Here is a 72,089-nt window from a genome sequence, read left to right as displayed (position 1 = left end):
TTCAGGTATTCAGGTTTCTTATTCAGATTGTTTTTTGTTTGATTGGGTTTTTTGTTTGTTTTCTTGTGGTGGGATTATTCATTTGTGTTTGTTTTGTTTAGTTTTACCACTTATTTACCCTACTGCCTTCCTCAGGGCCATTGGAGTTGTACTTGAGCATGGGGAGAAGTGTTGGCACTCAACCTCCCCAAGTTGCTTGTTCTCCAAAAGCATATTTCTGCCAGCAGGCAGTCCTGTGAACTAGATTACATGATTTAATATTTTTCAGGACCTGTAATAACGAGGCTAGTAAAACTGGCTGAAATGGTGCATCTTCCATTTTGACCGGCAGGTGAAGCTAGGAAGATTTATTAGATAGAAATAGTGCCTTCCTGCCATTAATAAAACTAAAGGGTTTGGGTAGTGGTGCATGGTTATTTCTCCATGTGAATTTATTAGGGCGTTCAGGGAGAGTCATTTTTCTTCACCTGATTCCCTTTTCCTCGGAATGAATGACGGTTGTGCTGCTGCTGGTTGCAAGGTGAGCGGAGAGCAAACAGTTCCTAACTGTAACTGCCTCCAGGAGAGCTCCTCATGTGTGCAGCAAAGTGCTCTAATAGAGGAAGCAGGCAGGCAGGGCGGGCAGGTTGTAAAATAAATATATTGCTATTTAAAGAGTTGTCTTCGCTCTGTTTATACCTCACTGGCTGCCTGATACAGGCTGAGTGGAGAAACTTTCAATAGACGTATCTGTGAGCTTTTCCTTAGGCAGTTCTGCTCATCTTCAATGTGCCATGTCAGTCATTTACTGCCTTTGCACCTATTCTGTTAACCTCTGCAATACTGCATAATAAAAGTGAGCTGTGAGTAACTAGTAAACTTATAAAGCACAAGTCTCTAATTCTGCTTCCGCTCTTACACAGTGTATGAAAGGAAAGATTCTTACCAGTTTCCCTTTGTTTTTTAACACCGTATAGCTCAGAAAGGTAATTAGTTTAGTCTCTTTATTTCAGGAAGGGCACCTTCTAGTTCTGTTAAGAAAATAGGAAAGGTTTTCATAAATTTACATTCAAAACCTAAGTGAGCAGAGAAGTGTGTTTTTTCTATAAAAATCTGTAGGATTTTTTCCTAGGTGCAACAAGATGAATGGAAAAATCCGCATTAAAACATTTTTTTTTCCTAATAAATGGCACTGGTCTACTGGACTGCTATTACAGATGTAAGTGGGATCAAATCATACATTAAACTTTCTTTAAAAATGGGAGAGGCCTGCAAAGCTAAAGCATGTAAGCAATGAAAAAAATATAAAAGAAATAGAGCCTTGAATCCACATTCTCTGTCTTCTGTTTGCCTTCCAAGCGTTTTGCCTGTTAGAGACACAACTGTGAATTTGCCAGCCTCTGTGCCTTATAAACTAACCAGGTGATGTGGGTTAACACGGCATATCCTGCACAAGTCTCCATTTATACAAGCAGTTGCTTTGTATGTCTGTCTGTCGGGTGAAATCCTGTTGGTATCGAGTGCAAGCCTGAGACAGCTGTTCCTGACTTTTTGTGCTTGCTGTGAAACTACCAACGATTTTCCTGTTTGCAAAATGGGTGGTTCATTTACGTAATCAAATCTTTACAACAGCTTCCTAGTTAATGTTTGCAAAACAGAGGGCTTCGAAAGGAGTGGTAAACAATTTCTTGTCCTGTTGATCAGAATCCATTGGATAGAGCATCATTCGATATTTGAACACTGCCTGTTTATTGGAGCTGTCACTAGTTACCAGTTCAATTGTGGACTTCTAGCTCTAGTCCAAGCTCCAGTAATGGGGTCTCAAGAGGCTTTATTTGAACAGCGATAGCCAAAAACTCTTCCAAACTGTTAGGTCTGAGTGCAGAGCGCACATGGCTGTACACTGTGCTTTCTGTTAGAAGGAAAGCTAGTCAACGAAGCAGGGATGGACCCAAGATGTACTTAGCTATGTCCAAGGTCTGGGCAACCAAGGAACCCTCTCCCAGGTGTGATGAAGATTCTGTGTGATTAGCTAGGGTTGTACAACCCCCCTGTCATGCCTCTTCGCTGAAAAAGGACTAAACACATTTCTTTTTGTAATCTTAGCATCTGTGCTGCTGTTCTTCTGGTAATCATCTCTATACAGCGTAGTGTGGGACACCTCTGAAGGAGATCTGCCTCATGTTGCACCACTAATTCCAAATACCATCACCACCAGCTGGCAATGCGTGTCACTTCTAATCAGCAAAAGAGGGAATTTCCTATATGATAATCTTGAAATTGTTTTTATTCCTTTCAAATTATTGTAGGATATTACTCTAAATTTGTCTATATATGTTTTAGACCTATATTTTATTAAATTAAGGTAAATATGTTTTAGGAGAGATCCATACTTTATATATTGGTGTCATCAATTCTGAGTTCCATTAAGCACAGGCTTATACTCAGTAAAGGAACAATTTGATAACAGTATTGGACAGTGTTAATAGGACATTATGCCATGAAGTCTCATGCTACAAAACTAGGAATCTTGACAGTTTTATTTTAAAAACAGATCACTTTTATCTTACCAATGCAAATACAGTTCCTTGGTAAAGACTGCACCATTAGCTCTCGTGAACAAGGCTGCAATGATGTATATATTATCTTTCATAGTAGTTTTCTCTGAAAAAAAGTGCTCAGATATTACAGATTTGTTAGACTTCTGTGTAATGGCAAGGTTATCCAACATGACCTATGTGCTGATGTAATGAGAAGGGACTGCAGGATCAACACCCAGGATACTCAAATTGGAGAAAATATTTAAAAAATAGAAAAAGAAGGAACACAATTTGAAGGTTTGAATCTGTCTCTGAATTTAGAGGGAAAAAAATTCCATTGTTTTCAGCACGTTGGCAGGACTTACATAAAATAACTAATAAAGGAGCAAAAATTCCAGGAAGTTAGACTGACTACTTCATAGGCTCATAGTGTTGCCTGTTCAAAGCAAAGCTGTTAAACAATTATCGTTTCCATCATCCACTACAGGGTTATAGTTAAACCTAGCTCAGTGACTGGAGAAGATGAATACCCTATGTAAAAACAGGTTGTAATCAACTTCAGTGTGAAGATATAGATTACAACCAGGTGCTTTTAAAAGCAAAAAAAGTCATCTTGAAATCACTGCAGTAACGCGCAAGTAGACTGACCTGACTAAAACATAATCTTTGGATGTGGTTGTAGAGAAGCTCTTTCACGTGTTCTTTGTGACCAACTGTAACACTTCAGGTTTTGTTAGGAAGAGCTGGCTGCAGGTATCTGTTGTGCGAACAGTATGACCGAGAAGAGGATGATAAGAACTTTTTGTCCTTTGACTCAAAACCAGCTTCATTATCTAATGCAATTTCAGTGGAAACTATTATATGCACAAAGTCAGCCTAGAACTGAAGTAATTTATACATTAGACTATGCTTACTAATGCTTTTCGTTGTGTTTGACTTTGAATGTTGGCTGCTTTGGGTCATAATGAAATGAATAGAGTACTCTGTATTACCAGTCTTTCAATTTGCATGAGAAGTCAGCCACCATCATAAAGGCAAGGAAATAAATATTTACCATTTTTGTTGAAACAAGCCTTCGCTACAAATCATCAGAGTGACTGTGTACTCCATGTTCTGTTTTTTAATTACATAGTTTCGTGAACCTAATTTCGTGCCAGCGTTTATGATAGTATAAAGCAGTCACATTCCACAACCAACCAAATATCACTCAGGATGGGTGAGCAAAACAGATTTTCATGTGTTAGAATTTGGGTTCTAAGATAATTTCTTGGATATTTTAGAAATTAAAATAACAATACAGAGTTTGGTGGGTTTGTGGGTTTTTTTTTTGGTCACCTGTTTGCATTTTTATCCTGAGGTTTCATATGAGGTTTCAGACCAGTAGTAAGAATTTGCCAAAGCTTACGGTTCATTTCGTTACAACGGATTTTGTGTTAAGCCTTGCTAGAAACATAGAGCTTGAAGATCAATTGGGAGAGAAACTCTGAACTCTGTGTCTGTGCTCCTGAGAGATTCTGTCAAGGATGTGTCTGTACCCCAGCATGGCGAGATGCTCAGTTAGGACAAGGGTCTCTGTTAGGCCCAAAATAGTCACGGCGCGAAACATTACAGCTTTGTGCTTCCCATCAGCCCATTTTTCTTGGCAAGTCTCTGCCTAATTTTGTAAAAGAACTGCACTGCTGAATAACAAAGAGGTGCTTCATCAGGTCTGTCCCAGTTCCGCTTAATAGTGCTGATATTTAAATATAATCACTGTTTTCTCTCCGTGGAGCCTGCATAACTGGAGTAAAATTTGTTTTCTGAAATTTTTCTAGACCTCACTATTTTAATGTGCTTTTGAGTGTCTGTTTGTGCTACCTTACTGCAGTACATCTGATAATCTGTAAAAACATAGTTTCTGAAGTGTTTGTTTCCCTTGTTTTGGGTATGTATTTTTCTGTGGGAGTAAGAAGTGAAGTTTTCCAAGATTTCTTAATAACCACTGTTCCCTTGCAAAAGATCTGGCTTGAGTCACCGTGCAGTACAAACACAGTCTCCTTTTGTGTCTGTGGAACATTGCCTGTAGGCCACTGCTCCTTGATTTCTTGCTTTAGAAAGAGCCAGAATAGTTTAATTAGTTTTAGGCACCTGTAATAATCTGCAGTGTGAATGCAGCAGCATTTACCCCTGTTGTCTCGCACCTTCCCCCATCACTGCTGCCCAGGCTGGCTGCCTGTCAAGTGACTCATTTTCTTTGGGACAGGTGACATTTCCTAAGTTTAATGTTATATCGATGTGACCTGACAGGAGGAGGAAAGAGAAAGATCGTGGAGGAAATGCGATATAGATAGAACAAGGTGATTAGAGACCTTTTTAGGAAAATTACCCTTGACTTGTCATGTTGAAAATTTTGGTCTTTAAGATTTTGTTAACAAGAAGCTGGGGGGAAAAACCTTGTTGACAAGTGAATTATTGTACTATACTTTTTTTGTGGTCTTATAAAACTGTTTGTATTTTATCTATCTAGTTTAATTAAACGCAAAAATGTATACCCTAGTTACCTTAGTTTGGGGGGATGACGAAAGAGTTTAGAAGTAAAAAAGAGAAGGGACTGAAGGGAATCTTACTACTGTTTTTAAAAAGGAATTAACACTTCCCAGGGGCACTTCAGAAGTGTGGCGTTATCATGCATTTTGAGCTGAGATTCTTATATGGAAATTTTCGGCCGCCTTTGAGGCCACCGAACTTGTGGCTGAGCAGGGAGGGAAGATCGGTTTCCTGCATCTCAACCTGGGTCCATCCTCCAGTAACTGATGTGGCCCTCTCATTTCTCCTGAAGCTCTCGGTGTTGGTGAGCTGCTGTCAGCAGCAGCTGTCTGGGCTGAAGGCATTTTCATGTCATTCTTTCCAAAAGGCGTGTAAAGCATTGCTCTTAACAAACCAGAGAGCTTTATCCTGTGTGCACACCTGGTTCACCAGCCCAGGTGTTCCTGGACATTCCTTCGACAATACTGGGTGATTAGATCCTGATTAAGCTTTCCTTTGGTCTTTGATTGGCATGGAGCTGTGCCCTACTGAATTGGCAGTTGTTTTAGCCTCTCTGTGTTTTCTTTCCGTTTCATACAAATAAGTAACTATTCTCTTTGAGGCACTCTAGCTTAATATTCAGATTTGGAGAACTGAAATTAGAGTCAGCACATTCTGACAAAAACCTAGTTGCATAAAAGGTTTTTACATATAAAGGATCTTCTGGTCAGTTTCCAATATATTTTCAATTTTTCTGCTTCCTTTTGGACTTATTCAGTATTGCTGAGTTCCCACATGAACATCTGCAACATAATTTTGATCATAAGTGCTTTATAATCATACACACTATAAATATTAGATTGTCTTCTAAAGACCACTTCACTTTGATTTTGAATATTAAGTGGAACAAACAACAAAAATATTTTTTCAGACAATTGCTCTAATTTTTGTGTCCTCATTTCTGAACTAAAATGTAACTAAATTCTACCATTGCCGGAGTTTGAAATAAGTGGTCTTCTAATTAAGTAGTGTGCAGGACAACTCAAAGAGCTAGAGATAGAGGCATACTATGGATTGAAACAGATATTAGTCTCTTTGCAATAGCAAACTCAAAAGATTCCTGAATAGCCAGATGAGAGCACAGGGGAGAATTTCCCCAACCTGCAGCAATGAGAAAGCTTCTCATGTGATATATTTGGAAAAACAAGAGACAGCTGTGCAAAAATCTCCCCTCCCATGCCCTGACATAGATACTGGGCTGGATTTATATATTCGCCTTTTACCAAATAAACCTTTTGTGATTAAATGATTAAATTTGCCTTGGTTTGCCTTGTCCTAAGCTTGACTTGCCTGCCTGACCTGGCATACCTGTGTCTCTGTGCTTGTTTTTTCTCCAGGATCTGGGGGAGATGTCTTAGCAAACAGCTGGGCAGGTTGTCCCCTGGGCTGTGGGTGCTCAGGCAGTGTTTCTCAAATCATGCTTAATTTATGGGTTTGAGAGCTTATTGCAGTCCATTGCTACCATACTAATTTTGGGCTGACTGTTTTGGGCCCAGGAAGAAAATGAATACTGACCCCAAAATTCTTCGATACTTTAAAAATCTTTAAAGATGGGTTTTTCCCCACCGTGGAGAGACATCAGAGTAGTGGAACCCTGGTGATACAGGTTGCTGTTGCTTTCTCTGATCGCTGATGTCCTAAGGGTTTTCATAGGTAAACAAGGCTGAGTCCTCAGATGCAGAACTTGCTGTCTGCCAAGAAGCAGGAGCTGGAGAAATATGAAACGTCAAATGAATGAGTGAATGGCGGTGTAGCATATGCATCTTTTCATTTTCTACCTGAGTTTTCTTCTCTGATAACCAGGTTATGGAAAGAACGGAGATGTTGTTTTTAGAGCCCAGGAAGAGGTGGAACATTTTAAATTGTTTTTTATCAACTTTATGAATTACCTTTTCTATGAACAAAGGAAGAATTAAATGTTCACCTGTATTAAGGAACTCACATGGAGGCCATTTAAAAAGCCCAGGGGTATAGGTATATACCTTTGTATTGTGTATAGTTTTGTTTAGGCCAATGTATTTTCATATGGCATAGAAAAAAATGTAATATTAAACTGAACTGTGTGAATAAGAGAGTTCCTATATTATGTCTCTTTTATTTCCTGGATAAGAGGAATACAAGCCTGATTTCAGAAAACATGTGTTTAGGACAGTACCTTCAAATGCATCCTCACAACGACATACATTCCAAGATGTGTAGTTCTATTTCTTATAATGACCACTCTCATTTCTGCACTGGCCTGAAGCCTGCAGTCCTGTGTCTGGGACTATGTTTACTTGTTTGAAAAAATATATATATGCACGTAAAACATTTTTAGGATAGATAGTGGAATTCACTGCCCGCGTCTGCATACTAACTTGCAAGAGAAACCTCAATAATATCTGCCTCAAAGCCATGAAAACCACAGACCTGTCTGCCCTTTCAATCTGATGTCTCCAAGCAACACCTTGCCATTAGGGACTCTGTAAAAACTCTGTACAAGTGTCTCCTCAGCTGAAGGTGGGAGCATGGCAACTGTAATTACTGTGTTGGAAGGTGATACAGATGCACAAGCTACCTCTGCCTCCACTCGTGAAAAATGCAGTGAGCCCAAATGTAATAAGAACAGATCACTGTAGGACTGGGCATGCTGGCAGCACTGGTACTCATTGTGGCTAGCCAGAGAGTTTTAGTCTCTTTAAATGAGCATGGAACATGGGAGACTGGGACAAACTCCTTTTTCACAGAATGGAGCTAACCACAGCATCCAGCACTACTGTTTGCAAGTTGGCAACTTCCTTCGTGAATAATATCTGATAATCATCCTTGTCTGTATGACCTGTATGTCAGCATATGCTGAGAGCACATCTATTTTGAAACCAGTCCTAATAACACAGCTGCAGCCCTGCAGAAGATTGTGCTGCCTGAACATGCCTCCGCACAGCTCGAGCTAAAGGAAAGTTCTGCATCAGCCAGTGAAATCTGGTCTGTCCTTGGGAAAGAGCCTTATAATTAACTTATTATTGCAAGATTTTGGATTTATTCCCCAAGGAAAGAGAAGCTAGTCAAGACATGTAAACATGTGTCAATCTAATATAATATTGGAATAGTGAAGCTCTGTGTTCTAATGATACATTAGATTTATGAAAAGCTCTTTTCTGTTTATCCCACAGAAACACAAACTTGCACTCAAGAACATGATATAATTGTTAATCTAAAATACTTTTGTTTTCCCAGTTGGATGAAAAGTCTGCAATTACGAGTGTTTTTCAAATGAAGCAGTTCTTTGGAGCTCCTTTTTAATTTCTAGCAACTTTATTTGATACTGTGAGTATTATTTCTGTAATATAAAATGTTACAACATAATTTTAGGCTGTGGTCTGCATCCTGCTAATCAATGGAATTGCCTTCCTCATTCTTCCCAATCTCCTTTCCCTTTTCTGTTAGCCTTAGCCACGAAATATTTTCTCTGAACTGATGTGACAGAGGAGGATTTTCTATACAGTATGACCAAAAAAATGAAAGAGCTTCCTAGGAGATAATCGCAAAGCAGATAAAGAAGTTTGTGTCTGAAATTTTTCTAGTACTGAGCTCACTTGGCAAAGTTTATCTCCCCAGCCAAACCCTCCCTGAGAATGGATCTCTTGAATGGATGTCACCATATCCGTATAGGGCATGAAGAAGTAAAATTGCTGCTGCTTTCAATTAGGAAATACAATAAAAGTTTTTGAAAAATAGAATTAAGTATTAGAGGGCACTTTTGTTATTTAATGCCTTCTTGCTTTACAGGCAATGTAGAAAAGAAAATATCTGGTGAAAACTTAGAAGGGTATTTTCTTAGTTGTAGTTCTTGATAACATACACACATCAGATTTAAGTGCTACCACTGCATTTGCTCACAGTACTGAATTCCACAAGTAAGCTCCACCCTGTCTGAAATTTTTACCTGAAGTCAAATTTTCAGAAATACCCAACCAACTTCTTAAAACCAGGAACATATCTTGTCTGTCTTAGTTAGATCTGACAGTTGCGGCTTTGTATTCCTAGCTTCTGAAGTTGTTTTTACATGTGCCTATGAGCAGGTTTGGGGATTTTTTTATGTGGATTTATCATCTCCTTAATAAACAGCACAAGGTAGAATTGTGTGCAAATTTTTGTGCATATGCAGGAGAAGCAGGATTCTGGAGTCTGTGATGCAGAGATCTGCAGCTGAGCCCATTTTTTTTGCAGGAATGAGGCAACCTCAAAGAGAAAAAGTTGTTTTCTTATTGTTGGATTTCTGATGGGCTTTCCCTTACAGTCAACAATGCATTTTTTGAATACAAGAATCTTCAGAAAAGAGAGAGCATTTAAAAAGAATACTTGTAAAGTGTGTGTCACAACTAATTCTTACCAGTTCAGAGCGCTGGCATGCCTCTCTAAGGCAGTAAGTTTCTGTCATATAAATGATAAATTTTCTTTAGTGTTGGATGAGATTAAGCAATCAGAGATAGAATGCCAGTCATATAGGCTATCTATGAAAAATCAAGGAGGTCTTTTCCCATTGTTAGCACAAGGATGCAAGAGGAAAACTAATCAGTGGGCTGTTGTAGCATCCCTTTTCTAATATAGGAAAATAATTCACAAATATTCTTGCTGACTTAAAATTGCAGTACTCACAAATAGAAGATAGGCTTGAAACCTTTGTGGATAAAAATGTCAAATTCCGCCAACTGCGTGCTGGATTTGATAGTGCTAGCTTTCCTCCATTTGCATCTTGTCTACAAAATGTCTCTCTTTTAAAGAAAGTTCACTTCTCTTATGTAAGAATGCTTAATGTTCTCACTATATTATGACATATATATAAAATAATGAAAATGAAAAAACATAGGCCTGCCTTGGAGGGCTTGATACAAATAAGTGTACAGTAGTTCAACTCTGATATGCTAAACGGTCCAAACATGTTGAAATCCACACTTGGAAAGGACTTGATATTATTTCTTCTGTCTCTGCCAACACAATAAGCCTCTCAGCTCTTCTCCCAACAAAAGGAATAAATAATTATCCTGTTTCTCTCTAGTTTCTAAGTACGTTCACATCCCCTGGATACTGCATGTCATGGGTACAGGCAAGGGCTTCCTGTGAAAGTTCACCACAGCATGGGCTAAATCGTGAGCACAGTTTAACTTCTCAGAAGATGTTGAGGGCAGAAATGTGGCACTAATCTTAACAACGGTGATAGTTTCACTCACCGATTAAATGCAGCAAGAAGAGAATAAATGAGGCTTTCAAAACATGAAGAATGACCTTAGGTTTTATGAGATATGATTAATGGCTGCTTATTGCAATAAATACGCTCCTGTTGTGTTTATTGCATATGCAAAATCCTCTTTCTGAGACAGGATAGTCCATAGCATTTGACAAACAATATCTTTTTCAGAGTGTCATTACAAAACTGTTAGGCAAAATGTGTTATCTTTTCCAAAAATAACATGATGTGTTGTTCTTAGTTAACAGAAGTTGGATATTTTAATCCATGTGCAAATGGCAAAGAAAAAAATGCTTAATGACATTGTCCCTCTGAATTTCCTGATGATGAAAGTTATCAAATTGCACCCCAGACTCCACAGAAAGAATATGATGTCGATCCTCCTCTTGTTGCAAAATAACCTTGACTTTTCAAGAGCTCCCTGATGACAGTAGGAATGATACCATTGTAATTTACAGGCTATTGTTCACATCACTTTTTCATCAAACATCAGAAATCTTGAAAACTTTCTTGGACATATATTTTTCCATCATTTTATGGAAGAGGTGTAAAGGTTTTCACACTCTGGTTATTGCTTCACATTTCAGAAATGTTGATGCAGGCTCATGAAATAATGCGACTGCTGCTTATAACCTCCTGTGCTAACACCAGCTTATGCATTTCTTCTCATCTCATGTCTTTACATAACTGGATATCAAGCTGACACATTTCTGTATGGTTAAGTTACCTTTGCTATAAATAGATAATAGTTTAATCACGTATATGTTTCTTGCCTAGTTTGTTTTGCTTTTTCTTTTCCAAATGCAAAAGTTCAGTAGTCAAGGTATCTAGATATGTTTTAGCTTTTTGCAGGTCATTTGAGACCACTGGAAGGTCAGAAAAGAGTGGCAAAAGTTTGGACTGTGGGAAGGAATGCCACTGCTAGAAGGAAGAATAAAATAGGTTATGATTCATTATAATTTCATGTGATGAATATACGTCTGTGATTGTGGGAACCTTGAGGGGGCATCTACACAAGGAGAGAGATGACTTGTTCTAGGTCAGATTGTCCAATTTTTTTCTCTCTGGAAAAATGCATGGGAGTTATATATGGGAAGAATTTGTCTGCCCTGTTGAGAGCTGCGCACAGGTACATCCATGAATAATGGACTAGAAAGAAAGAGGGAAAATAGTTTCTTGAAACTGAGGCTTTTGAGACTGTTGAGTAGGACGCCATGAGAATGATAGGAACAGCATTAATGACTGCAACGTCACAAAAGATTGGACGATGGGACACTGAAAGCTTTTGCTACCAAGATTATATAATAATAAAAGGAAATTGTCATGGCTATTCCCCTGTATGACTTACCTGAGTAATTTCTCCAGGTTTCCTCCCACTTATTATGTTTTGTCATTTTAAGGAGGGGGGGATTCTTTTTGTTCCCTTCTTTCCAAGTCCTTGTTTCCAAGTGCTGAGCTGAAGTGCAGCCACGTGCTTTCCTTGTGTTTCTCATGTTGGGCCTTGAGCAGTTGCAGGGTGACTGAGCATAATACAAATTTCTGCAGCCATGGCTGATGTTTCCCTGGCCTTTCTGATCTCCTCTTGTGGAAAGTCTCAAAATTCCAGTTAGAAATAAAGCAGACTGCTGAAATTTGCTGATTCCTTTTACAGGCAAGCATTTCTGAAGTGAGCAGTAAAGAGGAGCTTAGATAAAACAGCAACAGCTCTCATGTGCCAACACTGCAGTTAGGACTTGTTGTAATCTCTGTGCTGAGGTGGAATAGATGGCAAATCCCAAACAAAATTGTGCTGGAAATGTCTGCATCACCTTGATATTTCCCTTTCCAAATATGTATTGCAGCACTGAAGTGTCACTAGCCAGACAGAAGAAAACCCGTCACCTCAGTAAATATATGTTGGAAAAATCCATACTTCATGAGTCCAATTACATCTGTGTAAAAATATAAATCAAATAGGTGTGCACATGTAAAATATTCTACAATTGCAGAAGAGGGATTTTATGAAGCTCTTTTAGAGTTGGGACAGACACGTTAGATATATTGCCAGAGGAATGCAACATTCTCTATGGATTTCCTAACACACAGAAGGCAACTGGCATAATGCATCAAGGTGCCAGTAAGGTGGAAGATTCTTTTAAGTAGTTGGCTGGATGATATAATAGAAAATTGTCATTTTACAGAAGGACACATCTTCAAGTTCTTTCTTTTTTCTTGCTAGTTCATCTGCTAGCATTGATGGCAAGTTTAGGATCCTTTTTACTCTTACAGATCTGAAATAATAAGTATTATATTTGCTCCTGCTATCTTTCCATTGCCAGCACTGAAATTTATGTGTCAAGAAAGTCTTTAGCTTGCTGCTTTGATTATGCATCCTGTTACATAATTATCTCCCATATAACAGTTGTTTAGTTTTGCATGGTTTATGTTAAGAACTCTTTACATCTCCTGTGACACATTTAATTGCATGGTGGTGCCAGCTGGCTTCTTTCTTCATGGATATGGCACTGTTTGTGACCACTGCCTTTCGAAGTCTAGGTGAGGTGGGTTCACATCAGGTGTTTTGTTTAGTGGAACTTTGAAGTTGAACAAGTACAACGCCATTTTTTTTGCTTTTCCATGTTTAGTGCCATGTTGTAGGGCAGCTTCCATTCCTCGAGCTTCTGCTGTTGGATTGAGATTTTACTGTGTTTAGATTGAGCTTAATAGCATCTACACCTACGCTGCTGGAGCCTGAGCATCCCGCACGCTGGATCGCTATTGCAGTTGCAGCTGTGTGAATAAGTCAGAAGACAAGTATTCAACAATAATAGGATTAGTATTGGGAGGTTTAATTCCTTTATCTCTCCAACCAATAAAACATCCATTGTTTTAGTGCTGGCTGGCAGTTTTCATTCAAATCAGATTTCTGCGGAGACTCTGAAAAACTGTTATGTGAGTGTAAATGAGATTAAGCTGATGCTGCAGTTCTTTATTATCTGAGCTGTTAAGATTCAACACCTGAACCAGCCTCTTCATAACTAAGTGTGAATAGAAAAAGTATTGTAAGAAAGTCCAAGACGTGAAGAAAAATGCCTGAACAGATTTGGTGGCAGCTTATGACTGAGGAAAATGATACAGAATTTGTGGTGGAAAAGCTTCTGTTCACCTCTGTTAAATTTGCTTTATCTACGTTAGTTTGCTGTTATAACACACAGAAAATAGATTTGAGGCTTCTTTTTTCCCCAGAGATAGAAATAGATTTTTTTCCCTAGAGAAGATTTTGTTTTATCTTTTATTCTGTGCATTCTTTGTAGAAACTGCTGAGCTTGAAGACTGAATATGTAACACACTGAACAGCAAGCAGTATTGTTTGCTGCATTATAAACCTCTGCTAGCAAGACATGAAGTGAATTTTCTACCAGAATGGAGTTGGTTTTCAGTCCTTGTCATGCATTTGTCTTTCAGCCTGACATCCCCGTTGTGAATGGCTTTGTCCGTGGACTCTGCTTTGTACCGTTGGCAGCGACACGGAGATGAACGTCTCTCCCAGACTCTGTCAGAATCAACACCGCTGCTGTTTTCTGGCAGAAATAAACCAAAACTCAACTTAAACAAATGGAGGATTGTGTTTCCCAACAATGGGAGACAGCAGAAAGACTGGAAACAAGCTTCTACATTTTATTCTGGAAACAGGATGCAGACCACAAAATACACATGGTTCACTTTTTTGCCTCAAAATCTTTTTGAGCAGTTTCACAGGTAAAAAACAAAAACCATTCAATGGCACACAAGATTTAAGAACTGTCTCTTAAACAGTGATATTTGAGGGTCATGAAGAAGAGCCACTATTGTGGTTGCCACAGTACTAAAATTTAGGTGATAATTATTTGTAATCAAATGTCACTTGATTCAGACTGAAATGAAAATTTAAAGCAAGTAAACAGTAGCTGTGCTTAAAATGATGCTGTTGTTAGCTTTCTTGTTTGAATGCTGGAACAGTTTTCTTTGCAAAAATGTCAAGGTTTTATTTGAAAAATCCCTCTGTTTCTGTGTTGAATAAACTTCTAGCGGGAAAATATGTTCAATAGATGTGTTAAGACACCTATGAAATTCTATACATTTCAGAGGCTTATAGATTAATTTTAGTACATTTTTAATGTTATGCAAGTGAGTTTCTACTGACTTATAAACAGTACATATGTATATGCATACAGTGTTTTACATCAAAGATAGCAAGCACTAGGTCAGGTTTCTTTCCAAGGGACAGTTGGAAATTACGTCCTCCTTCAGCATAATGAATCATGTCAATAATATGCCCAGGGAAATATCATTGTGATAAAGATAAATGAAAGTTGTATATCCACCTCTAGCTTTGAAATTTGCCTTCTGTATATTAGATTTACACATTCATAATTTGACCTTCTGTGTGTGCAATCCGTCATAGGTTCCTGATTGGGTCATTTCCATAATTCTGAACATGTGGGTTTTTACACCCATTCTGGTTTTTAAGTTTTTGTGGCTTTTCTTTTTTTTTTTTTTAATTTTGGGGTTTTTTTTATTTGTGGCTCTGGTTTGTTTGTTTTTTTTCAAGACTGAGGCAGTAGGGGATCATTAAAGAAGTTTTAGCTCTTAGAGATAAAAGGTATTTGTAATATGTGGAAAAATGGAGGTAGCTATAATATTATGAAAATGCATCTCACAGGCTCTTCTAAAGAAAAAATTAGCATCTCAGTTAAGTGATTAATTCATTTACAGAAAGGAAGAGGAGGGTAGAGGTGTGAAATGGTTAGTGTTCCTTTGACACAGAACAGGGGATGTTCATTAACAAAAGGACACATTCTAATTTTTGACTACTTTTTATTTATTTTATAATTTTTCAGGTTGGGTAATCTTTATTTCCTCTTTTTGGTCGTTCTGAACTGGTTCCCTCAAGTGGAAGTCTTCCACAGAGAGATTACTATGCTGCCTCTGATTGTGGTGCTGCTTACCAGTATGATTAAGGATGCTATTGAAGACTATAGAAAACACCGATTTGATAAGACTATAAACTTCTCTAAAACCAGGGTATATGACAAGTAAGTAAACTAAACTAATACTTTTTCTTGCATTTTATGTGAAAACTGCTCATCTGATTTTGCATCAAGTCCCTCACTGACCTTTTGGATTACAGTAAGTTTGATGATCTATTCTAAAATAGCTTTATTCTGCCTTTAAATATGCCTAATTTATCTCGTTTAAGTTTTGTTTCATATCATGGTAATGTGTGCTGATATACAGGTTTTCATTCCAAGTTTCCAGACCAACTCGCCAACATACACAACATCCTCTCCAGGTAGCAGGAGGATCTGAAATGTATCCAAGTTTGGAAAGGATTACTGATGCTGTTTAACATATTGGAGCAATGTCTTTGAGATGTTCTATACTATAACCATTTATACAAACATTAATTATCAACTACATTCAAGGTGAAGAATAATGAGGAACCAGTAGGACCTCCAGTAAACACAGGTGATGAATACAGCATGTTTTCACTTTGGAGATGGCACAACACCCTCAATAAGCTGGGATGTTTGCTCAGTACTGACTCAGAAGGAAGAAATATTTTCATATGCAATTCTTATTGCAACATTTCTATTTCATCAGGGTTTCTTGTCCAAGTACTAACTTGTCTTCAGACTAGGTAGTTTGTCACTACAGAATGTAGTAGACAGGGGTTTTCATTTAAAAGAAGTTTTAAGTGTTGGGGTCTCTTCCTTTTTTCACCTCTTCTTAAGCGCAGGACATAGAGAAAAAATTACTATGATTTGTACATATCTCATTAGCTGTCCTGGAAATTAGACCACATCTGTCCTACGTACGTATGTGTCAGAGGCACAAGGACCAACGAGGAAGAAGAAATGAGAGGCTGAAAATGGGTTACTGAGTGAGTAAGGGATGCTTTGAGTGTCCAGAAACAGGAGGTCTATCAGAGGAGAAGGATCAGGCTGAGGGGCAATCTCAGTAAACTGTCCTCAGTTGCCTATGTCTACGTATCATTCTCACAGCTACCAAACCACAGGTTTGAGGGGATGGGCATTGTTCATTTAATAATCCATGTTATGGTCATGAAAACAAACAGTAAATAGAGGAAGTAAAAGAGAAATATTGTCTGCACTGAGGCTTACAGTAATCTGCCATTGACTTCTGGGACGTGAGCTCTGCCTTTTACCTTTGAACTTCCTGGCAATTCCCAGGCGTATAAAGTGACTCTGAAACTCATGGAGTGAACTGTGAGAATTGTGTGTACGTTCTCAGCTTGGTCCCTGTTCTGTGTTGAAACTGAGACGCTCCGTGTGAGCAGACAGTCGATGCCAGGGAAACGCTCTGCACAGGGCCTCCGGGCATACGCCAACAGGAATAACAAAACATTCAGGATGCTTCTGTCACTTCTGAGGCGCAGGCGCTGGGATCGGTGCAGCTGAGTCAGGATCAGACCTGGCCCTGGGCAGGTGGAGCCCGGAGTCGAACGAGAGGCAGCCCTGGACTTTGGACATCTTCGCTCTTCTCTTCACCACTTGGGAGCTTCTCTGGTTTATTGAACTCTTCAAATACTTTCTTGGTATTCAACTTGAGACTACTTCTTGAGAGGAAAGCAAGATGTCAAGGAAAAGTGTTGCAAACTGCTTCTCTAGAATGATATGGAAAAAACATTTTTTCAAGGAAACCTGCTGCCAATGTGGTGCTCCAGACACTGAAATCCAAAATGAAGAGCTGGAGAAGAGAGGAAAAGTAAAGAAAAGAAAGAAGAAAAATGAAAACAAACGAGTGATCATCTCCAATTTACCCTTTGAAAGTAATAAGTGGAAGGAAAATCCAAACAGACACTATGACTCCAATAAAATTAAGACCACAAGATATACCATCTTGACTTTCCTCCCTAAAAATATCTACGAGCAGTTGCACCGCTTTGCCAATATTTATTTCATGTTTATTGCATTGCTGAATTTCGTGCCAGTGGTGAATGCTTTCCAACCAGCAGTTTCTGTGATCCCAATTTGTGTCATAATGGCCATTACAGCCATTAAAGATGCTTGGGAGGACTTCTGCCGGTATAAATTAGACAAAGAAATCAATCATATGGGATGCTACATTTACAGCAGGTGAGTTTCGTACAGCTTTTTTTAAATCAAAAAAAAAAAAAAGAAAAAAGGTGGCTTGAAGTCTTTTATCAATGGTGAGACTTTGTTTAAAAATAATAATAATAATAATAAACATCTTATGGAAAATCACAGTGATAAAGTAAAAGTGAAAGAAGTCATAGTGTATACATAATACCTGGTATTTGTTCTAATACAGGGAAAAAAATGTTGGTTTAAAAAATGCAGCTCCTTGAACTACTTTGAATTTCATACTCCAGACTGTAGACTAGCTTTCAGTTGTATTTATTTTACTAGGTTGTATGTAAAATGAAACTGTGTAAAAATGCAATTTGAAAATGGGAGATAGTAATATATGCTTCTGTTCAGTCACCTTTAAATGAATTCACTACATGTGTCTGTGCTCACTTCTTCAAAATGTTTCATGACCTCTTGCTTTTAGGACTTTCAGAAGCTTGAAAAATATGTTTTATTGTATCAAAACTGTTCTGTCTGAAAAGTAGAAAATGAATTCTTCCTGTTAAAACATCACCTCTGAGAGTCAGAAGAGGGAAACTTTCCATCTTCCTGAATGTTGCTTGTCATCCCTCAAATTAATCAACAGTGCTTTATATAATGTACGCTTTCACAAACAAGATCTTGCAGAACGCTGGCTTTTATCACACAGTGCTGTCATTTCTTTTTGGTTGTCTTCCATATGTTTGTCAGATTTTTATTTTTACATCCTGCTATTTAAACAGGAGAACAATGGATTTTCTTCTTTGGGGGCTAAACTTATCTCTGCATATAGATAATAACTTGTCAGGAGAAAAAAAAAACACAAATGACACTGCTTTCTTTGCCAACTTGTCTGAAAAAGCAGACGTTTTACAAGTTTCTAAATATTGTTCATCTAAGATTCCTTCTCTTTTCCACCATGAAGACTGTCAACAATTGTAGCTCTTTGGGTAGGTGGCAAAATTGCCTCTTCCTGTCTTTGAGACTGCAATCTAGTTGGATTTTTTTAATCTTTTCAATGTTACATTAATCCATGAGGCAACGGATCTTTTTTTTTAACACTTGTTAAAACCAGTATGAAAGAGAGTAGGTGGTACAGTAGGTACTAATGAATGGAACTGCATGGGAATCTTAATTTCCTTTTTACATAAAGCAATCATGCCAATTTATATCTAAAAGCCTTTTACCATGAGAACATGAGAAGTGAGAAATACAATAAAACTTGTTTTGTGTAAAAGAAAAATGTCCCTCATGGAATTACAACATGCAGATCCAGATCCACATTCTAGCCGTGAGTACTTTCTTATGCGGAATCTTGACACAAGCCTGTCTTAAAACTGGTTATCCCATCCCATCAAAAATACTTTGATCTATGGAAATACCTTGTCTGGAATCTTATCTTTCACCAAAGCTTTATGGCTCAAAAAGGTGATGTAAGGGAAAGGAAAATAAGGAGAGCTTCAGACTATAGCATTCATCATACAGCTTATTATGTCATGAATAATTTTAAACAGGCTTCTATAGTGCTTCAGGAAGCTGATATTTCTTGTTCTTCTTGCTAGCTGCAAAGTCATGGAAGATAATGATGTCTTCTAATTTTCTTCCTTATGAATCATCTGCTATAGGTAATTTTTTAACATAGGTGAAAGTCTTTTTCAAGACACTGCAAATTTTGTTATATCTTATGGCAGCAAAGGTTTCTTTTTAATAGAGCAACTTCTCTTCTATCCTAAGATAAAAAATTACTTTGATTTTAAGAATTCATCTTGGAGAGTATATTCTCTTTATTTCAGATTTCAATAACAATTGCTCTGGTTCCAGTTCCAAGAGAAACATGAAGACAGAACAGTCTTTTCCAAATGCCAAATGTTATTCAAAACTATCTTGAAGACTGGGGGAAATGCAGTAACCTGCCTTCTTTCAGCACAGACCAAGGGAAATTGAATTTAAATAGGCTGCCCTGTAATCACATTTCTTCTAATTTTCTCTTCACAGAGATCAGCTGGAATGGGTAATCTAGTCTGCTAGTCAAATGAAGGAAAAGACATGTGTATTTGAAGAATGTTTAATTGAGAAAATGAGAGACAATTAACAGATATTTAAGTGTCTTGGAGAGATGCAATAACTTTGATCTGGTGTTTGTGGAGATTTTAAGTTCTGAATCAAACTTTTGGAACCATAATAATTGTGTGCAAACTTTTGTACGGTCAGATCGAGTTGCAAAACACGGAGAGTGGAAAACAAAACATTCAGTTGCAGATGTTACAGACCCATATTTAGATGCCTCCTTTCTCCTGGTATTCTTCAAAATACACTTTGTCTACTTTCCAGTTTTCTGAGAAAAGTGCCTTCCATTACTACAAAAGGTGGTTGTCAAAGCATGTTCTATGATATTATGCTTTATTATCCCTCTCTAGTTTCACTCAAATTCCTTAAGTCACCTGGTTTCATGCAACCCTAATTAATTATTCTTCAACCACAATATTTAATTATAATCTTCAAATATGTGTGATTTTTATCATGTTCATTTTGTTACGCTCAGACATCTTTTAGTCATGATCTGTATATAAATCACTTCATCTTTCTTGTCAGTCACCCCTCCAAACCTACTGTGGTTACTTTTCTCTGAAGTCTCTCCAGTTTGTCATTAACTTATTAACAGCAGGGGCCGGTACTTAGTGTCACATACAACCTGTAAGTGAATGTCAACCCAGCAGTTGCTAAAAGCTATTATTTAATTTTCTTGAAGTTCTGTAATGTTCAAAGAGCTACTTGGTATGTAATTAATGTATGGCCTGGATCTAATATAGCCCTAGGATTAAACCATAACAGTCTTGTAAATACTCCATACCATCCAGACAGGTTTTTACATCAGTTTTGAGTTTCTGGAAAATTTAACCTGAATTTTTCTCAGTGTCTCAATAGATACTCAAATCAAAATGCAAGGTCTGTGCACAGTTCAAGATGACACAGCAGCATGCTTGTTTGAATGCACATACATCAGGTAGTAGCAGCTATAAAAATGTGAGCTACTCACATTGCTTAATTTTAAGCACTTAAACTTGGGTATCTTAGAAAGTGACTCAGAGAATCCCGGTTTATATGCTTTGACTCACCCTCTGGAGCTGTCAGGAAACTAGGTAAGTCAACAGGCATCCTAAATGAGATAGCCTGATTACTCTTTCCGCAGAAAGTTCCTCTGTGATGCTTTCAGGCCCTGTGGTATTCAAGTAGTTCCTAGAAGCATCAATCTTCTCTTCCTCTGTACATCCACTGATGTCTGTGACACAGAAAAGTCAGGCTGGCCTTTGCTGTGACTCTTCATCTACTTAGTGTAAGGTTTTAGAACATTTAAAGCCTTCTGCATCAACACCAACTCTGGGTTAACCCTCGAGCAGCAATGTGGAAAAAAGGAAAAGAAAAATCTCTGTGTTGCACTAAGTCACAACTGGTCAACAGCCGAAAAACTGGAAATGGCTTAAGATATACTCACTGGTTTGAAAGAGGATTAAAATATGTCAATTGATTGAAGTCTTATAATTCCGTGTGATAATTTATGAGGCATATGTTAGATTCATTGTTTATGAAATCTCTATGACAGCAATGGAGATCTGCTTACCTACAGGCTTCTGAATATATATAGTATACTTTATATTTTCTTAAAATTAAGGAAGTGGGATAGTGAAGACAAAGGCTGCCTTTCTGTTTCAACCTCCATCATATGCTCTGATCAGCTGAATCTTTGGAAGGGAGGAGAGATTGCAGCTCCCCTAGGTGCTTTTCACGTCTGGGAGAGCACCTGGAGTTGCCCAGAGACACCATCACCAACAGTGGTCCGTGGCATCTGGAAGATGACATAGAAGGGTGGGGAGCATGCTTGAAAACAGGAATTGACCTCCTGACAAATCTCAGAGAGGAAAGAAAAAAGACAACTTTTCTCTGGACCGGGGAAACATCATTTGCAGCTTGTGCAACCCAGGGTGAACCTAAAAGTTTGCAGAGTAGAAAGTAGGATGAGAGGAAAATATCATCCTGCCAAGGGCACAGTAAGCAAAAAGAGATTTTTGTTGCCAATATTTTCATTTAAAGTCTTGTTCAGCAGCACTGAGTTTTCACTTGTTAAAGAGCTTTTTCTTTCTGCTTTGTTATTTTTGTTTTCTAACAAAACAGAACTTTAAAGACTAGGAGCCTGCTGGAAGCTTTGGTGGGTACATTTTATACAACAAAACAAAGAGAGGGTCTCAATCCTGTGGCCTGCTTGAAATCCCATCACATTCTCTCAGGCAATATTACAATCACTCTTCTTGGGTATAGCAATACCAAGGCTTCTATGCCCCTGTGGTACCTTCTCTCAACGATGCATTAATTTGTTCAGCTGGAGGCTGAAGATCCAAAGATCTCCAGTTCCTGCACGGCTGAAGGTGCCATAAAGCATGAGCTTTGCTCAACTGAAATATGAATGATTTCTTACAAAAGTAGCAATATGAATAAGTTACAATGACTGCAGGATTATTATCTGCTATGATATCATTGCAACTCACTATCCCTCAGGAAAGACCCAATGCCTCTCCCTTCCTTAATAACATGGTTATACCATTCTCTGTGTGGGACTGTCACTGGCAGTGAACATCCTCTGCTCTTGATTTCTGTGTAACTTTGGAATATACCTCACATACTGTCGAATTTTTATCCCTAGTTTAACTATGGATACCTGAATTAACGGTGGGTTTTACTGAAGGTGCAGACAGTGCCTTCTGTTTGTGCAACCTGAGACGCTCTTCAAACTTCCCCTGAGCTGAGAAAATGGCCTAAACCAATAGGACACTCAGGTTTCTTACGTCACCATGCAACCATGAGACCAAAATTGTGAAGAAATCATTAAAATGGAAGTTCATCTTATCATAAGCATGTTGATTGTGTGGTGAAGAAATGTGTGACATGCTGAACTGACTAAATGCAAAAGAAAAATGTCAAGTTTTCAACACTCAGCTGGTCTGGGCAGTAACACTTCAAAGTCAAAGAGCAGTAAGCTAGCAGATCTCATCATTCAGTGTGTATCGCTACAGTGAGGACCCTTGGTCTCTGTGGAAGAAACCCTGTAAATACATTACTAATGCTACCACCACGTTGTGTATTGCATTATCAGAGCTTTCTTCAAGATCTATTACCTGCCAAGACATTTAAAGCTGCTTCACAGAAAAAGTGCAGTGCTTTAGCAGACAGCAGCAGAAACCAATGGCTAAAGACAAGGGGCAAATAAATGAGAACCTATGGGTTTGGCTCAAAGACCTGCAGAATCATGACCTCATGGTATTAAGTTCCATCCTAACTTTCTAGATTTTTAAGACACCATTAAAACCTGGAGAAAAGCAAGTTTCTACTCCATGACCTCAAGAGCTACATGGTCATGTAAGGAGATGACTGCAGCAAAAAAGCTGATCTAGGTTGTGGCTTCCAGAAACTTGGTAAGCTAATGAGAGTCCTTAGAAACTAATGCTAATGATTAGCAGTCAGTAAGTGGCTGATCTTGGAGTTACCTGTTTGTTCCAGCTGGTGACAGGCAAAATCATAGCAACTGCATTTTGGTCAAGACAGTATTAAAAAAAAAAAAAAAAACCACAGAAAAAAACAACCTAGGTTACATAAGTTGAATATAGGCTTCTTTATCATTGAGATAATAACTTCCTTGGTAGGATGCTATAGACAGTTTTAGCACATAAAAAGGTAGGATCTGTTTCTAGCAGTAAGTAATTTGGAATACCAAAATGATATAATTAGAGATGTATTTTACTAGACTTTAGAAATATTTCACTGCCATTATCTCTGAAAGGTGCTCATTGCTTTCATAAAGCCTGAGAGTTTGGGGCTACAGGTAAAGGCTACAACTGTTTGTTAACGAGGGCCTGTTACAGGATGGACTGCTGCTAAATGACATCATGCACTGATGCTGCTGGGCTGATGTCCACGTCACAAAAATAACCTTCCCAGCTACTGTAACAGTAATGTGGCGGAAGTCAGTGTTGAGTTGGCACAGGTGATGCAGCAGCTTCTCAGATAATATCTGTAGCTCAGGAATACTGTCAGCCAAGTTAAGCTGTACTCTGACCTATCGACAGGTTTCAGAGTCAGTCCCTTTCCAGTCTACACTGCTGTGGTACCTTCTCTTAACAACGTATTAATTTGTTCAGCTGGAGGCTGAAGATCCAAAGATCCCCAGTTCCTGCATGGCTGAAGGTGCCATAAAGCATGAACTTTTCTCAACTGAAATATGAATGATTTCTTACAAAACTAGCAATATGAATAAGTTACAATGACTGCAGGATTGTTATCTGTCACGATATCATTGCAACTCTCTGTCCCTCAGGAAAGACCCAATGCCTGTCGCTTGCTTAATGTCAAACATGATTATACTGTCCTCTGTGTGGGACTGTCACTGGCAGTGAGCATCCTCTGCTCTTGACTTCTGTGTAACTTTGGAATATAACTCACATACTGTCGAATTTTTATCCCTAGTTTAACTATGGATACCTGAATTAACGGTGGGTTTTACTGAAGGTGCAGACAGTGCCTTCTGTTCGTGCAACCTGAGGCACTCTTCAGACTTCCCCTGATTTCCTCACATCTGAAATCTGCTCCTTTGTTGTCAGTTTTTCAAAGTTTTATGGCAGTGGCTCCTAACATTGAGGTCGTGGTCATTAAGAGGCCTTTGAAAACATTTTGTGAGGTTTTTCCAAATAAAAGTTGGTGTGATCTTTAATAGGATAAAACTTCGTGGGTTTTCTGTTGGCAAAAATAGACCATAAAGGATAAGTAGCTGTGTGGTTCAGGCTGTTGTCTGTTCTGAACTGAGAATCTCAGAACATGAGCGTTTTTAATAAAGTAGGTGATGTCTGAGGGGGTCATTTTCAAATGTAACATTCTAGTTAATTAACATACAATAAAGTATGAATATTTGGTTTTATCTATTTCTAACACTGATGTTGTTTTATTCTAAGTGTTATAACCTAATGGCAATGTAGGAGGTGAAAGGCAGAGCAAACAGTGTCTTCAAGCTGCAAAGGATCCTGAGGTGGAGCTTGCAATAATTCAAGAAAATTACTCACTGAACTAATTGGTTGATACAATGCTTCTAGATTAGAAAGGTTTCTGAAGATCTTTCTCTGGGACAATCTAGGACTCATAAGCTGTGGAGTGTACATGAAAAATGACTTTTATTTCATCTCCTCTGGGAAGCAGAACAATAATCTTTATTTCCTGCCATTCACTATCCAGTTTGACCCAGTTTTTTGTTTGAAATTTATCTTTATTGAACCCAAGAATGTGAAATGAAATTGTTGACACAAAGTCAATAATTTATTCATGTTCCCCCCACGATCTCCAAACACAGCAGAATTTTTTTTACAATCATTTCTTCCCAAGAATGACTTCATAAAGTCTATTTAGTTTGGGCTTTCCAGTCAGATATGATGAGCCTAATAACAAATTCTGGCAGACTTCACTTCCACTGGTCAAGACCAGCTTCCTCTTCTTGTCTGTGCACCCTCTGATGGGCATTATCACGCTACCCGATATCCCAGGACAGCAAGGGAACACTTTTTAAGTGTGCTTTTGATAAATTGACTGGTGAAGGAGGGAAGGTGCTGAAAAATTGTCATCTTAGCTCATGTGTATGACCTGCCACAGCCCTGCTGCTACGTGCTGTAAGAATCACATTTCCATCTATTGAAAACCACCCCATCTTGTTTATTTTGTTGAATAAACACCTCTGCCCTTTTTATATGTTTCTCGTCAGACCATCCTAGATTTATGAAGCTCCTGTGTTTATTTAGCAACTGGAGCTTGATCTATGAACTTTAATCACTGAACAGAAAATGGGCAGTATTCCCAGTTACAAGAATTGCTGAAAGGAAACTGCTTCATTTGAAAAATCTTGTTAGGCAACTGGGCCAGTGCTGCTGTGGGGTACACCAGGTTCCTTGTGAAGAGCTTTTCTTCCTTTCATCTGTTGTTAATTCTCTACAAAGTTGTAGAAAACTTTTGTGCTGTAGGAAATTGTAAATCTTCCAGCTCTAGCTGAGTAGTCCTTTCAGGGAAAGAAAATGTGTTTCTTTAGCAAATTCAATGCTTCTTGGGAGAGAGGAACAGTCTCTTCAACTGAACGCGTTTGGGATTCTAGCGATTCCTGAACTCGAGTCCCTGTGCTGAATAAGACTTTTCCTCTGATCTGAAAGATGTCATTTGGCTTTTCTGACTCACTGTCTCCTCTTTAATTAGTGAATGGGCAGAACCTGAAGCTCCAGGTGTAATGTATGTGTCACGGGGAATTAGTGAAAAAATATTACAAATATATGATTTCTATGGATTATTTTTGCTAACCTGGTTTCTTAAGGCTGGTGTGGAAGACAGACAACTGGGCAAAGCCCTTCTACAGCATTTTGTGAGCAGTAAAAAAATCAGAGTGTGTTCCATAAACTTCAGAACTGTGCAAGAGCTGACGTACAGAGAGGTAGGATTGCCCTGCAGAAGTCATGGCAAACATTATACGCAAACTACACACGGCATCCAAATAGCAAGGCAAGCCATCTGCTTGTTCTAAACTGCTTCTGCACTGTAATTTTTATGTTTTAAACAAACAAAATAAGAAGTTCTGCCTGGAAAGTGTTTGACATGGGAAGGATTCACAATTACATGGTTGTTTCGCTGTATTAACATTAGTATCTACTTTGCAGAGCAATAAATACTCAATACACCCGCTTACGTATTTTTCAAATAAGAATTGGTCTGGAATTTTGAAGTTTGCAGCAACACCAAATTAATTTACAACAAACCTCTGTTCTTCATTGTGTTCTTTTATGTCCATTGTTGATCGAAAGAAAAAAAGACATGAGGTAGATTCAGACAAAGTAAAAAAGAAGAAGGAGAAGTTCAGGAATGCAAAAATGATGGAAGAAGGAAAAATCATTGATACAATGCCATTATTTTTTAAGTGCTTCACATCTAGCATTAAAGGGATTTAAATAGTCAGGATCTGAGGGTTCTTGTTTTGAATAAAAAGTGGATAGCACTGGGAAATGTGCAGAATTTAACTGTGTGCATAACCTTTGTGGGAAGCTGCTATTTCATGTTGCTTTGCCGATAAGGATATCTGTCAAGTGCGAGGGTTTGCCTGTCAGCATTGGGCTGTCTCTCCTTTACAGAAGGCTGGGAAAATAGGTTAGCAAGAAGTAGCCTTTGGCCTGACTGCAGCAGAGCTTGGATATGTGCTTTGAAATGGAGAAAAACGCTTTATCTACTGTATCACTGCTCCCCTTCCTGTGACACAAACTCTTAATTGAAAGACAGGATTCTTCAGGCAATAGACGAGGATGATTAAAAACTTAAGCACAAATAAGACCGGGAGTTATCACAAAAAGGCTTTTACTGTCTGTCTGCTAAACTATCATGAACATTTTCCCTCTTACAGAGCAAGACATTAGATGATTCGATCAATCATATTGAATAAAGAATTTCCTCTCAGAGTTAGAAGAATTGGGCCACTGTTGCCCATGCATTTTTCCCGTAAATTAATTTTAAAGCTTATTGTGCAGTTTTCAGCTTGCTTAGGTGATTGAGACCAGTTTAAGGATCACTTATTGAAAAGGTAATGTCAAAAAAAGTTTGCTGTTTGCTGAATCATTGAGCACCAATTTGTTGATGAAATAGTAATTTCTTTTCCTTGAACTCCAAGGTTCTTTTTCTCTCTTTTTTTTTTTTCTTTTCTCTTAACTCTTCCATTATACTTGGGCTCTAGTTGCATGTTATTGCTTAATATTTAAGGGTCATTTGTCTGCTGTTCTACCTCTTGAACTTGCTTCTATGTGGTAAGCTCAAGATTTGTAAAATCCTTCTGAGAGTTACAAACCAGAGAGACCTGAAACAAGTGTAGCTGAGAAAGCCATTTATTTCTTTCAAGATTTATATGTTGTTGGAAAATATCTGAGAAATAGTCACATAGTCAAAAACGGTGATTTTATGTGTGTGTGAAATGCCTGAATTTCTTGAATAAGGTAATTTAAAAGACCTCTGTTAGTCTGAACAACTTTCTGTCTTTTGCCAAGGAGATTATAGGGCTAATGCTAGAATGAAAGAGAGCTTTTGTTGTAGTTTTCTTTTATTCCAGGTGAAGATTTTGTTTGAATGTGATATATGGTGAAGTGATATTATGGAAGTGTCTAAATCATTAATTTCTAGCTGTTGTGCTGTGTCTTTCCAAAAAAATACAGCAACTTGCCACCATCCCTGTTTTATTTTTCTAAAGCCCTCTAAGCAGGAGGCCTGCCTTCCTCTTGTCGCTGCTCACCCATGATATTTTTAATGTAACAGGGAAGAACATGCTTATGTTGAGAAATGCTGGAAAGACGTCTGTGTCGGAGACTTTGTGCAGCTGCAGTGTAACGAGACCATCCCAGCCGATATCCTGTTGCTGTACTCCTCTGATCAGAATGGGATCTGCCACCTGGAGACGGCCAACCTGGATGGGGAGACCAACCTGAAACAACGACGAGTTGTGCTGGGGTTTTCCAGCCAGGTAAGTTTGCTGAAAACGCAGCCCGTGCAGGGCTGGTCTGGGCCCATTTCTCCCCCAACTTCAGCCATGAATGGCACCATTCCTGAGGGGCTGGCTGTGCTCATGCAGCTGTGCAAGCATTTTGCTGTTGGAGCCAAGACCATGTACGGAAAGCAGCAATTTGTCCCAGAAGATTTCTGTTATTTTCTGTTATTCTGATATTCTGTTGTAGCTCAGACAGTAGTTCTTCGCAGCAAACTGCGTCAACAGATGCTTAAGCAACAACACACAGTGTCCCCATTTGGGACAGCAGCATGTCTTTCCTGTGCATAAGCCACAGGCTGTCATGGCACACAGTGCATCCCACAGCAAAGCCACTGCTACTGAGTGAATGATTTCTGCTTGGCAATGGGAAGAGAGCTCATGGTCCTCTTCTAAAGTGGTCAACAGCTTCCTGATGGATTTTGCATCTCTGTCGCTCATTTGCTGGGCAGGTAGATGTGTAGCAGTTCAACTGGAACTGCTCTAAGGTACACTGAGTTGTAGCAAAATAATGGAATCTTTTATAAGAGTATAATAAGCAATTGAATAGGAACTCAAGGTAAATTAAAATGTGAAAAATTAAATAGAGCTGGTATGTTTGACATCAGTTTGATTACTAGGAGATTGTCTGAATGTTTAAAATCACTTTTTTTTTTTTTCCGTAGACCATGTAATTTTCTTTTTACAAACACTTCACTGGTATATTCTCTTGGTTTGTGTTTGATGTCTTGTTGTGTTTGAACCTGCCTGGATGCATTCCTGTGCAACCTGATCTAGGTGTTGCTGCTCTGGCGGGGGGATTGGACTGGATGATCTTTTGAGATCCAGTCCCTAACATTCTGTGATTCTGTGATAAACCTGAAGTAAACAAGAAAATATGACTTAGGGAGCATTGTACTTGTTACATTTTTACATATCTTTTCAAACAGGGAAGGGCAGTTTTTCAAACAACACAGAACAAGTTTAAGGAGTTGTATGGGAAGAGGAATAATTTGTTACATTGGAATCACTCCAGCAGACAGGAAATCCAAAATCCTGGCAAATAATTCTAGGAATTACATCCCTTTATTTAGCCATTAGTAGCAGTGCCTTTGGGAAGATCTTTTGGGGTTATTGGTGGGTGGGACACAGTTGCTGGTGAGCAACCAGATTAATTAAATAAAAGTACACCAATTACATGGCCAGGTAGGGTACTCCAGTGTTACTTGCTCTTTGTTCAAATGGGAATCACTTTGCAAGCACAATTAAAGGCGTTCTCAGGATGCCAAAATATAAAGCATGCCTTTTCCAGTGATAATTAGTGAGAGGTTTTTTCCTGAGACAAACTGAAGATTTTGAACATGTAGTGATTTAGGAAAAGAACAATAAATTGGGTGTTTAAATAGAAGAAATAAAAATATTGCATTTGTGTCACGTAGTCATAGTTTACACATTGAGTTTTGTATTTTTGCTTTTAGAGGAACACAGAGTGCTCTATCATACAAAATGCAAACTTTTCCTCAGTCATTTATAATACAAGGAAGTCTTTCTTTAAATCAGAAAATCCCCACATACTGAATTATGCTTCAGAATGCCTATTCATGGTTATTTTCTCTAGGCTTTGAGTTGTTATTTAGATAAACTGTATGCCTGGAAGTGTTTGTGCTTAGGGAGGAATGCAGTTCTTCAGAGCTTAAATAGTTAACTCTATTACCCTGTGATTTTACTGTTAGTGTGAGTTGTACGTGGGCTAAAAAAACCCACCAGTGTACTAAATATCGTATGCACAGGTTTTACTGTGCCAACTTCTTCCTTGTTCTTTGAACTCTGCTTGTTCCTGTGATTTACGTGCTGTATAAAACTTACTCAGATTTAACTGTGTCTATAAAGTGTGGCTCTTTAAGGAGGGAGGAAATACGTGTGACGTGGCATTAGCTCTTTCTGTTAGGCAACCCTTAGGAGTATTGAGTTTACCCAGCTGTAAAAGACAGAGAGGAAGGATTGAAAGATTATTCTTTTCCTTTTCCTTTGTCCATTTTCTAACTTGGATTTTCAAATTTAAAATTCTTGTCTTAAACAAAAAACAAAAAAAAAAGGAGAAAAATCGTCCTCCTTTACCCCTTTCTAGCTAGAAGGCTATTAGTTTTCCTCATTAGCAATGAGCTCTCCAGGTTCCTTTTTCATCTTCCTGCTCTCCTGTTGTACAAATATTTCTAGCACAGAAAATATGTACTGGTTTTCCTGTTGAGTTCGTTTCATAAATAATTTGAACTATTTGTTACGTTCACTTAAAATGAAAACAGATGTTTTCACTAATTGGCATCTGTGATGTCTTGTCCAATAAACAGCATTTTCTTTATTTCATTTAACCAGTTGCTAATCCAAGAGAGGAAAATCTCAGTTCCTTACTCAGCCCCTCTGAAGCTTTTCTGCAGGCTGAACGAGCTGAACTCCCTCAGCCTCTCCTCACAGCAAGTGCTCCGCTCCCCAGCTCTCCCGGTGGCTTACACTGGACTGCTCTTAATGTTTAGCATTTCAAGTACTCATTGGATTTGACACTCATTCTCAGTGTGTTTGCTCTTGCAGAATGCTTTATTTGAACCTGAATTTTTCCAAAACACCATCGTCTGTGAAATGCCTAACAATGATCTCAATAAATTCAGAGGGTACATGTAAGTATATATGATCCATAAATGCTTTTTTTTTTTTTTTGTCTGAACTTTAATATTTCTCTTGGAGGAACTGGATGGAAGGAGCATACTTCGTAGAAATTGATGGATGCCACTACTATCTATTCCTGGATTCAGAAATCAATATAAAATGTAGACTGGAACCTGTTTTGAGGCAAGGCAGGACCAAGGCTTGACATTGACTTTGTGGTTGTTTAATACGAACTGTTCTCACAAGCTTCAGCTCTTTTCAGAATTCAGAATTCAGCTCATTTACATTTGACCTGAGGGTTAGACTAGACTATTTTTTAAATCTAAATCCTTTCTAATGTTTAAAGATATTCAGCTGCATGGCTCTAGTTTCTTCATATTTATGGCCACAGGGAAAACATATCCAGGATCCAACAAACAAATCAGATTTTCTTCTTATAGCTAGAAAATGTTAGCAAGTAAGAAAAACCTTACTGAACTGATGTGTTAGACTGGAATAAAAAAGTTTTTTTTCTTTTTTTTTTTCCTAGTGTAAACGTATGTATGTGAGGAAAAAGCCATATCCTCTGTTCCCTGTGTTCTTTCTTCATTAAACAGTTCTGATATAGGCATTACAGGGAAAACTATACTAGCAAATTCAACAGATTTAAGGCCATTCCCTGGCTATAAGTCCAATTTGTATGGCACGACTCATGTCCTAAAATTCTCTCACCCTCCAACACAAGGCATCTGTTATATAATAAAAACTGTGAACAAAAGTAGTTTTATGTCTTTGTTTCCAGTGGCAAGTAACAAATTGCCTGCCTGGTGGAGCACCAACCTTATAACTTACTTCGAGCTTTCACCCATCTGTTCTGCTAGCAGAAGGATCTGGTGTGAGACAGGACATCTTCTGCCAGGATGGAAAGTCTTCCATCCAGTGTGAGAGTGAGGAAGGAGCCTCAGACCAGAGACCCTTCAGCTGAGACTCGAAGATGAGAAGCCCTTTGGTGGCTGACAGAAAGACCGAGGCTCTTGCAGGGTGCAGACATATTCACGTGAACATCTACCAGCAAGTAAACATGATTCAACTTTCTGGAAGAATTTCATCTGAATGAAGTCACACAATGAGGCTTGACTTCATTTGTGATATAGTGAACCTGTCAGATAAGGTACCAAGGGAAAGCCAAATGTTTCATATTGATATCATGATACATACCTAATGAAACTGGTCTTCAGAAGAGATAATTGGACTTCTCCGTAACTTTTTACTGGAGTCTTTATTGCAGTTGAGTGAAATACAAGCAAAACAGGGCCTTCCCAGTTCCTCAATTTCAACTTGAACCAGACCTGCAGACAAAAGTTGTGTTTAATACTTTATTAGAGCAGGAAAAAAAAATGTATTTTATTTTATTTTATTTTATTTTATTTTATTTTATTTTATTTTATTTTATTTTATTTTATTTTATTTTATTTTATTTTATTTTATTTTATTTTATTTTATTTTATCTCTTCTAGGGAGCAGCCAAATAATGAACGGATTGGTTTTAACATTGAAAGCCTCTTGCTTCGTGGATGTACAATCAGAAATACTGAGGTTGCAATAGGAATTGTTATATATGCAGGTAAGGTGTACTTTCTAGCTAGGTAAATGTAGAATTTCCCTGTAAATATCCTTAAGTAAATATGCACAGTCTAATATTGCAACACAATTTGACATTTTGCTCTAAGAACTGACAGTGCGCTAGAAAATTACATAACTTTTTGACATAAAGGTATTACTCATCCATCTCCCAAGTCAGAGTCCTGCTCTGGGTCTCTGGCAACTGACAGTATCCTTGTCTATGTCAAATATCTTGCTATCTTTGCAATATCTTGCAAAAATATCTAGACAAGTAAAAATTGCTAAGGTGAGTTTAACTCTCAGCTCTGCAGTTGTGATTATAATGTTAATTCCATCTGGAATAAAATCTACATGGCTGCCCAAGGGAGGTCTCACTGGGTCCTCAGGGCAGAAACTGATGCAGCTCAAGCTGTGCCAGGGCAAGCAACTGCAGACAGTGAGACCAGCAGCTGGAGGTGACAGAAGAGGCAGCAGCAGCAGCAGAGGGTTGTGCTGACACAAATGTAGTGTGTCCATACAGCCAAGAATTTCGTGCAGTAGAGACATGAACCGAGCAAGACAGTGTCAGTGCCCAGATCAGATGCAGCAGCGTCAGGTTCAGCAGTGGGTCAGCTCAACTTTTTCTCAGCATCGTTTACCTTTGGAGTGTTACCACTGCTTTTACTCAGTGAGCATGACTTATTATTGGCTTTGCCAGTTGTGCCCTCTTTTGCTTCAGATAGAGCGTATCGGCTACCCTCTTTATCTTTAGATTAAATGAAAGTCAATTTAAGGACAACAATTAATCCCATTATTGTTTATTTTTATCTGTCCAGTACAGTTGTGTCACTTGTTTTATGTCTAGCTGGCAGCAAGGGGTTCAAGGCTGAGCCACCTGAGAGAAAACAGAAGTCAAGAGTCATTTATTTTACATTAATGTCCACAATCCAGATTATTTTACCTGACAACTGACCATTTTATTTCACTACTGGAGTGCACTCTAAATTACTATAGCTCCCATATGTTTCCAAAGTAACCTTTTCTTTGTGGTCTTTCATTACCTGTCTCTCTGAATGCTGCATGTAAGGATGGCACCTGCCAGAAAGAACAGGACAGCCAGAGCCAAACCAATCACTCATTTTTTGCAAGTAACTGCTATGTAAAAATCTCTGCAGGGATAATTCCCTATAGAGCTGCAGTAACGTGTCTTCCCTACTCCTGTTAGGATTCCTATTTTTTGTCTCTTTAGTTGAGATTTCCCAGTATGTTCCTTTGGTCACCAGCACAGACCCTAATGTGGATCTCTGTTAATGTTGCTTAAGCTGCTAGTAGCACAGATTGGAGTTTTAAAGTCTTTGATCTGAGTAAGTCTTCAATTCAATTTCCAACCGACATCTTTCTGTCATTGTCAGTATAAAAGTTCACTCTTATTCTTCTAAAAATAGACTCACTTGAGACGGCACTGGTTTAATGTCTAGGGTTCTTTGGCATTGATTATGCTCTGGTTTTTAATCATAATCTGTGACCTTTTCTGAACAATCAAGATCAGTCACATTATAAGATGGCACATTCTCCATTTGTATAGCTCTATTACTCCTCAAATTTACTTTCTAATGGAAGCCTTTGTGAAGAGTAAAGCTATCACTTAATGTGATTGTTTAGCCTGTGCAGTTCTTGTCTGACCCAAATATGGTTATACTTTTCATGGCTACCCAGATGGTTTGACACATAGCAATAGAGCTAACGCACAAAAACCTCATTACAGAGCAATAGTCAATGTAGTTTTCTCATTCTGACAGGAGCAGCAGCAAGAATTATAAGTTTTTCAAATAATAAAGGGCCAGAACAACATTTTAGATAAGCCCATCAGCAGCCACAAATGGAGAGACAAGGTACTAGCGGGATGGTAGGTGAGGTGCTGGGTTGCACAGCATATGAAACTGTGAGGATTAGAGAATAAAGTAGTACATTCTTCTTATTTCTGATATTCTGTTTCTCGCAAGGTGGTATATGTATTAGAGATGTATACTTTTCCTGTTGAAGTGGAAGGAAATGATAGAACTGATATTTGGAAAGAAATCTCTTCCCATTTTCTTCCTGAAATAAATCTATCAACATTTCCTTGAGGGTTTTCTGTAAGAGATTAGAAGTTTCTGGCTTGTCTTGTTTTCAACACAAAACATTCCATTAAGCCTGACATAAAAGAAAAGTGAGGAACAAGATTCACACAACTGCTGGAGGAAGAGGCGTGCAGGCAGCAGTACACTCCATTCTGTGCAGCTCAGTGCTTAGAGCATTTGTTCACCAAAGGGAAGACTTGGGTTTTGTTCTCACTTCTGCCTGTATGAGAGTGAACACACATCTTCTGCTTCACAAGTTGTACCCTTAATACCTGACTGTGTGGAACAAGTGGGTATATGAGCTGGAAAGGAAGGAGCCTTGGTAGAATAAGCTGGTCCCACAGACACAGCTCCAGGTTGTGTAAATAATTACGTATTCACTGGAACAAAAAGCTGAGAGTCCCAGCTCTTGGGTGAATGTCCTGAACATAAGGCTGGAGAGTAGTTTTCTCTCTTATTCTCTGCCTCAATTAATAACCTTTGATATAAACCTGGAGTGGATCCAGCAGGCGTGATTGAATCACACGTAACTTTCAGCTTTTTGTTCAAATTGCTTCCCTAGAGAAAGCCAAAAGGTAGCTTGGAAAACAGTCCATCTCGCACACATCATGCACATACAAATAAAAACTAAATACAAGTCTGCTGGGTCTGGGTTTTCAGGGGAAAGGACTGTAGTAATAAACATAAAAGATAGCATTTAATATAGCAACAGACAGTATCCAGATATTTCAACTCTGGATCCACAGTTTAGATACTATTAATAGTGTAGAAAAAGCAATTTCTGCTTGTTAGCGTCTTACAGCACTACTCTTTTTTCATTACAAATATACCAGCTCGATTCTAATTCAGAAAATTTTAAGGATTGGGATTTTCTTATTTCTAACCCTACTGTTTTTCTAGCATTTTACAACCACATACTGAAAAGCTAAATAACACTGCTGGATCTGGTATGTTGGATTTAAGTTAATACATTAAACGTGTTTAGTGGCTTTTAAATAGCCGCTGAAAAATATTCAAATGTAGGTTTCAGGAATCTATGTAGCGCCTATTCAAGCTGTTTGTAAAACTCAAAAATATTATTGTTCTTTTTCCTCTTATTCTCAAGGAGATTTGATTTTTGCAAATTTAGATAAATGTTGCAATCCTACCGAATCTGCTATCTGTGGGAAAGTAAAATGTATATAACAGCTGAAATCTGTAATGTAATGGAGGCCTTTTGCAAACCTCTAGATTCAGTCTTTGATATATTCTGGTATTCAGCCAAATGAGAAGATAGGCAATAAAATTACCAAATGAAACTAGAGTCAAATTAACATTAGTTATGAGCATTCCGCTTTCATCTTCTGAGAGAAATATTAAAAAAAAAAAAAAAAGTGAGTGTAAAATATTACATAAACATGGTGATATCCATTTGTGTTTTGAAGGTCATGAAACTAAGGCCATGCTAAATAACAATGGTCCTCATTACAAGCGCAGCAAGATAGAGCGTCGGATGAATATGGATATTTTCTTATGTGTGGGACTCCTGCTTGTGATGTGTCTTGTTGGAGCTATAGGTATGAAGCACTGACAAATATCTTCTTCTATTTCATTGCGCTTTTGTTCTAAATGGTTGTTAAAATTCAGCTTGTAGACATGAGTGAGATCAGATCTAGAGATGAATGCTCTTGGGGTCTTTAGGCTCTGGTCTTGCCAAAAGGTAAGTTAAAATGGCAAATCTGAGCAATTCAGATAGAAGAAAGCTCAACCATGGCTGTAAGTATTTCAGATAAGCCCCATCCCCACTGTGGTAAAATATGTGTAAAGCAAGCAAGGGAAATCCATTGGGTTAATGCACTAGAGGAATCAGTACTTGCCAACTGAGATCTACTTCCTACGTGGATGCTTGTTCCACGTAGCTTTACCTTCACTTCCATAACATTTTCCTCCAATACTTTCGGGAGTGATGTTATCCAGAGCTACTTAATTTACAATCCACGAACTGCACATAAGTAATTCATCAACTTTAGAGCCTCTACAGCTAACTTCCTTCTCAAAAACCTCTTTAGAGCAGGCTGCAAGATGACTTGTTTAGGTAGGAATAGCCTGCATTTTTCTGGGGTCCTTACAAGTGAGCACCCTTGAATATAGTAACTGTGGTTAGAGGATTAGACTTTGCTAGGCCGCTAGTCTCAAAGACATCATCTTTGCTGCCTGTAAGCACCTGCTCACCTTCCAGCTCTGACTGCAGTCTGTCCCAGGCAGGTCAGGATTAATAGACTCCCATAATCCTGAGGGAAGGGCCAAATTTTAAACGCACAGACTTTTGAATGAGTCAGAGCTTTGAAGAAATAACAGAGGCTCCCATAAACACTTGTGTTCAAAGTCTTTTTTTAATCTGTTTTATCTCAGTGATAACTTACTTAGTGCTACTGCTCTGAATTATTTTTTTATTAATAACAACAAACTCAAATCATGTGTTTCTGTCAAGTTTTCCTGAACCTGCCCTGAAGGCGTGTGGTTTGACGTACCAGCCAGTCATCAGTGTAATACCATTAGAAACAAGGTCCATCCAAAAAGACGAACAATTGAACTGACTTAATCACTTTTTAATTTTGCTACTTCATGTTGCAGTGGGCTTTTTTGGCACAGAAATGGGATTTCAGTTTGACAGCTGAGCTCTGTGTGAGGGAGGGACTTTATTTTCATTGCTCCCTGGCTGCTGTCATGTAGATTCAGAGGCTTCTCTTTGGTATATAGGGGCCCTTGAGTAATAAAGTCCTTTAATTTAAGATTTAAAGTAGTCTCAGCCAAAAAAAAAAAAAAATCATTTAAAAACCATTTATCTGCTCTGGTTAAAAAAAAAAAATCTATGAAGTGTTCATAATCTAAGCGAAACATGTAAAACAGTAATGAGTCCCTTAGCTTTCACCCATTCAAAATGTCCTGTAGCTCTGCCATGAGTTGTTGCTTTTAACCTTGTCTGCATGTGGGGGTTCTAGGAAGAACTATTTTATTACTGGTGGATCAGCTATCAGGTAATGGGTTCAAACTGCAACACAAGGGGTTCCACTTAAATTTGAGAAGAAACTTCTTCTCAGTGAGGGTGGCAGAGCCTGGCCCAGGCTGCCCAGGGGGGTTGTGGAGTCTCCTTCTCCGCAGACATTCAAATCCACCTGGACACCTTCCTGTGGAACCTCAGCTGGGTGTTCCTGCTCCGGGGGGATTGCACTGGATGAGCTTTCAAGGTCCTTTCCAAACCCTGACGTTCTCTGATTCTGTGATCAGGATTTTTCTTGCACACAGTGAAAAATCGTGTAGGAAGTGGCTAGTAGAGCACCACTGTCCATGTTCAGATGTGCTTGCGGTCTCTAGCAGCCAAAAAGTACTACTGAAACAATTTTAATTCCTTTGGCAGCATTTTAGTGGGCAGATGCTGCAAAACAACTGCTTGCTTAATTAGTGCTCATAGATGTTTTATCAGAGCTGAATATGCAAAGTGGACTAATAGAGGTTTTTGGCATCTGGAGCACTGACATAATGAGGGAAACTCAGTTGTTGGTCCTAGCTCTGTATTAAGTTTTTGATTCTGTAAATTTAGCAACATCCTTTTGCACAGTTTATTTCAGTAAAGGCAATATGAAAGGTGGTAAAGTTATTGTGATGGGCTGCTGGTAAGTCCCAAACTGTGGGCTTTGTTGTAGCAATTCAGTCTTATCTACTGATATTCAAGACACAGGGGGAAAAGCAGTTTTGTGGTACAACTTAGCTGAAGTGAATGTAAAAAAGAGCTGCCCAGACTGAATTGTAGGAGCTTATAAGACAGATGGAAATCAAGAATAGTCAGGAAGGATAAGAAATATTTTGGTTTGTCTACATAACAGTTAGGTTTCTTTCTGTTAGAAAGTGGAATGGCAGTCTTCAGCACCGAGGATTTTTAAGGACAGCAGCAAAACATGGAGTGAGGAGAGATCTGTGCAGAGGTGAGAGCCCTGGGGGGCACCTGCTGAAGGAGAGATGAATAAAAATACCTGTGTCCGCTCATTTCTTACTAGCATTCAGTGATATGCATGTGCTACAGAGCTCTGTGTACATGTTTCATTCTGCAGCAGATTTACAGCATTGTTGGGGAACTGTTGCTTTGAAATGTTCTTTCTTTTTAATTATTGTAGCAGCCTGTACCTGCAAATTTCAGAAGCTTTGTCAATCACCTGACTGCTGAGCATACATCAGTATTGTATATCGTTCCTGCAGGCCATGGCATTTGGACTGGAAGCTTCTCAGAGCATCCACCTTATGACGTCCCAGATGAGAATGGCAATTTTCTGTCTCCAGCTCTTGCCGGTTTCTACATGTTTTTGACAATGATAATCCTGTTGCAGGTAAAAGACAAAAACCTGCTACCTTCAAGGAAGAAGCTATTCAAAACTGAGTGTAATTACTAATGAACAATTAATATCAACTAATAGCTGTACAGCTATTCTTAGCCCTATTTGAAAATATTGCTAGGAGTGCTTCAAATCATCCAATTGTGAAATGATGTGTCAGGTTTTTTTTCTTTCTAACTGCATATTTTTCTCTTTCTTGCTGTTGAAACCTCACAAAGATTTACATCCAAATGTCAGCTTTTTTTTTTCCTGTCAAAGTCCAGAATTCCAAAATAAGAATGTTACTTAATATCTCAGGAAAACAGTGAAACCAAAATTGACATTTTCCTTAATGGGAAATAATAAATTGGTATGGTTTTGCTGGTTTGGGAAAGAAGCTAAATCAGAAGTAGAATGCTTGTATATCTGAGTCTTATTAAGCTTAATTGAGAGAGAACATTTTATGGGATGGGGGAAAAAATTACATTTACTTTTCAGATCTCTTGATGAAACTGCTGAGATTCTAGTGGACAGAATTTCTTTAATATGAATGAAATTCCTTGGGGAATCATTCTTCATTACTGAAACAGAATATTTGTGCATCTTAAGCATTCATTATTATTTCAGGGCAGGGAAGCTAGTGGGTGGGAAGCGTTGTGTGCAAAGTAACTGCTTGTGAAAGCTTTTTACATTAAGAGTTAGTCTGTCCTAGTGCATCCGTTCAGGGTTTCAGGAGGGTAAGGGCAGCATGCGCCTCTGTCCAGAAAATGTGCTTTGTAAGATCATCCTCTTAAAGACCCATTTTTGCACTTGGTGTTCTAGGAATCTTGTCTCAAATTTGACACTATTTTTCCCCCTGTTTATCCATTGCTCTTGTGTGCAGGGGGTTTTTTCTCCACTAAACTACTATTATTCAGTCCTACAAGATCTCTCTAGGAAGAACCATTCCTCTGAAAATTGTCAGTATACCTGTGCCAGGACAGAAAGCAATAAGACTTGTCTTACCCCTCACTGAGAATTTCATCTCTCTTTCAGACTTTAATCCCCATTTCTCTTTATGTGTCCATTGAGTTAGTCAAGTTGGGCCAAGTCTTCTTAATTCACAATGACATTGACCTGTATGATGAAGAAGCAGACTTGCCCATACAATGTCGTGCCCTAAATATTACTGAAGATCTTGGACAAATCCAATATATCTTCTCAGACAAAACTGGGACACTAACAGAGAACAAAATGGTATTCCGACGCTGTACTGTCGATGGAATTGAGTTTTCACATCAGGAAAACGGTGAGAGATGCTTTTTTCTATTTGCTTTTCTCTCTGAGCAAATAAATGTTATTAATTTAAGTACTAATATTTAAAGCTGCTGAGCCCTCTGACTGAATGTGGAGCTTTGCGGATTTGTCTCTGTTTTGTGAGGGACTCCTGTTACTGAGATTTGCGAAAGTGTTTTAAAAGATTCAGAAGTCAGACGGGAGAGGTTTTTGCTTCCCTCTGCAGGCATCTCAGGCTTTGCCCTGCACTCAATACACAATTGAGAGTGCAAACAGAAGATTTTCTCTTTCATTTCCATGTGAAAGCCAGCCAACCCTTAATAAACTCATAAACTGAGGTAGGAATTAAACTCAGTGGGTCCAAAAGTACCGTTGTCTTCTGTGTGATATGAAAGGTACAGCTGCACGTTTTCTTGAGTCGACCCTGCCTGCAGTCCGTACCTGCAGCCTCTTGGCATTCGGTGCTCTGAACCTGGGGGTTTGACTCGGGCCCTTTCTTGGTCGCCACTTTCTCTCTCTCCACAGTGTCAAGGATTTTATTAAGCCAGCAGGCAGCTACCAAAAAGATGTTTGTGCTCTGTGACTGAAAACATTAGCAAATTTGTGAATTACTGTATTTCATTCTCCTGTTCCAGGCAACCGCAAAATGCAGCTAAAGAGACCAAGCACTAAAAGTCCATAAAAATGACTGATTGCTTTGAAAGTGCATTTTTGTTTCCTTGCAATAATAAAGATTGGAGAGTGGGAGTTGTCAGGAACTGGAGAGCAAAGTTTTTCTGGTGCAGGCATTTGTGATATTTTGCCTTTGAATTGGTCTGTTTCAGTTTTTTTAACCAATGAATTCTTCCTGAGCAATGCAAGGAACAGAATAAGAAGTAAGGTTTCATTTTTCTCTTTCTACAGCCAGGCGCCTGGAAACACACAAGGAGTTGGATTTAGATGATGAGGAATTTTCAAAACTTCAACACCTCACTCTTCCTCCCATGAATACCGAGACATCAGCCACTTTAAAGCAGAGGACCATGGGACCTTTAAGGAGATGCCAGAGTGCCAGAGCTCATTTTCAGGGGCATACAAGGAACAGGTCACTTGGTCGTCGTGACAGCAACCAGTCTCAAGTGGCATTCAGCAGTACCCTTGTGAGTACGAGCAGACTGAGCTAACACATTTTAAGGAGTTGAATTTTGTGATAGGAAGACAACACGTGGGCAGGAGAAATCCAAGCCCTGTTGGAGCTAAGAGAGGAAAGGGGAGACAAAGCGTTGCAATCCATGCAGGCTGCAGTAATGGGGGAGCTGAGTGAGGGCTTGGGAATTTGGGTCCTTTTATCAAAGACTGCAGTACACAGGTTAGTTTTTGTGATGATTGCTTGATAGGAGAAGGAGACATGAATTTGGAGTTCAAGGATTGATTCTGTGGTTCGTAACAGCAAGAGATACTTTGCACAAAGTGGAATGGGCTTTTTGTACTGCTCTGGCACACCAGGGGAAGTGAGGTGGGGATTCTGGGCTGGAGTTGTGCAAGAGGAGCTATGGCCATGAGTCTGGTACCCGGCTTAGCAGAAACAGGAGGTACAGGTCCTCCTGGGAGGTGATGGCTGAGAAGAGGGTCTGAGTTTGAAGTCTGAGTTTTGAATGGAGCTCAGAAAGCCACAAACTACTTCTGCTGCTGCTAGCGCTGCAAATTACCTCTGTTAATCAAAATTCAGCCACCCCTGCGCCGTGCATGCCAAATGGCCAAGTGGCACTCTCCAGAACAGTTCTGGGAGTTGGTTAGTGTGCCAAAAGATAAATGTTGCATTTTTCAAGGTTTGTGTGGTTTGTTTTGTTTGTTTGTCTTTTTAAAAGGCACTTCTCACAAAGATAATAAAAGTTAAGCCAAAAAGGTCTTATCAGGATAAAATCTTAAACCCTGCAAGATGTTGAACTCTGCAAGATGCTGAAGAGCCTTATCCCCCTTCAAGTAGCTAGGTAGCCGCTGCCTAGCCACATGTACTGACTTGGAAATACATGTTTTCATTGCAATTCTAGGAAAATCTTAGACTCAGCTGAATTTTAGATCTGAAACTTCCTAAAATCTAACACAACCTAATTAAAGTCAGTCTATTCTTTTCTTCTTGAAACAGACATTTCAGAAAAGGCTCTTATGGGCTCTCAGAGAAGGTTGAACACTTCCAAAATTAGAATTCCAATTAAAATTAAATTCCTAGGAAACCCTTCCAAATTAGGTGTTTTTAAAAATATCTAACAAATAACTCCGTGAGTTTTTGAGAGCCCAGGGATCACGACTTTCAAAGCGTATTGAAGGAATCTCTTGCCAGTATATTTCCTCAATTTTGTTTGTTACTGCTAGGCGATATAAATAAATACAAATAAACTGCCATATTATACTCTTTTTTCCTCTGTGAAACTAGTATCAAACATCTTTGCAGAGGAAGATTAAGCTACTGTCATGGAAATAACCAGCCTTAGCTGCTAATAGGTGTCACTCTATCTGCATAAATCATTTAACCTCTATGACAAATATGAACACGTAGTAAACATGGAGACACTTAGGTGCTGCCCAGAGGCTGCCCTGTATGCAGATATCCTTCAAATGCATAGTGGTGGCTTTCTTTATCAGCCAAGCCCATTCCCTATTGATAAAATGGGGATATTAAAATTGTTTGTGTCTCTCTGGTTCCTGTCCTTTGGAATTCATATCACATTGTCTGATGCATTTATACTTTGCTACAGATCTGGAGCATCTTGAGTACTCCAGTTATACAGGTAGAATCATGAGCCTGAATGCGTGTCAGTAGTTAAGCTTTTTAAGAAAAATCTATCTTCTAACAAGGCATGATTGAAAACACAAAGATTGCTATTTGACTAAATCAGTTTAAGGCCTGCAGAGCACTTCTGGATAAATGGCTCTGTTAAAATAAAAGTTTTGAAGTATTCAGTGGCAATCAGTGACTGTCAAACACAATGCTCCCTGTGAAATTGTGAACCTTAGCTTCTTCAGATCAAGAAAATACATAATAATGTGAAGTCCAAAGGCCAGTAGTTGGCATTTACAATTTGCTTTTTTCTTACTAAATGTCAAGTTTCCAAGGGTTGTTGTTCCAGCCCCATGAAACTATTCATGAAAACTGGTAGCCTCGGGTAATAGTAAAATTGAAGAACTTTGCAAAACTGAGAAGGCACAGTGGTTTTTGGGTAAGGGTTAGCACAGCATCTGCTATGAGCACCTGCATGTCAGAACCGTTGCCAAGAAAAGCATTTTAAAGCAAGAGGGCTGTTAACACAATAGTATCCTACAAAATGTAAAGAGCTTAACTGGAAAGTAACCATGCCAAACAAAAGATAATTGTTTACAAATGTCAAATTTATCTGTGATCAGTTTTTAAAGGCAAACTCTCCATGCAGTGATCACAGAATATACTTACTCTCAATCAGCCTCACATGAACCGGTGATAAGCAGGCTGCATATGGTATTTTGAGTGCTTTGTACGGTACTAAGTGATCGTCCCTGCGACTCAGCGCGTTCGGACTTTGTTTCAGTGTTCTGCACTTAGGAAGCTCTGCAGCTACAGAATATGCTTCAGCCTGCCTGTTTGTGTGAGTGTTCTCTGCTTGACAAGCTTCCATGTTTTGCTGAAATACAAGAAGCTCTCATAAATTAACATGTTCTTCTCGGTGCTTTTCTGAGATAGAGATGAAGATGATGGGTTTTTCATGGTATTTGATAAAGTTAATTAAACTGGAGCCTGCAGATCCTAGAGGAATAACTAAATAGCATTGCTTGTCTTTTCTAGAGTAAAAGCAACATATGTGTAATGCAGAGCCTAACTCTACATTTCACTGAATGCAAAAAAGAAAATAAGAAAATATTTTGTGATAAAAATTGATTTTTATATTCTTTCGTTTTTAAAATCCACCTCTGAGACCAAAATTGACCTGACCATTTTCTGTTTTTCCAGAGGAAAATTTTGAACTCAGAAAATTTCTGCTGAAGTTGAATTGCTACTGGTACATTGTCAGTCTTTACATGAACTAGAGCCAGATATTGAGGATATAGATGCAACAGAAATGGGGTAGGATAATGATGGATAGGAAAGGTTAAGATCCATGTGTAATAATTTGTGTTTTATGAGGTTCAGTCTGAGGGTGGCGGTGCATGAGGAAATTCTATTAATAGCTGGGCAAGCAGTCAATGAGTTTCTAATCATTCATGTTTTGAACTTAATATAGTTCCCAACATAACTGTTTTGAAAGTTTTGTCTGCATGTTTGTATTTCATTGGAATTGTGCAATTAAACTATTTGGGTTTGCTATACGTAGCAAGCACAGTACAGACCACAGATTCACAGTTGCCCACAATAAATGCTGCAGTACAATGCTGTGAAAGAGTTTCTAAAGAATGACAACTTCAACTTTTCAGACTCTGATTTCTTTTAAGAGACACAAGAAGATAAGTAAAAAAGAAAAACCAGGTTTGTCCTCAGTATGTACTTGTTTGCTAGAGAAAGGACTGCATCTATACCAAAAATCTTTCCCCATATGTGCAACAAAAAAGTGTGAAAACACTGAACCAGAGGAACCAGAGCCTCCTGCAGCACAGAAAGTGCAAAACCTTGCTCCATCTTTGGATTTCAACTGAGCACTGTGCTGCAAAATGAGCAGTAGATTTATCTGCAATTATTAGGATGATTTAAGAACCTCAATTCTCTTTAGCAAGCAGGAGTTGCAATGCAACATCCTCACCCCAGCACAAGAGGGCCACGAAGGTGGTTGGTCGACTTCTGTTGGATATTTAGGCAATTCAGGAAAACTGTGCCAGAATGAAGGAGGAGAGGGTAGCAGCTGAGGTGAACTAGGAAACAGCTAAATCACTTTGGCAATTCCTTAAAGAAGGCATCCAAAAATGTTGGCTCACAGGAAAGTACCTTTTACATTTGGAAGCTGTTGTTAAATATGGCCCTGAATTAAATCCAGAGCAGGCTTTGCTAACATGTAACTTCTGTTAAAGGTAATACTCCCGTAGGCCTACATCAGATTGGACTGTAGGTAAGGGACGTTTTTAAAGTAATTTGGCTTGCAAATTTAGGTTTGATTAGAATGACTGTGGTAGTAAAATTACAGTAACAAATCAGGAACAAATGAAGAATGTATGCAGTTATTTATTTATTGTAAAAACAGAAGAAGAATAGTTTGAGACAACTTTTCTTTCTGGGTGCAAAACAAATGGGCGCTAGAAATAAGAAATGATAGTGCTGTAACCAAGCCATAAGCACAATGTATTCTCTGTTGAAAAAACAGTCGGCTCCCACACTGAAATGGGAGATACCAAATCCACTTACATCTGGAATGCACTCTAATTCAGTAGTCAGCAGTTTCAAAGTTTGGGGATACAGTATAAATTATTCTTGATTCTAGCAGATCTCAATAGAAATAAAATCAAGATTCATATCCTTCTAATTATGTAGTTATGTAGCTTTTAGAAAACTGTATTTTTTTTTCCCTAGATGTCAAGCAAAAAAAAGGTATTCACCTTACATAATTCTAGGTGTAAATTCAATAAGATGCAAGAGGAAATTATCAAGGTGATATTTCTTCCTTGGGAACAAGGGTAAATGGGAGTAATCCTCATTAAGTAATTTCTCTTCCAGGAGAAGGATGTGGCTCCCGACAGCAGGCTGCTGAGGCGAGTGAGAGAAGCCGCACTCCAGACTGAAAATCTTTCTCCTTTTATACATATGAAGACCTCCCCATCCCTTACTGACTTTTTTCTTGCTCTTGCCATCTGCAATACAGTCCTGGTTTCCACAGCTACTGAGCCAAGACAAAGGGTAATCTAACCTTAAGTATACGAGGAAAATCGATTATGCTTCCATTTAAAAACATAGAGCGGTGTTCAGTGAAACCTGAAATGGTGAAAAATAGTTTCTTTGGGAGTTCTCCTCTAGTTTTTTTACCTTTTGTGTAATATCTACTGTTTCCCTGCCTGTGTATATCCCCTTCTAATCTGGCTTTTTATGTTTGATGAATAGCTATGGCTACCACAATATCTGCATTTTCTTTTTAGATTTTTTACTTTTTTTAGATACAGAAAAATATATTCAGATTTTGAAAAGTATCTTGTAGTTTGCATTTATTTATTTTTAACCATAGTTGTTCTTATATTTCTAGGTCACAGTCCCACCACCAATAAAACCTTCAGGAATCACCCTGGATAAGATTCATCAGATATTTCAACGGCTAAAATTAGCAAGCCTGAGTCAGTCTTTTTCATCCTCTCAGTCTAGTTCAGACCTAGGCGCTAGCTTCAGTGCAAAGAACACTGAAGAGCACCTTGCTGCCTTGGACTGCTGTGACAATGACAACAACTGCTGCAGCAGCAGTAGAAGCGATGAGCTCCAGGGCAAGGGCAGCACAGATATTGGTGGTGCTTCCCTGGATGAGGTTTTTAAATCTGTGACTAACAGTTCTTTGCCAACAGATTTTTGCTATGAGGCTGAGAGCCCAGATGAGGCAGCTCTTGTCTATGCTGCCCAGGCGTATAGTTTTACTTTAGTGTCCCGAACTCCCGAACAGGTGACTGTACGGTTGCCACAAGGCACACTCCTGACTTTTGATATTCTCTGCACTTTGGGATTTGACTCAGTAAGGAAAAGGATGTCTGTAGTAGTGAGACACCCTCTAAGTAAGGAGATTGTTGTCTACACAAAAGGAGCTGACTCTGTTATAATGGACTTGCTGGAAGATTCTGCCAAAGGTAATTTCCCAGTGAGCTATTTCTGTTGTGTCTTCTATAAAGAAGCACGAGAAGTTTGAAGTACTCTTCTCTGCATGAGATAGAAGGCATTAGAAGTATATTTAAAAAATAAGCTTTCTCTAGTGTTAGCCTTGCAGATCAGAAGTGAGATATTTACTTAACCTGAGTAGTGCTTAGAATATAGAATGGGCTAATTAAAATTCACTGACAGCACTAACCCACGTGCACTGTGTACTCTGCAATAATGCTGTCATGAGGGTCTGACCATTGTATTTCAGCTTGTCAGCAAGTGTGCTATAACATTAATAAACAAACAAACCAAAAAAAAACAAGTAATGTTATCTTAAAGGAAACATGGATCTTTAGCAAGCTTTCAACTTTTGCACAGCCAACAATTTGAGCTTTTAAAGGAATTCCTATTATACTGGAACCCAGTTTTCTCTAATGCCCACTCTTTTTTAATCTTAGTCCATTAGGTCTGAAATGATCTGTGCTTAAAATATGGAATCTTTATCTTGTATTCCTCAGATGACATTAGTGCAGAGAAGAGAATGAAGAGAATAAAAGAAAAAACACAGAAGCATCTGGACTATTATGCCCGTGATGGCCTACGAACTCTGTGCATAGCTAAGAAGGTAGGAGGGCATTAGCCTAATATTGTTTACAGCTTTGCTCTGTACATGTCAATAGATTTATTAGAGAAATGTAATGGTTATAATTCTTTCTGCTTCAGAAAGCAAGCCAGATACAGCCCATCTTTTTGTCCCTCTGTTTGATTGCTCTGCTATCTTTTTTTCCTCATTTACCTCAGTGTGAACAGACGATGAATTTCCAGTCAGCTTCAAAACTTTCGTTTCTGTTTCTCTTATGGTAACTCTAGCTGACCTTCTCTACTGTGATTCCAAGCAAGAAATAAAAAGTCCTCAGAGGAGCCAACCTTTTTCTGTTTTGCTTGGCTTTCACTTTTCAAAAATCTTGCCCTCAGCCTGGGTTAGTACAGCTTAACCTGATACTTTAATACAAACGTTGTCTATGTGCAACAAATAGGTCATATTTAAGCCCTGGAGAAATTAAGAGCAACCTTCGGAAAACTGTGTGTTCCAATTCAGAGTCCCAACTAAGGGCTGTGTGATCAAGAGTTTCTCTCAGTCATGTTTTTAAGTCTCAGCTGTAGGCCACTTACACAAACAGGAAGGCAGGTCTATTTTTCTTATTACTACTAGTTCTCGTAGTCATCTCTTGGAAAAGTTTCTGTTATTTTAAAGGTGACACGGTACTTTACCAACCTGCATAGGAGTTAAGTCTCTGTGATCCAGAAGGTTGGCATGCTTCTCTTCTTAATTTTAAAATGAGCTCTGTTTAAATTGTGTTATGCAGGTCCTGAATGAAGATGACTTTCAAAAATGGGCCAATTTTCGTCGGGAGGCAGAAGCTGCAATTGACAACAGAGATGAGCTGTTAATGGAGACAGCGCAGCATCTGGAGACCAAACTCACCTTGCTGGGTAGCTAAAAATAAGAATTGTCATTGTCTGAAGTATCATTTGCTCTCCTGTGATATTCTTGGCAATCAGACAACAACTTATACTCATTTATATAAAAAAGTCTTTCCCTGTGGTTTGGAAATCTCAGGACTAGGGTATAGAGTCCGATGTCAGTGTCGGAACAAGTTTTCATGCATTTTGAGCAGCAGTAACTTTGGAAAAGTGTACTGAAACTATCGTGTGCCAGGAGCAAAGAACACCTACGTCAGCGGCTACTGTGGCTCAGCTGGCACAGTAGATAATGAAGTTCCCATAATTCAATCATGTGTCTGTGTCCTTAGCTAAACCTATAAAATACTATAAATTAACTTCAGTTTTGAGCACAAAGTCCAAGGGAATTTTGGTAATTAAACTGTATTATAAAAAACACTGAATTAAACTGCTGGCCACACATAGGCATTTTTGCTGGTGAATTCTTGATGTTGTTGCATTATCACGTTTGCTTTCTGCCCTCTATAAAAGGATATTTCGTGCTAAAACTTAGATTCCTTGGTACTTGTACATCATCCATCACCATCATATCTGACACTACTATTCCGTTAAATTACGGAACACTTCAGTACTTTCTAAGTTGTTTCCAAACATTTTGTTCTTTAAGATTTTGATATTCAGAGTTGTCTCAGCCTCATCTATCTGTGAATACAACCTGTGCCGATAATTTGTTACCCTGAATTTCTGTAATTGCAAGCTATTAGCATTATGGCTTCTCATAATCTCTGCAGTGATTTAAAAAATTAGAGTAATAACAGTAAATGCCATAAGCAGAAACACATAAGAGGTATTGTAGATCTTGCCAGAATCTGTTACCTTTGCCAAGTCCTAAGGCTCTGTGTGCTTTCAACTTTTATTTCAGAAAAAGTGTTATTTCGGCTCAATCAATATCTATCTTTAATGTATCACAATTACAGCATCTTCAAACTGACCCCTAGTGGAAGAGGTAAGGAGTGTTGTAACATTCAGGTGGAGACTCATCATCAGGATGAGCGTTGGTATCTGCTTCGAAGTTTGCGTATTTTTAAAAAGAAGATTTACTGTACCATTTCTTCTCCCTTTGGTGGGTGAAGTATCTAACTTGACAATAAGGATAGCATTCATTTAAATAGTCCAAGTTTGTATTTTCTGTTTGCTTTGATGGGCTCAATGCAATACTTTAAAAATGCATATGGAGTAATTCCTCTGCCAGTACATTGTCATTTTGGATTATTAAGAAGAAATGAAATGCATTGTTCTGGCAACAAGTAAAATGAAGAGCCAGAACTTGATTACTGACACATTCAGGTCTTAATCCAAATGCAGATCCTGTGCCTGTATGTTTATTTGCTGGACACTACCTCAGCTCAGCTTTTGATAAGTTCAGGATCATGTCTGGAAGTCAAAGACCTTCTCTTTGGAAAAAAAAAAGAAAATGGCAACGTGATTTCCAAATGAAAGAAAACTAGTTCACTACTTCTTTTTCTGTTTGCCCAGGAGCAACAGGGATCGAAGATCGGCTCCAAGATGGAGTACCTGACACTATTACGGCTCTTCGAGAAGCTGGGATACAAATCTGGGTGTTGACAGGAGACAAACAGGAAACAGCGGTAAACATTGCGTATTCCTGTAAACTCCTGAAGCAAGGAGACACTGTCTTCACGATTAACACTGAAAGCAAGGTAAGCATAGAGAGACGCACAGAATTTGATACCTTCCCCTTTCTTCATGTCTTGCAGCTTGGCACCGTGTTGCTTTAGGTTGCACTTAACACAATAGCCAAGCAAAAACCCACAGAGCAGCATTAGACCAGAAACTCTTTGGACCACAACTAACAGTATGAATTAGAATGCAAGACAGTTATGTAGAGTTTTATTCAATTAAATGGCAATGATTTTTCCAAATGATTTTTTTTTCATTACCTGAATAGTGAGCTTTAATAAGAAGGTAATATGCAGTTAAGTGCTTGATTCCTTAATAATATTGATATCTGGTTTTTCACCTTGCAATGGAAATTTCAGCTACAATGATATCTTAACCCCAGGTGATGTCTGTAGGAAGTCACTTAGAAAGTACTGTATGAGTCAGTGTAGAAAAAGTATGCAGGTGTAGTTTTAATTAAATTCAGAACTTTCTAGTCACATGTTTCCTGACAGGATCAGACTTAATCAGAATTATTTAATCCAGTATCTCTTTCTGTAAGCAGCATTTCACATTTTTGGAAATCTGATTATAGTTCTTGTGGGCTGGTTAAAAACACGATCACTTTCCTGACATTCTGTGGTGGTGCACATAGCTGTTGATGTACATGGAATGAATTTCCATGGGCAATAAGGAGGTCAGGGAGTAGGCAAAGCAAACATATTCCAAAATGAGGATAATCACTTCAAGGGCGCATCTGTCAGATCCTGTGACTCACTGAAATACAGTGAACAATCTGTGGTGCAATCTACGGCTATTCCTGAAACCATCTGAATAGAAGGGAGAAAATAGAGTCTTAGCTTTTGAAGAGGATAAATGCTATTAAAGGGTGGTGAAAGTAAAAGGCTTTGGAAGAGCAACCTTGTCTTTTGCAGATTGTGAAGCAACATCAGTAGAGTACAGGGAAAAAAGGAGGATGGCCATTGCCATGCAGAGCCAAGCATCTCACCCCTCCGGGCATTCTGGTGGGACAGACGGCTTTGTGAGATGGATTTAGGTTTTGAGTTCAAGCACTATGTGGCTAAAACGGACATGTTTGCTACGGAGAGGTCAGCTATGACCATTTCTACAACCTAAAACTGGGTCCAAAATGCCATCTGTGCTGCCCTCTGTATTTTCCATGCCAATGAGCTCTTACTTCCCACGTAGCCTTGGATGCCCCTGAGGTCTCCGGGCCGCAGCCACTGCCCCCTGCCCAGGGTGCTGCTCTGTCCTTTCTGTGCAGTGTGTGCCCATGGCCCGTACTTGCAATAACAAGAGTTATGGGGAGACGAGCCTTTCCGTGGGTCGACAGGAAGCAGGGTTGTGAAGGCAGGGCTGTTTTCTGCCGCTAGGCAAGTTCTTTGTTTCAACTGCTTCAGTTATTTTCCCCACAGAAGGGGGGTTACCAATACAAACTTTTCTTTATCTATAAAGCTCTTGTGAGAAAATAGAGATAAAATGTTTTTTCTTATGATAGGCAACTCTACAGAGCAGTTAGTTGGCCTACTTTCTAACTGGTTTTGTCTGCAGTTAGTAGCTCTCCAAACAAGAATAAAATCCCGTGCAAATGTCTCTCTCTTTTAATGCCATGGAAATAGGAAAACACGCAATGATATGGAATTTGGCACAGAATACATTCCTTGCTTCAATGTGTAATTTCATTTGATACGCATATCTGCCTTAACGGAAGGCAGAATGAATATATTTAGGATGGAAATTAGAAGATGGTTTCTGTCAGAGAAGTGATGCTGCAGGCGAGACCACCCTGGCTCCAGGAAACACAGATGTGTGCACTCACCCATAGCACCTCCTATGGTCCTCGATCCAGACTCAGATGCAAACTGCAGCCATGTGCGTGCTTGTGTGAACACGTGTGGTTCAGTGGACTCTCGAGTTGCTTCCCAACAAGATTCAGCTCCCTCCCTTTCAAAATTAAGCTGGGAACACTGGTTCTGCAAATGTCTCCCAATGGCAGCAGCAGGAGGAAACGAATAATACATACAAAGTGCTTCTGCTTTCACAATAACCCATTAATTTTGCCAAAGTTAACCCTTGAACTGGCTTCAGTGGGAGGGGACTCTCTCACCACTCCTGAACCCAGTAGCTTATTTAAATATGGGAAATTAAATATCTTCCAGGAAGAAGCAACATAACTATGTAGTTTGGGGGATTTATTTAAAGAGGCAAGCCAAGACAAACCAGGAATTTCCACTTCAATTTTTGGCTTGTTCGCAGGAAGATGTTGCTTCTCCAATATTTTTTAGAAGTCTTCAGTGTACAGGCTATATGCAGCTTTTTATTAGATGTCAGAGGTACATTTGATTGCAGAACCTCCCACTTAAGTGTAATTTAAATCTTGCAAGCATCCTACACATGTACCTTATGCAACATAAAGTGAAAATAACATTTTAGAACTGAATCATCACTCAATAAAGCTGACAGAAAAGGTAGAAAAAGGGAGCGATTAGCTCTTCAGGTATTCAGTGCCATGCAACAGAAGGAGGACTTTAAGTACTATCAGGCAGCAAAATAGCTTTTAGATCGTTCTGGGTTTCCTCTGACAGTGGTGTGCCAAATGAAGAGATCTGTATAGGAGAGGTAAAAATGTTCCCCTCTCAAATCTGTTTGTGTTTGACACTAAGTTAATTCCAATTGTTTGCATCTGAAAGGGGAGTTTGGTCCAACATGAGGCAAATTTGCTAAGAGGGGAAGACTAAATTTGTGTTTGAGGCACAGTGCTGAGAGTTATGAAGTTTATTTCTGTCTTTAATTGTGACAAACACCTGATTTTGTGAACTAGAAAAGGCCAAGCTGTCAAAATTACTGAGTAATTTTGAGAATCTGCACCTCTTGCTTTGTTTCTCTACTGCAGTTTACTTCTAAGGGAAGCAAATGTTACAATATCTCACATCATTCGTATCAGAACTTGATTTTTAAAATCTCCTTTAGAAAAAAAAAGATTTTTAAAAAATGTCTGTACTCTCAGAACTGCAAATACAAATATGTCCTCCTGATGTGAATATTATTTTATTTTCTTTTAAAATCATTTCTTACTTCAGTTAACTAGCTGATAAGATACACAGTGTTTCCTCTGAAGAATTTGATCACGTCATTGAAGTAATCTCCAATCTGATGAATCAGTGCATTTCTCAGTCAGTTTTCCACAATGTTAATCTGATAAGTTTAAGCCCACTGGCATGGCTATACAAACATACGCTTTGTCAGTGCTGTGCTGTAAAGGGAGCTGGAGATAACTATTTCTAGAACCACTTCTGTTTTCTCATAGGAAACATGTGAATCTCTCCTGAATTTAACCTTGGAAGAGGTGAGGAAGAATTATGAGGTTGAAAAATCACAGAAGAAATTTTTTGGCATTATCCCTACATCCTTCTCAGTCTCTGAGGCCCCCAGTCCTGAGTTTGGACTGGTGATTGACGGACGGACGCTGAACATCATCTTCCAGGGGGGCCTGGAGGAGAAGTTCCTGGCGCTGACGAAGCACTGCCGCTCGGTGCTGTGCTGCCGGTCCACCCCTCTGCAGAAGAGCATGGTGGTCAAACTTGTCCGGAGGCAGCTTAAAGTGATGACCCTGGCGATAGGTACCTCTGTTTTGGATCTTACGGGAGAAAGAAGGGAGCAGGTTCTTCCTTTATGAGTTACGGAAATGTATGGAATATAGTCTATGAGCTATTTCTTGTGCCTTGGGATACAGGGGGAAAAAATAGCAGCAAATAGTATTTCCTGATCAAAAGCCATATGAAAGTCCTTCTTCAGCTTTCACTGAGCAAATCTGGCCCCCATTTAAACAAGACAAATGCACTCCAAATTCAAACTCTCCCAGCAGTCACCTCCACGTGCACCAGTACAAACGTATGTGCACAGTCGATAGCAGTTACCGTTTGTCTTTCCATAAAGCCCTTTTTCTGTCAGAGTTTCAAAACTTCTGAAAACAGAGCTATCCCCAGAGTGGTATTAAGCACTGATGCATTTAGTTTTACCTCCAAATAATGTGAAGTACTTTGAGTTTCCTGCTCCACTTTTGGTAAGTGATCCCACTAAGATCCTTGTAGAATCGATTTTTTAAAAAATACATCTCTGTGGGCCAAACAGAAAAGGAAGCCTGATGTATTTTTAAAAATCCTTGCTTTGCCTCAGAGTTCAAAATAAAAGCTTTTAGCCTTCATTTATTTTTCTTTACCAGCTAACCTCATTCACAATCTCCACGTTGCAGGCAGCAACCATGGCTGTTCTTTCCATGGAAATTTGGTTATGTTTTTGACATATTGCTGCAAGTTGAAATGAGAAGAATAAGTCCTGAAATTGGCTTGTTACATTGTTAGCTGCAATCAAATATATCATCTGGTCTGGAGAATTTCTGCGAAGTGTGTTGCTGAGCAAATGGAGTTTGCCAAGCAGAAACATACAAAACAATACATACATAGATGGTGTCAGGGTGTCCAGGCCACCACCCAGCTGGTCCCAGTGTCAGGCTCAGCCCTGGTGGGTCCAAGCCTCCTGGAAAGAAGGATGTTCTGACCAACATCACATCCTAGAGATTATGATTGCTTGATGCTGAATAACAGTTACCCTCATTGAGATGCACGATAGTACGGAATAGCCTTTGTTTATCAGCATAGTTGGGGGTTTTTTTTCTCTTGTTCTGATATAGGCACTATGTTCTGAGCACCCCTTCTTGCACATTTATTGTTCCCTCCTGTCTTCCCATTCTAGGTGATGGTGCAAATGATGTAAGTATGATTCAAGCAGCTGATGTTGGAGTTGGGATATCCGGCCAAGAAGGCATGCAGGTATCGCCTCCATTTATTTCCTGTCCTCTTTTCTCAGGTGGTCTCTTGCTGCTTAATAAGTTTCATAGCAGCCCTGTACTCCTGAGTGTCACATTAAAGATGCAAGTTACTGTTGTAAATTAAAATGCAGTTCACAATTATGAGTTCAGCCAAAAAAAGAGTGTTTTGAGCCAACAATTAACATGCATGGACAAACGTGTTTGCTCATAATCCTGGAAAATTAGCAGATGCCTGTCCGGTGTTAGGTTAACATCTGGTTTCTGAATCATCTCTAATATAGCGTTACCAGGTTTGTTGATTCTCTTTCAGTGGTTTCTGCACCAAATTCTTTTCCATACATCCCCTTTCCTCATTCTCCTAAGATGGAGAGTTCTGCAGAGATAGGAAGTTCCAAATATTTTCTCAAAGTTTGGAGGGGTTTTTGTTTTGTTCTGTGTTTGGTGTGTGTGTGTGTTTGTTTTCCTACAGTATTCAGTAGCAGGAAATCATTTCAATGTCCATGTTCAAATTTCATTGTATTGGGTGGGGAAAAAAGATTTATTGTAAATTAACTTCTATTCCTTCTCCCAAAGACTGTGATGGCTAGTGACTTTGCAATAACCCAATTTAAGCATCTCAAAAAGCTGCTTCTTGTCCATGGCCATTGGTGTTATGCTCGCCTGGCAAAGATGGTGATTTACTTTTTCTACAAAAATGTGGTAAGATTATTAAAATTTTCCTCCTTGCAAGGGCTAAGTTCAGGGCTGAAGGGTTTTCTTTTTCTTCTTTCCTCTTCTCTGCCTTCTCCACTCCGCTCCTGTTTTCTTGGGTGGGTTTTTTCTTTGTTTATTTGTTTGTTTTTGCAGGCTACACTCTCTTTTTTGGAAGCCACAGTTCCTGTTTATTCTCTTTGCAAGCTTATAGTATGCTACTTCCTTCTCAGTAATGTGCTGCATAAAGCATTGAGGAAAAATATGGATTCTAAATATAATTTGAAAAAACATTATTCCAGGAGGAAAAAGGATTCAAGTCTTAGTAACTTTTATATGGTAGTTTGAAAAACTATTAATAATACCCATGAACTTCAAAATAAAATTTGCATAAGGGAGAGCAGATTATTAGTGCTAGAATACAGAAGATGGCTCTACACTAAGAATTGACTGCCTGTGAAATCTCTGAATTTTTGCATTTAATTTGATAGGAACAACTTGCAAGTAACGATGCAGTCATATCTGGCATTTTTATTAAAAATTTAATGTATATGCAAATGAGCTGCGCATTGAAGAATAATGTAAAGTGAAAAAAACTGATAGTAATACAGCTTCTACAAGACAGTGCAAACAAGTCCATTTGAGGGGAAATACACTCTGAACATGAAAGAATATTTACTTAGAATTCAAAGTATCTGTACTTTTTAAATAATTTTGAATAAGGATTGTTTCTTATCAGTGTTAGAATTTGCAGCAGAAATGGAAACTTCCTTTTTTATTTCTTTTTTCTGGATTGGATACCCTTTTAGAGTTCAAAGGTTATTTATTTGCAATGCAAAATAGCTCTTCAAACTGGGATGCTGCTGTTCTATTATCTCCCCAGTACCATTAGGGTGCAGAAGGCCTTTGATTCCACATAGACAACCAGTTTGTAAAAGGACTTTAAAATCTGGTGCTCAGAGCTGTGAACAGTTTACTGAATTATTCTCAGCTATTTTATTAAAGAAAGCTAATGGCTTTTAAAAAGCTGTATCACAGTGTATCAGTGTGAAGCAGTCCCTTAAAAGACACTGCTTTATGGAACAAAGTGCAGACCTGTCTGCTGACAGTACTTTTAACCAAAATAACATATTCTTGGGAGACTCCGTTAATAACCAATGTACTACATTAGCCTCAGAGGTGGAACTATGAGATATAGACCGTCTATGCATTGCAAACTGAAAGGTCCAGATCACCTGTAATAGTAGAGAACAGCACGGGGGAAGGAAAAGGACGACAAGGAGAGGCCACACAAAATGCAGCTTCACAACTCCCACAGCCCAAAGAGAAATGCAGTCACGCCAGTGTGAAGGATATGCTTCTGCACACGTGAGGAACCACAGCTAGCTTGTAACAGGGCTTTGTGATTGTATTTACTTCTCCACAGAGCTATGTCAACCTGCTCTTCTGGTACCAGTTCTTCTGTGGGTTCTCAGGCACCGCAATGATAGATTACTGGCAGATGATTTTTTTCAATCTGTTCTTCACCTCCATGCCTCCTCTTCTCTTTGGAGTCCTGGATAGAGATGTTTCTGCAGAAACACTTCTAGGTTTGCCTGAGTTGTACGAGAATGGACGAAATTCAGAGGTATGTCTTGATTGCTGAAATAACTGCTTGATAAGCCAAAGCACCACAGGATTTTTGGTTTTGTGAGGAGAGAGAGGAGAGTTTAGACTTACTTGGAACAAAATGATGCATTTATGGTTTCTAGTTTACTAATGTCCAATAAAAGAAGGTACAATTGTAGCTGTCAGAAGAACTGGTAAGGAACACGATTGAAGTGGCTTCCTGGAAGTGAAGCTGGGTCCTGGGTCACCGTTGGAAGATGGAAATAGGGAGGTTTATTCTGCCACTAAATATACAGACTAGTCCAATTTGGTATGAGCATGCTGCATTATAATAAATAGAGTGATGTGTTAATGTTGTGTTTGACACTTCTGATCTGAAGAAGAGACCATGGAGCAAATTAGTGTGTGTATGTATATCTGTACACACTATATATATATAAAATTTCTCAGTGAGGGCACTGAGGGCATGCAATGAATGAGGGTAAAGTAGTTTAGTTAGTCCCTGATTAAACTCTGTTCAGATTTGGTGCTTCAAACCATCTCTCAGCCTACTGAAGAAGAAAATCTTGTTGAAAAGATTACAGCAAAAAGTGACAAGGAAACACAAACGCTTAAATCAATAAACAGTCCAACATTTTTTTATTATTCTCAGGTTCAGAAATATATCTGTTAATACATAAAGGATTTTGTCACAGTTTGATGTCTGGGTTATTCCAGGCATGAACCGTTTCATTTATTTACTTCTTTCACTTCGAATAGTCGGTATTGGTAACCCACAGAAAATATACGTGAAATATGTTATTTTTTTACATCAGTTTGTCTGTCAGGTTTAGAGAACTATTCCGATCTCTGTATGTTTGTGAAGAACACGCATATGCAGACATACATACCTGGTTTTGCACATATATAAAGCACAGTAGTACTTATTCTCTAATTGCCTCAACATTTTTAATAGGAAATTATGAAAATGTTAATGAGCAAAATTTGATGTGGCCTTAGTTTTAAATCACAAAATCACATGGTACTTAGGAATACTTCTCTCTCCTTTTTCTCCCAGTACCTACTTTATTTATCATGGACTGTGATTTTTAGCACTGGTGATCCACATCATGTTTAATGATGCTTTAAAAAACTTAGGTAAGAGAGTGCAGAATTTGAAGATTCTCTGTAAAACTTCCCATCCCTTTTCTCAGGAGCTCTTGGATCTCACATATATGCAAAATATACGTTCTTTATCATTTTGAAGAGGTCACTGCTGTTGCTTTGACATTTTGTCTGCACTGAAAGAGTAGGAGCCCAGCCTTCTGTCACCACACTAGTGTGTGCCACTGCACAGGAGCTGTGGCTTCACAGATTCCTGGAGAAGCTTAAATATAACATGTAGTCAAATTGAAATGGCACAGAATAGAAGCTTCAGTAGAAGGAACATTAACAGAAGGGATTTTGACCAATTCTATAACTCCAGGAAGAGATTTGTTTGAAAAATAATTTGAGGCATGGGGTACTTTGAGGACAGATGGGGCATTCCTGACATTCAGCTTTTAAGACCCCTAGTTCACTGACTAATCTTCCTGAAGTCTGTGTTTAGTTAACACAGAGAAAATGTCTGTTCACACATCAGCCTTTGGTCTAAATCAGCTGCTCAGGAGGTGTTTACTCCTGAAGGTAGACCCATTATCTATAATCAATAGTCTGAATGGAAGAAAAACAGACAGCAAATTATGCCTGCAGGACAGACTAGAGATGTGTGTTCCATCATAATGACTGTTATCTATAAACTCCTGCAGATATACAAGCTGTCAACTTTTATTATTACAATGTTGGATGCCTTCTATCAGAGCCTCGTTTGCTTCTTTGTCCCCTATATGGTAAGTACCACACAGGTCATTAATGTTCTCACTCTCCTCTCCGCCTTAAAAAAATACAAAAAATTACTTTTGAACAGTCAAGGTTCATCACAGTCTACCTGTCTGTTTCCTAGACATACAAGGACTCTGACATAGATGTGTTCTCCTTTGGAACCCCCATCAATAGCATCTCTCTCCTGACCATTCTCTTGCATCAGGCTCTAGAAATGAAAACGTGGGTATGTATTTGGTATGTCCTCTTCACATGACTATTTTTCTTTTCTGAACACAGCTTGCTGTTTAGACGTGACCTTGCCTTTCAGAGCCATTTACCTGAATTCTGGGTCACAAAAAGTAAGCAACAGATGCGCTGAGATTTCACAATGTGCCAGAATTTATTATAATATTAGCCTCAGGATAGTACCTCCATGTGCACAGTAGCAGAATTTGCTTCTGCTGTGCCTTTAGACAAGAAGTACACAATTTTTACGTACTTCAATATATGAGGATGTGTTTTTTAAAGAACTCTATTCACTGTCGCTGTTTTTTAAGTTATTTTCCAGATATTTCTCCTACTGCACTTTTCAGTAGCAGGGTCTTTTGGATGCATTCTTTCCAATATGTCTTTGTATCCTCCTGTTTTACACACAGAGTCAGGGTCTAACAAGCATCACTGTCATTTTGTGCAATTCTCCTTACAGACCTTGCTCCACGTGGTAACGATGATTGGCAGTGTGGCATTTTACTTCATCTTCTCCCTGATCTACAATGCCACCTGCGTGCTCTGCAACCCTCCCACCAACCCCTACTGGATTATGGAGAGGCAGCTGTCAGACCCCATCTTCTACTTACTGTGCCTTATTACCCCGGTCATTGCACTCTTGCCAAGGTTTGAATGATGTACTGTTTTCCTCTCAGTTTTCTTTGTTCGGATTTGTAAGCATTTGAGCGAAAAAAACAGTAATGATATTAATCTGTATAGATATGTGATATGTCAGGTACATGTGTTGCACAGAGAAAAGTGATCAGTGTGGAAGTCAGATGCCTGGTTTCAAGTTTCCAGTACATGAACCATTAATTTATTCGGTTATATAACCCTAGATAAGTCACTATATATCTACTGCTTTTGTTTTCCCATCAGGGAAACCTTTCTATCTGGGCTGCTTCAGAGTTTAGCGGTACGAATCTCTTACATAAATGTTTGCTAACATAACCACAATGTTCTCGAGCTGATCGAGACTAGAAAATAAGTCTTTGAAATATTCCTATAGGCTTTGAGAGGTACAAAATGTATTCTGCTTCTTAAGTATATTACAGTGCATTACAAAAATTAAGCCAAATTTAAGACCATGTTTGTATATGAAATAATTTTCTGCATCCAGAATTTTAGTTTTACTTTGTGCAATAGATCAGGTATGTTAAAGATAGAGTTAACTGAGGCTGAATAATATTTGAAGAGGGATAAGTAGTATTATAGGTTACCGAAAAAACTTGTTTGAAAAACATAATGATTCTGTTTCAATATATGTATATGGTAACCTTACTACTTTTGGTGCTTAATCATTCTTTCAACATATATGATTTGTTTGAGTTGCACCAGTTATTTAAAATCTTTGTTTGTGCTTGGACAATGAAAGAAATGGGTTTGGTTTGCTATTTTATTGGTCTCATTCTCATCCTAGTTGTCATAAAGTAGTGCAGCACAATCGTATTGCAAGAATCAGGAAAATGTTTTTAGTATCTGATTTTGTAAGTGCTTTAAGGCTTTAGAATCCAAGTCTTACTTTTGTCTAAAAAGGAACCTTTCAAGACTAGATAATGTTTTTCTTCAAATTACTACTATCATTATTTCCCCATTTATGTTGAGACGTTCTTGTGATTTTACGTCACATTATATAACTTCAAGTCAGGATAAACAACACACAGTTCAGTAAGGTCTCATGTCTCCCAGGCAGGACATGCTTTTCCAGCCTGTTTTTCCCCTGGTGTGACTTTTGTTTTCCTGTCAGCCCTCATTCACAGCGTCGTTTTTGACCCTGAGCTTTCTACTGAGAGCCACATCAAACACGTGATCAGAGAATAGGTATCTTCATCTTGGGAATTCAGCAAGGTTAAGACTGTTGCTGTTTCAGTGGGACACTGAGTTTAAAGATCTGTATCTTGATATCTTCAAAGTTGGAGAACTGCTCTTCCTTCATGTAGGTACCCCAGATTATTTTCTGCGGAGTCGTCAGTTCACAGAACATCCAGCGCCCAGTTTCTGTTGCAACTTAGTGGTGTCAGCATGTCACAGCAGCGGGGAAACCACCCTTTGTTAAAATGTACTTCATTTTAAGTTTCAGTTGGTTCATCACACCACACTGCCTGCTCCCCATCTCCCTCAGAAACCAGTTGGAGCCTTGGGATTTTGGTTTCTTTCTAAGAGCTTTTGTTAAAATCCTTGCTCTCCTCAGTTCTTGCTGCTGCTGTCTGCGCTGCAGGCGCTCTCTGGGGCTCCAGTGCCCTGCCCGTGTGCAGGGCTTTCCTGGAGCACTCTCTGGCAGCGCTTTGCGGAGCATCCTCTGTGTATCTGCATCTCAAAACTGCCTCTGAACTTGGTTTTGGGACATGAACCGCACAGCATTAGGTGCTAAATCCCTTGAGTCTGAGAAGAAAAGGATCTGAATTACATTTTCATTTATGCAAGGGAGGGCACAGTGTCTCGGGGGATTTCAACATGTGAACCAGATATATTTCTCCAGCTGTTCAAGGCAGACTGCAGTCTGCCAGGAAGGCCTGCAGGGGCCCAAAAGGTAACTGAGTCTTGCACCCTGCAGGACTGAGGGAAGGGCAGGAGCACATGAAAGCCGTTCACGGGATGGAAGACACGGTTTTCCTTCCCTTCTCTGTCCTCCTGTCTGGTTCACCTGCAACTTGCACAGAAGATACAGAGGACAACTTGAGGACAAAGACAGAGGACAAGATCCACAGCAGCTCCATGCAGATGGACCTTGCCTCCCTGTAGCTGTGTTCTTAGCTGCCTGGCCATGACCAGCAACTGCACAGTTGCCAGACCTGAGGCGTTATGGGTTTGCCCAGGCTGAGCAGAAGCACACCAAATGTGTCTTCACCCACTCCTACTTGTGCAGAGAGGCCTGTGGAATCCATCACCTTAAAAGCCCTTTCCATACTTAGTCCAGCTTGTTAGACTTTTTAATCTTGCTATCCTTATTTATGCACAGATTTAGCAGCAGGATTTGAAGATGGCAACTTTATTAATTTAGTTTCAAAGAGTCCCCATGTTTTTTTAAAATGTGTATTTGGGCCATGTACATAAAAGTCAAATCCTATGAGAATGATGCTTTGAAAGAGAATTTGGTTTTCTGGCAAAATTGACATGACATGGAGACAGGATGTGTGCTCTCTCTCTGCACATAATATAAAGTTATATAAGGGCAGGTAGGACACAAGGGTATTTTACTGTTTCCTGAGGAAATCCACAAGCTGAGGTTTTTAAATTTCTGGTTTTATGAGATCTACCAAATTAAGATACCTTCTTTAGCCTGTTTTAGAAGTATCAATATAATTTCAATCTCCCTCTTGGTCAGCTTCTGTTTATCTTTCTTGCACTGTTCAGCAACCAAGTGGTTCTACTATCATTTATTTAGTATTTATATACATATATTTGGCTTTGTACAGGTCAAGATATGCGTATAGTTACATGTTACATTAAGATTCAGTAGTCAACTTTCATCTAACAGGTATAAGGTATCTACCAGATGCCTACAAAGTAACAGAAAATTAGCAACTGGATTTGTGTTATGTGATACAAATTATGGAAGGAACCCATTGGTGAGACTATTTCTTCCTCTTTTATCAGGTTCTTTATTTTTGCTCTACGAGGAACCTTTGGAGCATCTCTGATTCTGAAAGCACAGCAACTAGATAAACTTCCTAAAGAGGAACAGGATCTTGAAATCCAGAAATTAAGATCAGGAAAGCAAACTACTTCTGGTGCATCTGTGGCATCACCTGCACCTAATGATGACCTTGAGCAAAACATCAGCCACTTAAGTGTGTCACCATTTTTACATTCAGCAGCAGCAGCTCTGTCTCATGGGGACACAGGAAGTCATGGACTTTCTGCCTCTGAAGCGAATCCTCTCAGGAAACAAACACCTGAAGAAGGCTACTATTTCTTTAATAGGTGGGCAGAGGAGGAATCTACTGCTATGGACCCTTCGACAGGACCTTTCTCTGGCCGATACTTCCTTCTACCCAGCAGGGTGACACCTCCTGGGCAGGACAGTGGCAAACTGACTAAAGGCAATGCTAACCGTGGAAGCCATCGGCGATCTGTGAGTGCGGTGACACTCTGAAGAAAAATTCAGAAATGGGATCCACAGCCCATGTGGAGAAGGATACCATAAGGAAAATTAAAAGTCTGATTATACTTAACCATGATGCTCACTACAAAAGGAGAGAAAGGCGTGTGGAGTTACAAACCTGTGGAAGTAGTGCAATGACACCTCTAACATGTAACATCCTAAGTGCATTTGTAGTTTGGGTTTGTTATTACGTGACTTCTTGATCTTCCTGGTTTTGTCTCATTAGAGGAATGTTACATGAGCATCACACAGTTGCTGAGAAATGTACAATTCATTTCTTTCATCAAGGGATATTTTTCTTTCACAGTAATAGGGAATTATTGTGCTAGTGATGTTTCAATGTTATTATGCTGTTGAGGTAATAGAAAAAGAATCCATTCTATATTGTCAAGCCCTAGACCAACGCATCCCACTTTAGTTTTTACTATCAAAGTCTTAAAAAGACTTCGCTAACTTAAAAATTACAGTTCTGCCTCAAAAAAGGTTACCTCCTGGTACTAAAGGTATTTGCAGAACAGCAGCATCGGAAAGAGACTAGAGAATATTCAGGCTTTTAATATATGGATTTATACATATAACAATAGCAGATCTATAGTCTGTTTTCCCTGAACAATAACTTCTATATTTTTATGCAGGCAGTGTTTTGACCTCATACTGTTAAGAAGAGGACAAATGAGTTTATGAAGTAGAAAAATGCAAATACTGAACTATAAGAAGTAAGCAGGATAACTCAGAGATAAGTGGAGTCTACTTCTTCATACCTACAAAAGTAGACATATAAGACAAGTCAAATTCAAGGATTTATGGTTTAGAATTCTAAAGCTGTCCCTGCTTTTTCATCAAAAAACTCAGTTTCTTCTTTCCATTCTCCATATGATTATGTAGTGTTGCTGCATTCAATCAAGTATAAATTATGCTCCTCACAGCTGGTTACATTCAGCAGTTGATGGAGATCTCAATAATGGATATTTTGACAAGCAACATATGAAGGTCACTAATCACATTGCAGTAAAGCACATGGTGTGGAATGACCAAAATATACATAATACGTTTATCCTTTTCAGTATCTCAGTGCAACAAGATGCAGGGAAAAAAAAAAAAACAAACAACATAAAATGTCACCATCATCACTACCTATTGCAATGCAATGGAAGGCCGTTTTGGTATTTCTTATAGAAATGTTGACTAGTAAGACCATTTCTGAAGTTTTCCTTCACAACACAATGTGGGGTGAAAGCTTAACTATATTTTAAATTCAAGCCATCTGTATTTTCATGAATCCACCACTCGTCCTGATTTAAGTTTTTAGCCTTTTTAATACGTGCTATATTAACTTTGCTATTTACTACTTGTCAAAATGTGTGATCTGTTTAATAACGTACTTAGCAAACACTAATTTAACTTCTGCGCGTTATAATAATTACTGTAACTAGAGTCTTGAAGATGCTATTTTAAAGCAACTCGGGTGAAACTGAATAGCATATCTGCCCTGGGATTGCTCGTAATCAGAGCAAGAGCACACATAGAACTGTAACTCTTAAAGTGTTAATTGTCATCTGTAAAACAATTCAGATTTTTTTTTTTTTTGTATGATGTACAAAATGAAGGGAATTAGGCATAGCTGAGATTATTGTTAACGGAGTATGAGATTGCTCAAACCTTTGCTCACTGGCTGAGAATGGACCTTGGGTAACAAGACTTAAGATCAAGCCTTTACAATTCACAGCCATGTTTTTACATTAAATAACTCATTTCCTCATTCCTCTTTCCTTAAAGATGATGCCAACTTCTTAAACATTTTATTACAAAATGTAAAATGGTTTTATAGTAATAAATGTAATATGGTATTGACTTGGTGTGTTGTTGAGAGGATGAAAACAGAGACAGAGTAGTTTTCCTACTGTCATCCATGAGTGGTAAACTTGTGTTTTCAGAAGCCTCTCCTCTACCTAGTAGGCCACACTATAGGAAGGCTTATCATGAAAACTAGGTAACAAATCTAACTAAATTTTCAAGGAGACTGAGTATATATGGAAAAGGGCCAGACAGGTTATTTTTAAGCAAGTTTTCAAGACCTGTAGACATTCCTGAATTCAAAGCCAAGAACCTATTTCAGGTTTTCACACAACAACTTCCACAAAACCATTCTACCATGAGTTTTGCTCTAACAGCTCAGCTTAGGTTCAGAAATGGCATATAGTTAACAGAAGGTCCTTTTAAGAAGGTGAATGGAGGAAGGATTTATTGTGATCTCCAGCAAAATAGCCTTTAAAAGCTTTATAGTGATGGAGTCCCTCCTCTGTCAGGGGGTGAAAGGAAATGGAAGAGAATCCCTCTGTAAGCAGCTTCTAGGCTGTAAGCAAAAATAGTTACTTCAGCTAGAAGAAAGAACCCAAATTTTCGTGGCTGCCTTAAATAATTCTGGGGCTAGACCTACAATCTGTTAATTCTCTTGTGTGGTAGATGATAACAAAACGGTTCAACAGATTTGTTTACCTGGAGAATTTGGAACATAGAGGAAAAGCACCCCTGGTCCTTGAGGAAAAAGCTGAAACAAATGGCAGCAGCAGGTAAGACCTGACCTCTGCATCCCAACTGGCTCCACAGCTTTGCAGGGCCCTCCCCTGTGCCCTCCTCCTGGGTGACAGTGCTACCCCCCCTCCTCCAATGCAGATGCTGCTGTGGTTCTGGACCTATATTAGCTGCTAAACAGTGTGAACTTTTCTGTGCTCCAGGGTCAGCAGTGATCATGAACTATCTCATGTTAAAAAGATGGTGAACATGCACTTCCCTTTGATCATGGAGTAAATTAGCTCAGACCATCAATTCCTTTCGGAAGTAGGATCTATTTTTTTTTATTCCAATGAAAGCAAGCCTATAGTAAGAAAGCAGGCCCTCCAATGAATCTCTCTCCAAGAAGGGAAGTGTGTTTACTAAATGGGTTAATTAGACCTAACTGGATTTCCAAGATAGCTTATTTTTATTTCAAGACATATTTAATAATACTGTCAAGACGTATGTTCTATTAGTCTTAACAGGAATGTTTCACAACAGAACAAGTGTCTCACTTTTTAATGTATCCTCTGCTGATATTCAACATTTCATAGACTACAAAACACTAAAATTAATGTGGTTTTTGTGAAATTACTGCATACTTTTTATTTTGGTTCATGATATTATTATAATAAAGATACTGCATATGCAGCAGTTCTTTGAGCTATACAGAGCCATACTTACATGACAAACTGAGGGTGGCCTCCTATAGAGGTGAGCAGGAGCTGACTCACCAGGTCTGTTGTCTGAGTAGCAAGTGCCATCCCAAGCTGCTTGCAGGGGTCGCTGAAGAGCCATCCCTCGTGTTCTCAACAGAGGTAAGGTGTTTGTTGTTTTGGGGGGTTTTCTTGTGGTTTTTGGTTTGGTTTTGTTTTAATACAAGGTGTGGCAAATGCGTACACACTTTCTTTGTCTCTGTCTTAACCCAGCAAGTTAGAGATGTGGTCTTTGAAAGTTACAGCTGATTATCTGCTTGATATCAGCAATAGCTGTTCAGTCTAAAATCCAGCATTAATCAAGTGGGATAGAGAGGGGAATCCAGTGTGGCTTTTTATGTATCTCAGAAAAATAAAAACAGTTTTTACGCTACATAGAGATATATGTGCATCGTGCTCCAGCACAGAAACCGCTTTTCCCAAGGATGACTTGTGTGTATTTTGCCACTTTGTTGGCTGATTCTGTGATGTTTAATTCATTTGTCTGATTGCAGTTTGAGGCGGTGTGCAAGTACAGAGCTATTTGCTTTAGGGGTAAGGTGACTGCAGGCAGGATGTGGCATGATTAGGTACTTGTGAGCAGCAGTGATGAGCAAAAATATAAACGTGGAGACAAGAGGCTCTTGAAGATAATGATCACAGAGGGTGGGATTTAGAGAGCTGACCAAATAACACTGAGGTCTATAAAGTACTTTTGACATTGCCAGTGATTGGAACTTGCTGCAATTATCAGTATGTGAGACAACAGTGAATAGAACTTGCTGCCAGGCTTTTTAATATAACACCTGATTATTCTCAGCTACACAAATAAGAATGAGCCTGAATAGAGTCTGAATCAGTATTTTTCAAAAAATACCAGAGGAGTAACCCTCTGTTATCTGAAGGGTGATAGTTGTTTGTCCACCATCCCCAGTGCAGCTCCTGAAGTACAATCTCACCTCCAGGTATGCTTTGCAGGTTTCCACATTAGTGCCCAAAGAACTTGTGGTTATTGTGTTCTTCAACAGGCGAGCAGAGCTCTATAAATGATTATCACTATAACGAAAAGGTCAAATTCTGGCTCCATGGAAACTTAAGTTTTGACCTTGACTTCACAGAAAGCAAGTAATTAGCTGCTGCTTTGTTGTTGCCGTGAGTTCAAACCCACAAATCTGAGTCAAGGTCTTCATGGGATTACGGGGAAGCAGTTTAACACACCATTGCTGCCAGCTCTGGGGGATATCTCTCTGCCACAGTTTATTGCCTTCTTCATGAGGGTGGCACAACAGTCACAGATAATCTCTTCAGCTGCTTCAGATAACCCTGACAAGAAACTCAGAGCTCTCAGTTATGCTCTCAGTTGTCCAGATTTTGTTGCCCATTTTGCTTGCAGTCCCTGTAGGAGCTTGAAGCCAGACAGGGGGCAGAGCTGGGCTCTGAAGTTGAATGCATTGGTCTAATAGCTGCTGTGCTTACAGCACCATCAGCTGCTCCAGTAAGTCAGCAGATACTTTAGCCTTCCTGAGTATTTCACTTTGCATGAGACAGTGGACATCCAAAAAACCTCAACAGAAAGAATGTATTATTCCCAAACACTGGAAAAATATTTAAAATAAGTAGCCAATACATTGGAAGATGAGTCCGAACACAGCCAAGGCCTGCCTTTTTTTTTTTTTTTATGCTGGTATTCCTCCTTGTTTTACTCATATTGTTCCATTTAACCACAAACAGATCAGGTAGGGAAATCCTGTACATTTACTGGTTTTCTTCAAAACAGGACATGTGTAAATCAGTAGGATACAGGCAAGTCAATAGAACTTATTTAAAATCAACTGGATTCAACTGAAATTTTTACTAGAGCCTATCTTTTTTTGTTAAAACTTTAAAGACTTTTGCCAGGAAGATCAAACATCTATACATACTTGATCTGAATTATTCCTCTTTTGCAGTGTTTAGGCAGCTTGTGGTCAGTAATGGTCATGGTCTAAATCAAAGTTTGAAGAGGAGAGCAGGTTCTTAATTCTGTTACTATGTGCATGGGATAGTGCAGCAGGTAGACTCATATAAGTACCAAGACCGAGAGCACCCCATAGGGATAAAGGATGAACATGAATATGTCCAAGGCCTTCTGGAGACTTCCAAACAAAATCCCTAAACTACTTTCAAGCATTGTTCAGAGGTCACTCGGAGCTTGAGGTGTCTAATGTGTTTTATTAGTAAAATGAGTAAAGTATGTGCCCATGTATGTTCCCAGTTAAGTGCACAGGACTGTGAAGAGTGGCTCCACAATTGCAGTAGGCTAAAAAGATTTTGCTTTTAATCTTGTTTTGAAAGGAGGTAATGCTGTAAAGATTCAAATACAATTTCTCAAAAATTTTGAACGTATATAAATTATGGTAATCTGCTCTTAAGATCCTTTGTTCCTTTTCATAATCTTCAGTTTCACAGTAAGGAGGGAATATAGTCCAGAGGCATCAAAGAGTCAGAATTGTGCTTGCAGCTATTAGTTCTCAGATGAAAAGAACCCAAAGCTAAAATTTTTGGCCTGAAGGAATCCAACTCTCCACCACCTTTCAGTAAAGGAGTCCAAGCACACACCAAATCAATATTTTAAATCTTAATACTGATTCGGAAGGTAGCTTATTTAAAAGGCATATTCTGGTACTATGTGTGCATTTGACTTGCATTCGTTTCAAATTTAGACTGGTTTGCAGTTTCTTGAGATCACTCCACAAAATTGATGATATATGCTATATTGTAGTTTCACAGAAATATAAGACAGTGGAGCATCTAAAGAGCGAATCTGATCTCTTTGTAGTAAGGAGTTACCTCAACTATTTGTCTATCAAAGTCTTCATTAACAAAAAACAAAACCAAACAAAAACACCACGAGAAATTAGATTAACATTAGCATGATAGTGGGGCTTGTTTGAAGAGAACCTGCTGGACTTCTGAAGATTCATCCATGTTGCCCACATGGATAATGTCTTTAAATTGAAAGAGGGTAGATTTAGCTTAAATATAAGGAGGAAATTCATCACCATGGGGATGATGAGACGCTGGGACAGGCTGCTCAGAGAAGTTGCGAATGCTACTTCCCTGGAAGTGTTCAAGACCAGGTTGGATGAGGCTTTGAGCAACCTGGTCTGGTGGAAGTGTCCCTGCCCATGGCAAGGGGGTGGAACTAGATGATCTTTAAGGTCCCTTCCAGCCCAAACCGTTCTATCATTCTATGATCCATCATTGAAATAAAGCTTTACTTCTACTGTATAGAAATACATCACAATAATGGTAGGGATCCAGAGCAAGTTCATATGCTGTGATAAATGACAAGGCTTCCATGGTGCTCAAAGTGTTATCAGAATCCATTTCATACCTCATCTGTTATTATAAGCATAAAATGTGCAAATGTTCTCCACTGCTGTAAATGTCAGCATGCTGGGGGCAAATGCTTTGATTTTCTATCAGCAAATAATGTTAAATTATATAGTGTTTAATCACGCTTAGTGAGAGTGATGAACTTTAAAGAACCAGTTTCTTTCAGATCACTCCATCTTCAGTTCTCCTGGACATACACATCATCATTTATCAAATCCCGAAGATAACTTCCTCATCCTGGAGGCTTCACCATGGTTTGAGGCCGATGACAGAGAAGTAAAATACAAAGCCATTCAGACATCAAAATTATTTTGATTGAGGCAATCAGGTATTTGAACATAGAATTTGAAAGTTAACCTTGAAAATCAGATCATATAAAATAATTCTGGCATCTATTAGGACAGTGAAGTTATTTGTATTTATAGAAGAGTCGACATTACCAGGTGTGACACAACCTCAAAACTGTTAATTTCTAAATAAAGCGGTTGCATTTACCAGGCCAGATTGTAAGTGGTTGGAAGGTAGGAGTGCTCCACTGGAGTAACTGGATGTCTGTGGCTTTATATGTGTGGAGAACGTCACCTACACTCTCCACCTGCTCTTTCTGAAAGGAAAGGTGTGAGTAAACATATGGGTGCAATACATGGAGGAGACTTTTATGGGGAGTAAGGGAATATAAACCTTCAAATCCCAAAGACATAGTGAAAGGCAATACTGCTAGTATCTTAGCAACCAGAGAAACTAAAAGACAAGCTGTACAGAGAAATCAGCTAGAGCCCAGCTTTAAGAGCTCTCTCTGGTATATATTTATTACGTCTTTCTGAAACTGGACTTTTAATCACAGCATTTGAAAATACAGATTTTTTGTTGTTGTTGGAGGGCTTCATCATTTTTGGTTTCTGCTGAGGGGAGTTACATTTTTGTATTTGTTTCAGTAATCGCTAATTTATTGGAGCAATTTCATTAGCATACACTGGACTTGAAAGGCAGGTTGTAAGGGACAGCGGAGTTCTCTTGCGAGAGGAAGGTTGGGTGCCCTGCTGGAGGGTGCACCCACCACCCCATCCTCACTGCTCTGGGTGAGTGGTGAAGCCCCTACCGCACTCAGTGACACCGAAGTGGATCCCACAAATACTAAGAAGTGGGAAAATCTTTGATATTTTCACATTTTTTTCTAATTAAATTGGCTTCATCACTTTCATGGCAGTCTAGATTTTTGAGATATCTGTGTCAGCCCCAGTATGTAGAAATTGATTTTTTTTTTCTATATCAACCAAAATAGAAACATACATTTCATAGCAGATACGTGGCTTCTGGCAAAACCTTTATCATGATGCAGAACTAATGAGAGACCAGTCCCTTTTCAAAACATCAGCTTTCTATACAATGTTTTTGGTATAAAAATGCAGAAATCTTGATGCAAAACAGAACTTGCCGAGTTAGTCAAATACCAGCATAATAGATGCATATAAATGTCAGTAAATTAAAGCTTCATATCCACTTTGCTGCTCTTTTATTGTAAAAGTTTCAGCGTCTATTGCTTGCTATTATTCCTATCATCATTAACCTTCATGATAATGACCACAAACATCAAAAGTTTGAAAACTATTTCATTGAAAGTATGTCCTTAGACATGCTCAATTTGTTATATATAATAATGTTTTATTCTCATACTGCAAAGTTACAGTCTAAAAACAGGAAATAGGTTAAAGTGCAAATTATCTGTATTTGATAAAAAGTGGATAGGCAAAGTCAATGGTTTATGAGCATACCTCTGTTTTGCAATTTTTTTAGCTATGCTCTTCAGTATTAATGAAAACCCTTTTAAAGGTTGATAAGGGATAGAAATTATTCAGAATCGCTTAAATGCTCACATTCAATAAATATTTTGTCTGCTTAATACTGTTTACCTAGCTCTAATCAATTGTCTGTCAGCATCAAATACATTCTTTCAGCTCACAAAAGACAAAATGGAGAATTTATTTTAAAAATACTGTTATTAACTTGTGTACAGTTCTTTCTTTGTTAAGCGAGAAATAGATCAACTCTGCTAAATAATCAGATATTTGAAAGAGGGAAGTGAACAATTCACCTATATTTCTGAAAAATAAACTGTTCATAAGTAGTTTTAAGTGAGTTTAGGTAAGACTTAAGCTCTACATATTGAAACTGTGTGCCTGTCACCGACAGTTATGTCTTATGGATCTTGTTATTTACAG

General features: G+C 38.8%; 1 protein-coding gene across 2 annotated transcripts; it reads left to right on the top strand.

Annotated features, from left to right (window-relative positions):
• The first annotated feature begins 13,738 nt into the window (after window positions 1-13,738).
• On the top strand, window positions 13,739-65,025 carry ATP10B (ATPase phospholipid transporting 10B (putative)). 2 transcript variants are annotated; one of them, XM_065849176.2, is made up of 22 exons: window positions 13,739-14,049; window positions 15,171-15,365; window positions 27,786-27,990; window positions 30,577-30,662; window positions 32,148-32,254; window positions 35,777-35,908; window positions 38,586-38,713; window positions 39,734-39,986; window positions 40,877-41,112; window positions 45,624-45,803; window positions 46,144-46,729; window positions 47,258-47,364; window positions 48,107-48,233; window positions 49,740-49,924; window positions 53,212-53,524; window positions 54,657-54,733; window positions 55,306-55,431; window positions 56,849-57,049; window positions 58,818-58,898; window positions 59,012-59,116; window positions 59,579-59,766; window positions 62,737-65,025. In XM_065849176.2, exons 1-22 carry the CDS (start codon window positions 13,775-13,777, stop codon window positions 63,233-63,235), a joined length of 4,392 nt encoding a protein of 1,463 aa, XP_065705248.1. In that variant the 5' UTR covers window positions 13,739-13,774; the 3' UTR covers window positions 63,236-65,025. The 2 variants fall into 2 exon arrangements, with proteins under 2 accessions (XP_065705248.1, XP_071670893.1); XM_071814792.1 differs by lacking the exons at window positions 13,739-14,049; window positions 15,171-15,365 and adding an exon at window positions 16,857-17,429.
• Window positions 65,026-72,089: the final 7,064 nt, after the last annotated feature.

The sequence above is a fragment of the Patagioenas fasciata genome, chromosome 14, assembly GCF_037038585.1.
Source record: "Patagioenas fasciata isolate bPatFas1 chromosome 14, bPatFas1.hap1, whole genome shotgun sequence".
Lineage (NCBI taxonomy): Eukaryota > Metazoa > Chordata > Aves > Columbiformes > Columbidae > Patagioenas > Patagioenas fasciata.
The sequence above is the reverse complement of the archived record's forward strand: the minus strand, read 5'-3'. Positions and strand labels throughout refer to the sequence as shown.

Coding starts and splice junctions, on each gene's coding strand:
- ATP10B (XM_071814792.1), top strand. CDS start 16,927: ATGTCAAGGAAAAGTGTTGCAAACTGCTTCTCTAGAATGATATGGAAA. Junction 41,113..45,623: donor TGGCATTCAGCAGTACCCTT/GTGAGTACGAGC, acceptor TTTCTCTTCCAG/GAGAAGGATGTGGCTCCCGA. Junction 54,734..55,305: donor CCGGCCAAGAAGGCATGCAG/GTATCGCCTCCA, acceptor CTTCTCCCAAAG/ACTGTGATGGCTAGTGACTT.